The sequence below is a fragment of the Oncorhynchus mykiss genome, chromosome 25 (assembly GCF_013265735.2).
Source record: "Oncorhynchus mykiss isolate Arlee chromosome 25, USDA_OmykA_1.1, whole genome shotgun sequence".
Taxonomy (NCBI): Eukaryota; Metazoa; Chordata; class Actinopteri; order Salmoniformes; family Salmonidae; genus Oncorhynchus; species Oncorhynchus mykiss.
Genome location: NC_048589.1, coordinates 6,739,284 through 6,811,372, shown reverse-complemented (window position 1 = coordinate 6,811,372; position 72,089 = coordinate 6,739,284). Strand labels below are relative to the sequence as shown.

General features: G+C 41.8%; 2 protein-coding genes across 2 annotated transcripts; both read right to left on the bottom strand.

Annotated features, from left to right (window-relative positions):
• Positions 1 to 43,279: 43,279 nt before the first annotated feature.
• On the bottom strand, positions 43,280 to 61,149 carry LOC110504181 (cathepsin 7-like). The gene is made up of 5 exons (XM_036962255.1): positions 61,144 to 61,149; positions 59,562 to 59,759; positions 50,686 to 50,878; positions 43,728 to 43,836; positions 43,280 to 43,472 (listed from the first exon to the last, which is right to left on the bottom strand). Exons 1-5 carry the CDS (start codon positions 61,147 to 61,149, stop codon positions 43,373 to 43,375), a joined length of 606 nt encoding a protein of 201 aa, XP_036818150.1. The 3' UTR covers positions 43,280 to 43,372.
• A 4,057-nt stretch (positions 61,150 to 65,206) lies between these two features.
• On the bottom strand, positions 65,207 to 70,932 carry LOC110505279 (transcription cofactor vestigial-like protein 2). The gene is made up of 4 exons (XM_036962946.1): positions 70,625 to 70,932; positions 69,657 to 69,999; positions 67,425 to 67,865; positions 65,207 to 66,446 (listed from the first exon to the last, which is right to left on the bottom strand). Exons 1-4 carry the CDS (start codon positions 70,709 to 70,711, stop codon positions 66,403 to 66,405), a joined length of 915 nt encoding a protein of 304 aa, XP_036818841.1. The 5' UTR covers positions 70,712 to 70,932; the 3' UTR covers positions 65,207 to 66,402.
• Between the last annotated feature and the right edge of the window lie 1,157 nt (positions 70,933 to 72,089).

Sequence of the window (72,089 nt, the reverse complement as noted above, 5' to 3'; positions counted from 1 at the left end):
CACATTTCATAAATATGTCAACATTAAAAACACTCCAGTTACAATAACATATACATGCTACACACTATGGTTGCAAAATTCCAGTAAATATTCCCACAAGTGTCAAGATTTTCTAGAAATTCCAGTTGGAAGATTCCTGGAATCAGATGTGAATAAGCAGGAAATCTGTGAATCCTTCAACCGGCATTTCTGGAAAACCTGTGAATAGGGAAAGTCACCAGAACTTTACAACCCTACTGCACATACACACCTCAAACACACATATTTGACACCTCAAATCTCTCCATCCTTGTGAATGATAGCGAATTTCATCCAAGGTAACATTTGAGACAGAGCCTCTCTTCTCAGTGTTGACATCCACAGTATGAAGTGTATACAGCCAGTCAGGCAGTATGCCAGGCCCAGAGAACAGACAACAGGGTTTGAAGAGCTCCTGTTCAACACACAGGCTTTGCTCCATCCATCATAACACCCTGGGCTCCTAGCTACTGTAGCTCCCCTGGCTGGCCCTGTCACTACCAGTCAGCCAAGGTAACGCTCATATCCCTCCGCTTCACCAAACAGGGCCCTGTGGAGAGATATGACTCTGCAGACTTGTGTATTACTCCACTACAACTGTCCTGTGGAGAGTTTTGATTGGGCCTCAGGATGCCTTGGCTTGGGTTTGATTGATGTGGTGGATGTTTGGGTGTTGCTTGTGTTTACTATGTGGATAAATTAGGGCAAGCTGGATATTGTGCTTTCTTCTATGAGGGTTTTTTATAGGTGTTATCTTTTTATCTTGTATCTTGTCTGCAGAAACTGTGTGGCGTAGTGAGGTTAAGGGTGCATTGAAGAACGCTGTGCTGTTTTAGAAGACTTTAGAAGACACTTTGCGAGCTGATATCTGTCATTGACATACCACAGAGCAGACACACACACACACACACACACACAGAACGGATGGTTGTGTACACGCGGGGTCAAGTAAATGGATACACACACTGACCACAGCTGTTGACCTCTGCAGATAAACGATGGAAGAAAAACACAAGGGCAGATGAAAAACTTTATTCCTCTCCGTCCCTCCCTCCCATAGCAGCTCGTTCATCATAGCACCTCAGTGGTGATTGGGTGCGGCGCAAAATGTATCCTAGCCTAAAAATATTAAATATGTGTTACGTTTCTAGCGGGCAGGTGTCTCAGGCAGCAGTGAGGCTGTAATCTTGCTGGCCAGCAGAGTTAATTGGATTTATTTGTGTGGGCTTTAATGATGTTTGTGTGAAAATAAACACAGCAGCCATGTTTTTCTGTTGTATTTTTTTGTTGTTGCCACCCCTCTCCTCTGGCTCTGTCATGCCCAAATGCAGAGTTGTGCTGTCGGGAGTGTTGACATTGCGCTCATTCTTTTTCCAGCGAGAATTGTCCGATTTAAAGGCTGAATTAAATGGTAGGTCAGGAGTGAACACTCCTGTAGCATTGTGGAAAATGTGTTATATATGGTGTTTTATTAGAGACAAGCAGGCACACAGAGCTGTTAGAAGCTTCTCCGCTATAGTCAGGTCATTCCACGAAAAGAGTGCCTTTTGAGTCCCTTTGATATGTTAAGTAGAAATAGTGCACCAATAAGGAATTGTACAAGTCTGATATACAGTGCCTTCAGAAGGTATTCACACCTCTTCACTTTTTCCACATTTTGCTGTGTTACAGACTGAATTTAAAATGGATTCAATTGAGATTTTCTGTCGCTGGCCTAAACACAATACCCCATAATGTCAAAGTGGAATTATGTTTTTCGAAATGTTTGCAAATTAATAAAAAATGTAAAGCTTAAATGTCTTGAGTCAATAAGTATTAAATCCCTTAGTTTTGACAAGGCTAAATAAATTCATGCGTGAACATTTGCTTAACAAGTCACATAATATCAATACACCCAGTCACTACAAAGATACAGGTGTCCTTCCTAACTCAGTTCCCGGAGAGAAAGGAAACCACTCAAGGATTTCACCATGAGGCCAATGGTGACTTTAAAACAGCTACAGAGTTGAATGGCTGTGATAGGAGAAAACTGAGGATGAATCAACAACATTGTCGTTACTCCACTATACTAACGTAAATGACAGACTTCAGTCTGTCAGAAGGAAGCCTGTACAGAATACAAATATCCCAAAACATGCATCATGTTTGCAATAAGGTGCTAAAGTAAAATGTCCCCAAAAAGTTTCAATAAATTAACTTTATGTCCTGAATACAAAGCATTATGTTTGTGAAAAATCCAATACAACACATCACTGAATACCAAGTATGGTGATAGCTGCATCATGTTATGGGTATGCTTGTCATCGGCAAGGATTAGGACGTTTTTTGGGGGGGGATAAAATCCTAGAGGAAAACCTGGTTCAGTCTGCTTTCCAACAGACACTTGGAGACAAATTCACCTTTCAGCAGGACAATAACCGAAAACACAACGCCAAATATACATTGGAGTTGCTTACCAAGAATGTTCTTGAGTGGCCTAGTTAGAGTTTAGACTTAAATCGTCTTGAAATATATGGCAAGACTTAAAATGGCTGCCTAGCAATGATCAACAAACAACTTGACAGAGCTTGAAGAATTTTTAAATAATAATGTGCAAATATTGTACAATCCAGGTGTGCAAAGCTCTTAGAGACTTACTCAAAAATGTCTTTATGTCTTTAATGACAGAATGTTAAAATGATGTGAAATCAAACATTTATTTTTTTCTCCAAGATACACTTCTCAAAAGGCACCAAATTGGCACCAGTCGTCAGTCACCCTCCCTCTCTCCTTTCTGGTCTTACAGTCCTGGCAACTCAGGACTGTAAAAGCCCACTCTTAGGCTACCACACACATACACATATGTCCACGTTGGCACATGAACACACACACACACACACACACACACACACACAAAGCCCAAAATGAGCGTCAATGTAACCTACAGTAGGAGTGTTATTTTCCCTGTTTTAGCACAGAACTCAAAAAGTACAACAATGGAGCCAACTAATTTTTGCTTACCACCATGCTCCTTACCAGGTACATAATGCTTTTGTATGATCACGAGAGATGCCTCTTAACTGTGCTGCTCTTATGTCATCCCCCTAACCAACCCTACACGTACTCACCTTACAAAGAGCAAGACCAAAAGTATATCTTACGAACAGTAAGGGCCCCCTCCCAGGATTCCCAGATTTCCTGCTTTTTTGGGGGGAGGGGCTAACTTCCTGCTATTCTACACATTTTGTCATGAGGTTAAGAGAAAATGATGCAGTTTTAAAGCAAATTTCCTGTAATTCTAAACATGCTTATGAATGACTTTTACAGTGCCTTCGGAAAGTATTCAGACCCCTTGAATTTTTATAGCCTTTTTCTAAAATGGATTAAATAAAGACAATTCCTCAGCAATCTACACACAATGCCCTATTATGACAAAGTCAAAACAGGTTTATAGAATATTTTACAAATTAATTTAAAAATCAACAACAGATACCTTATTTACATAAGTATTCAGACCCTTTGCTATGAGACTCAAATTTTAGCTCAGGTGCATCCTGTTTCCATTGATCATCCTTGAGATGTTTCTACAACTTGATTAGAGTCCACCTGTAGTAAATTCAATTGATTGGACATGATTTTGAAAGGCAAACAACTGTATAAGGTCCCACAGTTGACAGTGTATGTCAGAGCAATTTATTTATTTTATTTATTTCACCTTTATTTAACCAGGTAGGCAAGTTGAGAACAAGTTCTCATTTACAATTGCGACCTGGCCAAGATAAAGCAAAGCAGTTCGACACATACAACGACACAGAGTTACACATGGAGTAAAACAAACATAGTCAATAACCAAGCCATGAGGTCAAAGGAATTGTCCGTAGAGCTCAGAGACAGAATTGTATCAAGGCACAGATCTGGGGAAGGGTACCAAACCATTTCTGCAGCATGGAAGGTTCTATGAACACATTAGCTTCCATCATTCTTAAATGGAAGAAGTTTGGAACCACCAATACTCCTAGAGCTTGCCGCCGAGCCAAACTGAGCAATCAGGGGAGAAGGGCCTTGGTCAGGGAGGTGACCAAGAACCCAATGGTGACTCTGAGAGAGCTCTAGAGTTCCTATGTGGAGATGGGAAAACGTTTCAGACGGACAACCATCTCTGCAGCACTCCACCAATCAGGCCTTTATGGTAGAGTGGCCAGACGGAAGCCACTCCTCAGTAAAAGGCACATGACAGCCAATTGGAGTTTGCCAAAAGGCACCTAAAGACTCTCATACCATGAGAAACAAGATTATCTGGTCTGATGAAACCAAGAATGAACTCTTTGGCCTGAATACCACGCGTCACGTCTGGAGGAAACCTGGCACCATCCCTCCGGTGAAGCATGTTGGTGTCAGCATCATGCTGTGGGGATGTTTTTCAGCAACAGGGACTAGGAGACTAGTCAGGATCGAGGCAAAGATGAACGGAGCAAAGTACAGCGAGATCCTTGATCAAAACCTGCTCCAGAGCGCTCAGGACCTCAGACTGGGACGAATGTTCACTTTCCAACAGGACAATGACCCTAAGCACACAGCCAAGACAACATAGGAGTGGCTTCGGGACAAGTCTCGAGTGGCCTAGCCAGAGCCCGGACTTGAACCCGATCTAACATCTCTGAAGAGGCCTGAAATAGCTGTGCAGCGATGCTCCCCATCAACCTGACAGAGCTTGAGAGGATCTGCAGAGAAGAATGGGAGAAACTCCCCAAATACAAGTGTCCCAAGCTTGTAGCGTCATACCATGGAAGACTCGAGGCTGTAATCGCTTCAAAGTACTGAGTAAAGGCTGTGAATACTTATTTAAATGTGATATTTCATAAAAATGTTAAATTAGTAAATATATATATATAAATATATATATATATATAAATAAAAAAGGGTTTTTGCTTTTTCATTATGGAGTATTATGGGGTATTGTGTGTAGATTGATGAGGGGGAAAACTATTTAATCAATTTTAGAATTAGGCTGCTGTTAGGTTCTTATTTTTCAGAGTAAATAACTCACGGACACTAGCGAAGCTTTGACCAAGTTTAATTCTTCCCAAAGGTTCTGTACAGCTGTAATCAGACAGCAAAACATTTCTCTCTCTTGGTTATATACATCCTACTTAAGACACTCCCTCTCTCCAATCCAACGTTTACGCCCAAGAGAATGAAGGTAACCAGATACTAACCCTGATTACTCCCTTGAGGGGAACTGACCTCAACCCTCACCTCCTGACCTCAACCCCTCTTTCACCTAATCCACAGATATCCGTCTGTCTGAAGCCATGACAATTCCCACTCTCTCTTCACCTGACTCTATGCCTCCAGGATAATTTCCTGCTGGGTTCCACATAAATGAAAGCTCTAAAAATCATCCTCATGCGTTCACCCAGTCTTCCCCTTTAGGCCCCAGGTTCCGAGAAGTGTTCCCAAGTCATGTCATTTTCACTTTGTTCCCCATCTTCTCCATTTCACCTGATCGGCACAAACACCTGATATGCAAGTGTGTATCCATAATCCACGTTCCATCCTATTGAGGGAACTCAGCACTGTATCTGCTCTCACATCAATGCCTTCAACATTTTGTTCACAGTACAATTACCCCTCTATCCTCTATCATATGATGCATTAACCCATAAAGCAGCTAAACCCCACACCAACTATGATGTTTATAGTAGTTCCCAGACCCAACCAATCTGTGTATGTCTTACAGTGGAATCTAGTCGCTCTCTCGGTCCGCTTCCTGTGTCATGGTGTCTTCACTCACCCATTATGCAGTTGGACCTCACTTCACGTGAAAACTATGCACCCCCCCCCCCCCCAAGGAGAGACATGATGATCTTAACCACTGCAGGTACTGTTCGAAGTAGTCTGTCTCTCAAATCAATGCTGTTCCAACACCCCCGCCTGGTGTCTCTTGATGTACACTCAATCTCCAGAATTCCGCCCGTGCCCTTGGTTATATCTCTGCTTCCACCTGAGGATATGCACAATGCAACACATGGGTTATTTCCTGACAACATAATTTGTGATATTTGAATAACCGTATCCCCTGTCATTCCATCGGTCCCTCAGTTACTAGTAACCAATCCATGTGACATAAGTCCTCATAAACTGATATCCCAACAATGCTACAAAAGTAACGATTGCTCCTTCCATCATGGCCCATGACTATAGTCTCACAATACCCCTCATTTGCGCAGTTCCATGATATCAATATAGCATTCTTCGCTACTAGTACTGCTCCTTCTGTTACTGTCCCTACAGCGACTGCTGTGAGAATAGCTATTGCTCAGAATTTGTCTCCTGCTCTCCTATTGTCTTCGTGTTTTACTGATAAGTCTAGGACTGAACTTTCAGATACCCCCTACCTGTTTCCCAGTTTATCCCTTGGTCTCTATTCACCAACATCTCCACTGAACTCCTGTATTCTGCTACAGTTGGTACCTGCGGATAATACATGCCTGTGCTCAAGTTAGGTACACATCTCTAATCCCAAGGCCGATCTACCCCTCACCCGTTTGTAAACACCTTTGCTACAGTGTAGACTTTGGGCCCCAACGGTTGATAAGCAGCCACCTTCTGACATTTACCATTTACCGTGGTTCGGTCCCAATCTACTGGGAGGTATGTCAAGTGTTTACTAGCTGTCAGAAATGGGGGAGAAATTTGTGGCATTGGAAGAGTATCCAAACGTACAAAAACTCTGAGTCACATGTCTCTCAATCACACCCTGCAGGAGATGTGATATTACTATCACAGCAAACTTCCCTTCTGGCGATGTGGCCTCCTGTATACAGGGACTGGTTGCTATTCTTTCAAGTGTTCTGTGACAAACTCATTACTGAAAGTTGAAAATAGTGTCTGAAATGACAGCACTATCTCTTCTACTTTCACCATGATTGTAATAGATCTCGTCCGTAGCGAGAAGGATCGGAGGACCAATGCGCAGCATAGTAAGTGTCCATAATATTTAATCAAACACAACAGAACACTGGAAAAAACGTGAATAAACGAAACAGTCCCGTGTGGTAACAAACACTGACACGGAAGACAAACACCCACAACTCAAAATTGAAACCAGGCTACCTAAGTATGATTCCCAATCAGGGACAACGATTGACAGCTGCCCTGATTGAGAAACATACTAGGCCGAACACAGAAATCCCAAATTATAGAAAAACGAACATAGACAACCCACCCAACTCACTCCCTGACCATACTAAAACAAAGACATAACCAAGGAACTAAGGTCAGAACGTGACAATGATCTGGGTATGTGTAATGTTCAACTAAACCCTAATATTGTGTACCTATTAGCTGTCCTCCCTCTCCTATAAGCGATCTCCTGTAACAATATTCAGTCTCTGGGAATGATACTCCTCAATCATTACATCTAACCCATAACACACTATACTCATAATGCACTTTCTACATTTACAAACATTCTAACACATTCTCAACTCAGTCAATATGTATCATTCCCTCCTCTGGAACAATGAAACACCCTCATGTTCCACGAAACCTAAAAACATATTGACTTGAAAAGAAAAGAGAAACAAAGTACATGTTTAATAACTCAGAACAACTCATTACTGCGGTGTAACATAAAAACTCTGAATACAGGGTAAAAAAAATATAAAAAAGCTTTCATGGTTGTCCTAAGCTGTCATCCAGTGATTCCCCCAAACAAATGACCTCCCCTCATGATGACACGTAGAGATACGTTTCTGGAAACTCTCTCGGCCACATAAATGTTAGCAGCGCCCCAGCCCCTCATCGTGCTTTAGCCATTCTCTCTCTCTCAGTATCCCAATCACACACAACGAAAACATTTGAGAACTTATCCAACTCGAATGTAGAATGACTGACTTACTTTGAGACTAAGGCTCAAATTCCAGTTGATCAACTCCGCACACCCCCCCCCCCCCCCCCCCTGTTAGAACATACATTTATAAACCACCTTTTTTTTGCCGGTCATAACTCTTCTCATTACAGCCCCCCTTTGTCCCTGTTTTCCTGTCATGAGTGGCCTGGTAAAGAAAGATCCGTATCTCAATGCATTTTCAGTTTAAATAGTTAACAGGGCGTCTACCACCACTATCATTCTAGCGTTTCTTCAGATATCGTTTACAGTTCATTTTCCCAACGGCACATGTAACTTTTGCCTGTCACATTTCATGGCCCTTGATCATGTCCCAATTTTAATATCCGTTTCTCCCACGTACACAAGTCGCTCACCTGAGCTTGTCCTCTCTCTCCACGCTCACTCCACACGCGTTCTCAGCACTCGGGCCCTGGTTTATGGCCAGGACTCAGATAGGAGCGGTAATAGTCACTGTCTCTCATTGCACGCCTTCGTCGCTCTTTCTTCAGCCGGTAAGGGAGTGTTTTGAGGTTGACACACACCGTCTATGGTCAAATTATTTCTACCATGCATTGAAACACCCTCTGACGTCACCTTCCACGATAACCGGGAAAAAAAACACAGATCACAACAACAGTTGCGTTCATTACATTTCTGTTTCAGGAAACTAGACAAACATTGACTATATGGCGAATTATGACATTAACCTTTTCTTTATACCATCTCTAAGACAAATGTCAAAAAGCATAACATAATGTTACTGCAAAACAAAACATTTTCTAAATTAGTCAGTACTCCCTTACTCTACTGGCGACCTCTCGGAAGAGTTACCAGATCATGAAAATAGCATTACATATATGACAGTCCATTTGAAGTTACTGTCACCCCTTATTAACATATATTTCTCTTTCTATATGCAGCCTGAACACAGTACCACTGTATAAGTACCCCAAAGACCAGGACCTCAGGGAACTGGTAATTTACCCCTTTCAAACACGTGATAAAAAAATAAAAAAACATGATAAATCAAAAATAAACCATTTAGAATTACAACTCTTTATGACTCCCTACAGAAATAATAATTATCTCCTAAAGTAATGGTACAATTTGGATAGAGAATGGTGTTTCTCATGAATTTTATGCTGAAACCCCCCTTCCGTTTAATTCCTAATGAAGTTGATCATTCTTCTTTAGGAATTTTTCATATTCAGGGCTTTCGTCACCATTAACACGTTTCCTCTCCTTTTCTTTCCCTGTCCTTCGGGAAGCCATTTAAATACCTCTTCAAAACATTTCATCCTCCCGCATACCCATTTTAACTGAATTGAAAAGACTCCTTCCAATAAATCCCACAACACGGCGATAGTATCTCTCCACCGAGTCTAATGATTCACGGGTCTCCTTTTCCCCATGGATCTCCATAACCATCATACCATATCAAAAAATGTAAAGTTCATTTTAGGTTTGGTACCCCAATGCTACTTCCCCGTAACTCTTCCACCCTTTCGTCCATTCTAGAATCCCATTCCAGAATAAGACGACATCAAACGGAAATGTATTTCAAAATAAAACCACATCAAATGTCTAATGATTTAGACAAACCCTAAGGCCTCCTGCATTTGCAATGAGTGTTCGGTCATATAATTCAAATGTGTTACCTTTCAAATCCATTCCCCCTGCATTTTGCCTAGAATCCTCAACCCAAAATACGTTTTGCTGTGGCAAATTTAGCCAATGTCTAATCGTAAGGAATCCGCAATATACACATGTGGCTCCATGACACTTTCTCTCACCAAGGCAGCCGCCTTAGCCATTTCGACTGCTTTATGATTACCTATGGCGATTTTATCTGTACAACTTGTATGGGCTTCACATTTCACCACTGCTAATTTACTGGTTAACTGACATTGTTCTAATAATGCATCTACATCCAGACCATTGGTGTTCCTGTCGCTGCTAACATGCCCCGTGGTGACCACAATGTACCCAAATCATGAATTACTCCAAATGCTTGCCATGTAACTAGAGCCATCTGTATACAATACTTTTCCTGATTCCAATGCTGTATCTTGCAAATCAGGCCTAGGTTTTGGAGTAATCTGATCTGGGTCACATGTGTGCTATTCACCCTCCCCATGCGACGCCATTAACAACGCAAGATTCAAAGCACCAATCTTATGAAATCGTAGATTTTCCCCATTTAACATTAACTCCCAGTTTGTCCATCTTGCACTAGTAACATGTTGTGCTTGTTCATACATGCTTTATGACCATGTTCCGCTAAATTGTCTACCAATGTGGTGCGGTCTCGCATACGACTTTCTTCGTCTTTTGACGCTAATAACAAATCCTCCACGTGCTGTACCAACACAGAACCTACAATTGACACCCTTTTAACGATTGTTTCAATGCAAAATGATACCACGTGGGACTGTTTGTAAATCCCATCGGTACTCTACTAAAAGTTAGGTCAAACGTGATCTAATACGTCTTCCATCACATAGAAACCGTATTCTCTATGAACCACTTATCGATCGAACAGAACGATACTCTTCTCGGTGAAAGTTCCATTCTTGCTAACCTCAAAACAAGTAGTTGTTGCTCTTTTGAAAAAGATGCCTTCCCTGCTAATGCTCTAGGTTTCAGTATCACCTTACACTCATTCTTCCAATGCCCGATCGTCCCACATCTAAAACAGGGAGCCATCTCCTTACGTTTGGATGTTTTTTCGCTACGGTTCTTAGTTTTATCCTGGTCATTGAAACCATAGTTAGTGATTTTCTCTATGGCCTTATTAACCCCTCGCATGTCTGCGAGGTGAGCGGAGTCATATTCCACTCGCAAAACATCGTCTTGAATTAAATCTACTACCCTCGCAGTTACCGTTTTGATCACAGGGTTCAACTCCGTCATCAAAGCAGAAGCGAAAATTTGAACAATTACACTCCCATTCCCAGGCCTTCTGTAGTAAAGTACTGGTGTTACACTTTATGGGTTTATCGTTATACATTTTCTGTTGATAGAATGCTGACATCAAAACGCTGGTATATTGAGCTTTGATTCTGGTTTTATGTCCTTGTGCCAAGTCATAATTGCCTCCCTGAATTCTTTATTTGATTTGAATTCACCGTCAGCAGGAAAAGGTTGTCCAATTTGATCTAATTTGCTAAATTTTACCCATATTCCAGACGAATTGGTAGAATGCTTGTGCGCCCCGAATAATAATGAATTGATCACGGCACCTAATACCTTCTATTACTACCAATACCATAGCGTCTGCAAATGTATTACTTGAGCATACGGACCTTATGTCCTATTCCAGTACTTCCTCAAATATCACTATTATTGATAACCCACATCATCTCTCATCGCGCCCTCTCCTCATTTGGAAATAAACCAACCTTTTTCACACTCACTCACACCCTGCGCTCTCACGGCCACTGCTACTTGGCCTTTTGCCCTTCTTACGGGTCTATATACCGTTACACGATTGTTTTACCTTCCACAGGATTACCCTGTTCAGGACGTCCCATCTCTCTATTTGATTTTACCCTCCACAGGCTTATGCTCAGGACTTTATCTATGAGATTCTACCCTCCACAGGAACTATCCTGCTCGGGACTCATGAGATTTACCCTCCACAGATCTATTCTGCTTGGGACTTACTCGCTATGAGACTAACCCTCCACAGGATCTATCCTGCTTGGGACTTACTCTTTACTTATATGGTACTGGCATATACCACAAAGCTACGACCGGTCGTTACACAATGGGCCTGCTGAATTAACTCAGTCTCTCGAGGTCCGTATCCTATAATTATTCAGCCTACGATTCTCATCTCCCCAAGATGTCAAAATGAGTTGTAACATTTGTTGGAACTTGCCTACCTTATTTGCTGTGCCGGCTCCTGTTCCACTGATCTGGACTCTTTGGTTTAAATCGTGGTGAATCCTGCTGACAACGCCAACTGTTAGGTTCTTAACTCACGGACGCTAGAGAAGCTTTAACCAAGCTTAATTCTTCCCAAAGGTTCTGTACAGCTGTAATCAGACAGCAAAACCTTTCTCTCTCTTGGTTATATACATCCTACTTAAGATACTTCCTCTCTCCAATCCTTAGTTTATGCCCAAGAGAAAGAAGGTAACCAGATACTAACCCTGATTACTCCCTTGAGGGGAACTGACCTCACCCCTCACCTCCTGACCTCAACCCCTCCTTCACCTAATCCACAGATTATCAACACATCGCTCTCCTCTCCTCCATCAAACACATTCCAAAGCTTTCTGGCTTTTTACAGAGAACCCTTAACTTCTGACACAAAACCCATTCTATTCCACTCTTCCTAATCAAGGATTCTTCTTCTCTATCATTTATTTAATATCTCAATGTTCAAAGTTTAGCCGATTCCAACACTGTAAATTAACAAAATGTGGAAAAAAATCAAGGGTTCTGAATAATTTCCGAAGGCACTGAGTATACCAAACATTAGCAACACCTTCCTTTGAGTTGCACCCTCCCCCTTTGCCCTCAGAACAGCCTCAATTCATTGGGCATAGACTCTACAAGGTGTTGAAAGCATTCCACATGGATGCTGACCCATGTTGACTCCAATACTTCACACAGTTGTGTCAAGTTGGCTGGAGGTCCTTTGGGTGGTGGACCATTCTTTATATACACGGAAACTGTTGAGCGTGAAAAACCTAGCAGCGTTGCAGTTCTTGACATACTCAAACCGGTGCGCCTGGCACCTACTACCATTCCCTGTTCAAAGGCACTTACATATTTTGTCTTGCCCATTCCCAAGCCATGTCTGAAGTGAATTTATCCTGTGACATAAGGGATCATAGCTTTCAGCTGGATTCACCTCGTCAGTCTATGTCATGGAAAGAGCAGGTGTCCTTAATGTTTTGTAGACTCAGTGTACGTACAGAACCTTTCATTGCAAAGTTTGATGTTTTAGTATACCCAGTGCACTCGGGCTCCCGAGTGGTGCAGCGGTCTAAGGAATTGTAAATAACAATTTGTTTTACAGCACAAAAGGACTTTATTACTGTAACGTCCTGACCTTAGTTCCTTTTTTATGTCTCTATTTTACGACGTAAGTTGGGGTGGGCATTCTGTTTGATTCTGTGTTTTATATTTCTAGGTGTTTGGCCTGGTATGGTTCCCAATCAGAGGCAGCTGTCAATCGTTGTCTCTGATTGAGAACCATACTTAGGCAGCCTGTTTTCCCACTATGGGTTGTGGGTAGTTTTTTTCCCGTTTCAGTGTGTGCACCATACGGGACTGTTTCAGTTTTCATTTATTCTCTTGTTCTTTTGTATTTAATGTTCAGTTAACCTCTCTGATCTCCCAAACCCGGATCCGGTATCGTGACTACAGCCTCAAGCTCATTACCATAACGCAACGTTAACTATTCATGAAAATCGCAAATGAAATGAAATAAATATGCCATCTCGCAAGCTTAGCCTTTTGTAAACAACACTGTCATCTCAGATTTTCAAAATATGCTTCTCAACCATAGGAAAACAATAATTTGTGTAAAAGTAGCTAGCTAGCAAAGCATTTAGCGTTAGCATTAGCGTTAGCATCCAGCACGCAACATTTCAACAAAAACATAAAAGCCTTCAAATAAAATCATTTACCTTTGAAGAACTTCTGATGTTTTCAATGAGGATACTCTCAGTTAGATAGCAGATGTTCAGTTTTTCCAAAAAGATTCTTTGTGTATTAGAAATAGCTCCGTTTTATACATCACATTTGGCTACCAAAAAAACCCCGAAAATTCAGTCCTCAAAACGCGAACTTTTTTCCAAATTAACTCCATAATATCGACTGAAAACATGGCAAACGTTGTTTAGAATCAATCATCAAGGTGTTTTTCACATATCTCTTCATTGATACATCGTTCTTGGACACATGGTTTCTCCCCTGAATCAAATGGTAAAGTACAAGCAGCTGGCAATTGCGCACCGAATTCCACGCAGGACACCAGGCGGACACTTGGAAAATGTAGTCTCTTATGGTCAATCTTCCAATGATATGCCTACAAATACGTCACAATGCTGCTAAGACCTTGGGCGAACGACAGAAAGTGTAGGCTCATTCCTTGCGCAATCACAGCCATATAAGGAGACAATGGAAAACAGAGCTTCAGAAATTCTGCTAATTCCTGGTTGATGCATCATCTTGGTTTCGCCTGTAGAATGAGTTCTGGGGCACTTACAGACAAAATCTTTGCAGATTCTGAAACTTCAGAGTGTTTTCTTTCCAAAACTTTATGCATAGTCGAGCATCTTTTCGTGACAAAATATCGCGCTTAAAACGGGAACGTTTTTTTATCCAAAAATAAAATAGCATCCCTAGAGATCTAACAGGTTAATTAAAGGAAATATGAACACGTACCACGCTGCGCTTTGGTCTACTCCTTCTTCCTCAGACGAACATAGTTACAATTACAGTCAGAAATACAATCTAACCACCAAACCTGTTTAAAAGAAGGCCACTTTATCGTCCATTTTCCACACACACAGAGACTCCTAAAATACCAGCCAAATACATTTAGAAATAAAGGAAGAAGTATATACCAAGGAATTCTGTTTAATAGATACAACTTATCTTGAATGTGCATCACAGTACCCCTATGCAATGTAGTTTTTTATGACAGTGCATTGAGCTCGCTCATTTAGCCCTCCAGAGAGCACTGACAATGGTATGCTACTTCCTCAACATCTAATAGCAATTACAGGCGTGCACAGAACTGAGGTTCCACAAGAACTGTCACCGATCAAATCATTTCAAATGCCCATCCCTAGTGTTCAGTGCACCAACCATACTGTAATTGTGTAGTTTCAGGAATTGAAGACACAAAGAGACTGACTGTTCAGGCTGTTTATGTATTCCTGAAAAGATTTGTGCAATATATTGTGTAGTTTCCAATTCTTATTGGTTGTGCATATGCCTTTGGAAATACATCTACTGTACAGTTCCACATTCTGATTGGTGTTGTGATTGCCCTTGGAAATACATTTTGGTTTGATTGGTAAATGTGTTCATGAAAAGGTTCACTCATTTGACTGTACTGTGTACAGTTTCCTATTCTGATCATTGTCATGTAAGCCTTTGGGGGAAAATTGACATTTTTTTGGTAAACCCCAGAGCTCAAGATCTAATAAACCATTTGCTTCATCAAATTCCATCGAGACCAACACTCAAGTGTACCAGAGCCCAAGAACAGACTCCAGTTAGTTGAAACTCATGGTACTTTTTCACTCATGGTACTTTTTCAACTCTTGGGGAAAAAGCTAATCACAAACTGTACAGTTTGTAGGCCTACCAGACTGCAAAAACATTTACCAAGCTGGGTGGTTTGGTTTCAATGGCGTTTGGGGTTTTATAACTAGCCACAATCCCTCAGTGTCACGGGATTCTTCCGTCGAAGGAGAGGAGGACCAAAATGTAGCGTGGTTACAATTCATGGTTCTTTAATAAGAAAACTCCCACATGCACAAACTACAAAACAACGTGAAAACCCGAAAACAGTCCCGTGTGGCACAGACACTGACACAGGAGACAACCACCCACAAAAACCCAACACAAAACAGGCTACCTAAATATGGTTCCAATCAGAGACAATGACTAACACCTGCCTCTGATTGAGAACCATATCAGGCCCAAACACAGAAACAGACAAACTAGACATCCAACATAGAATGCCAACTCAGATCACACCCTGACCAAACAAAACATAGAAACATACAAAGCAAACTATGGTCAGGGTGTGACTCTCAGTGGTTTTGGCCAAAAGATGGCACTGAAATGCCGGGGACATTTCAGGCAGCTTTCGTAAACAATCAAGACTAAGATGAATAATATCATAATATCATTGTTTTCTTATTCCTTTTCATCTCGCCGACTATGATTGGTTTGTGTTCCCTAATCTGCTGACGACACCGTCGATGAGATCATCAGGCTTAATTGTCATTTGAATTCAAATGATTCTGGAACGAGGCTCGCAACATATCCAAGGATGTTAGACAAACAATTACTGTTGATTTTAATAAGCTTGATGACAGTTTGAAGTATTTTCATACTATCAAAATATGAGCAACTCTATCAAACTACCGCTCAAAGTCTCAGACTGTGATTTGTCTGATTTGATGTTTATCACCAAACAGCATCTTAAAAAGGAAACACTCTTTACATAAATATGCTCACACTAACTTATGACTTGAAAACGCTGATGAATATTTGTGAGACATACAAAAAAAAGAGACAGTTTCAGCCATTTCCCTCACACACACACACACACACACACACACACACACACACACACACACACACACACACACACACACACATTTATTGGGCTATAAATTCTGGTAACCACACCCCACACCAAATCTAATGACAAAACTATAAAATCTGAAAATGTGGATGTTTACATCAACAAATTACCTTAAAATCATTGCATTGTCATCTCTCTTATCAAAATGAAGACAACAAATACATACATTTACTCAAAAACATTTGTATTATCCCATAAAATTATCTGTACTCCTAATTTTTGGTTCCCATTCTTATTTTTCTTTGCGACTCGACTGCAATTCCCCCGCGACCCGGACTTACAGTTGAAGTCAGAAGTTTACATACACCTTAGCCAAATACATTTAAACTTAGTTTTTTTTCACAATTCCTGATACTTAATCGTAGTAAAAAATCCCTGTCTTAGGTCAGTTAGGATAGCCACTTTATTTTAAGAATGTGAAATGTCAGAATAATAGTAGAGAATGGTTTATTTCAGCTTTTATTTCTTTCATCACATTCCAAGTGGGTCAGAAGTTTACATACACTCAATTAGTATTTGGTAGCATTGCCTTCAAATTGATTAACTTGGGTCAAACGTTTAAGGTAGCCTTCCACAAGCGTCCCCCAATAACTTGTGCGAATTTTGGCCCATTCCTCCTGACAGAGCTGGTATAACTGAATAAGGTTTGTAGGCCTCCTTGCTCGCAAAAGCTTTTTCAGTTCTGCCCACACATTTTCTAATGGATTGAGGTCAGGGCTTTGTGATGGCCACTCCAATACCTTGACTTTGTTGTCCTTAAGCCATTTTGCCACAACTTTGGGTCGTTGTCCATTTGGAAGACCCATTTGCGACCAAGCTCTAACTTGTCTTGAGATGTTGCTTCAATTTATCCACATAAATTTCCATCCTCATGATGCCATCTATTTTGTGAAGTGCACCAGTCCCTCCTGCAGCAAAGCACCCACACAACATGATGCTGCCACCCCCGTGCTTCACTGTTGGAATGGTGTTCTTCGGCTTGCAAGCGTCCCCATTCTTCCCCCAAACACAACGATGATCATAATGGCCAAACAGTTCTATTTTCGTTTCATCAGACCAGAGGACATTTCTCCAAAAAGTACAATCTTTGTCCCCATGTGCAGTTGCAAACTGTATTCTGGCTTTTTTATGGCGGTTTTGGAGCAGTGGCTACTTACTTGCTGAGCGGCCTTTCTGGTTATGTCGATATGGGACTCGTTTTGCTGTGGATATAGATACTTTTGTACCCGTTTCCTCCAGCATCTTCACAAGGTCCTTTGCTGTTGTTCTGGGATTGATTTGCACTTTTCGCACCAAAGTACGTTAATCTCTAGGAGACATCTCAGCGTCTCCTTCCTGAGCGGTATGACGGCTGAGTGGTCCCATGGTGTTTATACTTGCGTACTATTGTTTGTACAGATGAACGTGGTACCTTCAGGTGTTTGGAAATTGCTCCCAAGGATAAACCAGACTTGTGGAGGTCTACAATTTGTTTCTGAGGTTTTGGCTGATTTCTTTTGATTTTCCCATGATGTCAAGCAAAGAGGCACTGCGTTTTGAAGTGCTTGAAATACATCCACAGATACACCTCCAATTGACTCAAATTATGTCAATTAGCCTATCAGAAGCTTCTAAAGCCATTACCTAATTTTCTGAAATTTTCCAAGCAGTTTAAAGGCACAGTCAACTTAGTCTATGTAAACTTCTGACCCACTGGATTTGTGATACAGTGAATTATAAATTAAATAATCTGTCTGAAAACAATTGTTGGAAAAATGATTTGTGTCATGCACAAAGTAGATGTCCTAACCGACTTGCCAAAACTATAGTTTGTTAACAAGACATTTGTGGGGTGGTTGAAAAACTAGTTTTAATGACTCCAACCTAAGTGTATGTAAACTTCCGACTTCAACTGTATGTGGTACATTTTCACAACTCTTAAGGACAAAAATCTAAACACATCATCAAAATGACTCATATTTCTAAGTACAACAAACAAATGAATAAAGTCCCTTGTTCACTCTTTCAATTTGGATACATATTCAATCTAAGTATTTGCTTCTAACATGCAATATTCACTTTACTTTTTGCACAATTTTCTTGTAATTTGTCAAAATAAAAATAACTATAAAATAATCAACCTGCTCAAAACTGCTAAATACTGAAACAAAATTATGTAGTGCCTAGTTACTGTAACGTGTATAGTTTGATAACTGCTGAACACTACATTTCAATATTTTTACCTCAGAAATGTATAAATTTGACATAAATTTATTGGTACACCCAAATGATACATATATATATCAATGTGGCTATAAATACCACATCATCATTCTCCATCTGCTTAAATAGGACAACTTGGAAAGAGTCACTATGTGCTACCATTTGGAATTATAGTAGTAAAATGTACTGCTGAAATACCTGAGTTGTTTAAAACAATATATTCAATGTGTGTCAGTGCACATACTGTACCTCCTGCCCCTGTCTTACTGTGGTTCCGGCCATGCCGCTGGAACATTAGGGGCCGCATCCCCCCTCCCATCTGCCCCCGCCTTGAAGTCTCCAGGCTGCGGGCTCCGACAGGCAGCGTTGCCGTGGTGATGGATGACTGTGCGCTGAGTTTCAGTGTCAGAGTGTTGCTCGGTTGCTACCTGCCGTGTGTGTCCCTGTCTCAGCCTCACAGTCAGGTCAACTCTCCTCTTCTCTGCCTTTACTTAGAGAGCCCCACTTTACAGGGAGCAGAATACCTTGTTTAGTTTAGTTTATTATGGTCCCCATTAGCTGTTGCACATGCAGCAGCTGCTCTTCCTGGTTTGACATGCGTCAACGAATGGTGATTGTTTGCAGGTGCTATCTGTTGGAGTGGGGCGGGGTTTTGCCTTTAGAGCACTGCAACCTATACACGGATCAAATAAATTAACTAAACACTGGGCATTTAAAGCCAAAACCCCACCCCACTCCAACAGGTAGCACTTGCAAACAATCACCATTAGTTGACGCATGTCAAATGAGGAAGAAAGAGAGGAAGTACAGTATACAGAGGTAGACGGTGGAGTTCAGAACAACAAAGCTGGGTAGAGGAATGTAAAAGAGGGTTTCAATTAAGGGAGCGATGCTGGTGATGCTTTATTCAAATTGTCCCATGTAGATGGTTTGTAGATTGTTTGTAGATGTTCAATAGCTGTGAACAACATTTCAACTAACTATCCACTAACCCTAACCCTTACCCTAAACCTTACTCTAAACCTAACTCTAACTGAAACCTTAGCAAGTAGTTGCTTATCAACAGATAGTTTGTTGATAGTATGACCATCTGTAGATAATCTATATGGGACTGTCCAAATAGTGGGACTGCTACCTATGAGGAAGCCAGGGTCTCTGGGGCAAAAAGAGGGTTTGGAGTTGACGTGTGTCTGGCACAACATTCATCACAGAGCCTCATTAATTAGGGCGAGCCGCCCCGCTGTCGACAAAGTCCAGTGAAATTCTGGTGAGAACGCAATTCAAATAAATAATCATAAAAAATATGGATATTAAACATTTAGGTACATACAAGTGTCTTATGTCGGTTAAAAGCTTACATTCTTGTTAATCTAACTGCACTGTCCGATTTACAATAGGCTTTACAGCGAAAGCATGCCATGTGATTGTTTGAGGACGGTGGCCCACCAAACTATTTTTCCACCGGCACATGCTTCATAAAATCACAAATAGCGATTAAATATTCACTTACTTTTTGAAAATCTTCCTCTGATTTGCAATCCAAAGGGTTCCAGCTACAACATGTTGTGGCGTTTTGTTAGATAAAATCTTTCTTTATATCCCAAAAAGTCAGTTTAGTTGGCGCCATCGATTTGAGTCATCCATGCAGAGAAAGGAATCCAAAAAGCTACCGCTAAACTTTGTTAAAACAAGGCAAAATACATTTCTATTAAATTCTCAGGTACCCTAAAATGTATTTAAACTATAATATTTCATACGGAAAGAAGTATGTTCAATAGGAAAACGATATTAGCAGGTGCGCATCCTCTTTATCGCACGCACAGACTGATTTCCAACTCTGAGTCCCAATACTAAAACTCAGAATTCTCCCTTGTTTTGGAAGAAACAAGCCTGAAACCTTGAATAAAGAGTGTTGACATCTAGTGGAAGTCATAGGAATTGCAATCTGGGAGCTGCATTTGGATATGCCCCCATACTTTCCATTGTAAGAGCATGGGCTCTCTCAAAAAAATAACTATCTGGTTGGTTTTTCTTTGGATTTTCTCCTACCATATCTATTGTGTTATAGGCTCATATGTTAGTTTAACATTTCTACAAACTTCAAAGTGTTTTCTATCCAATGGTACCAATTATATGCATAGGCAGTTTACTTTGGGCACGTCAGTCAGACAGGAAGTGGAGAAAAATAAACCCTAGCCTGAAGAAGTTTTAAGTTCCATAGCGGTACATACTGGCACTCGCACACACACAGACATGCACGCACGCACGCACACAGACACAGACAGACAGACACACACACACATGGGCCCTCATGACAAAGAGACACTTTGTCAGCCATCTTCCTCAGCCAATCTTCCAACCTTCATCAACTCAATTAGCTATTCCCAAGGTGCTGAGGATCACAGACCTGAATGGAGATACATGTACACATGTAAACTTTTGTCTGTCTACATGATGCTACAGTTCAGTGACATGCCTCAATTCACTGAGGAGCAAGTCACATAGGGCAAATTAATGGGATGGTATAAATATACAGCATGCTAACCCCTACCACTCTCATTGGTTTACACTCCATGGTGTTAATGCTAAGATGTAACCAATGAGGCAAGCAAACAGTTTTGATTGTTGATTCTCTGGGGCCATACATAAACAATTTTCTAGGTATCCGCCCAATTTTGGTTTTGGGATCCTGGTACTCTCCTGACACAAGAGTTGTGAGTTAAGGTCATCTCTCCTTGACTGTAAAGCATTTTAGGTTTCAATGATGGGCTCCCGAGTAGAGCAGCGGTCTAAGGCATTGCATCTCAGTACAAGAGGTGTAACTACAGTCCCTGGTTTGAATCCAGGCTGCATCACATCTGGCTGTGTTCGGGAGTCCCATAGGGACAATTGGCCCAGCGTTGTCCGGGTTGTGGCCGGGGTAGGCCATCATTGTAAATAATAATTTGTTCTTAACTGACTTGCCTAGTTAAATAAAGATGACATGGTCTACTCCAATGGCTTAAGGCTATACCAAAGCCCAATGGCTCCCTCTGCCTTCCTTTGCAGGCACTCTCATTCTCTCTCTCTCTCTCTCTCTCTCCCCTGTTGCTCTGCTAGTATGGTCCCGGGGGATGACGTCATCAGCGGTAGGGGGACAGCCAGCACCATTCCTGGTCACCATCTGGCCCAGAGTGTGGGGAGGGCACAGCAATATGACCCACGGGCGCCCACGCGAAAGCAGGCAAATGCCACACATGCCTTCTGCTGCCAGGTTAGAAAACACCGCCACCCCTTCTGGACTATATATCCCAATGTCTGTGGCTTTGCACTCTGCATAGTCAGACTTGAGATTCATTTTTTGATGCTTTATTGACTTAAAGGATAGTATGGGATGTATCTACTTCCCCAGAGTCAGATGAACTCGTGGATACCATTGTTATGTCTCTGCATCCAGTATGAAGGAAGTTAGAGGTAGTTTCGCAGACCAATGATAACTAGCATTAGAGCAATTACTTGAAGTCTGTAGGGACAGCTAATATGCTATCTATTCACATGGTTAGCAATTGCGCTGACGCTATTTAGCAACTTCCTTTAAACTACACACAGAGACAAAAATGGAATCCACGAGTTCATAGGACTTGTGGAAAGTAGATAGAAGGGGTTAATTGCCAAAATTCTGAACTATCCCTGTAAATCCATATTAAGTCAACTTATCTCAAGTCTGAATAGTGAATGTGGTTAAATGTAGTAGAGTTAAAATGGTTATTCCATCAAACTTCAAATTATTAGAATAGTACACAACGCAGAACAGAACAACCAGGTTGAGGGTCAGTGGCCAAAGCCCGGGAACAGGAATATTCCAAGTTCAGACAGAAGGGGGGAGTCAGATCGCTATGATCGGCAGGAACTTTACTTTTGGTGTCTATTTTTAATTGTTGCGCTACTGGTGCTGCTTGTTGATGTTAGGTAGGCATCTATAGTAGCTGAATGATGTTAACATCTTCAGGTTTTGTTTCATTAAATGTATTTTATTTCATCTGGGTGCTTGTGTCACCTACTAACACCCTGGTATTACCCATAGCTCCCGTTCTCCTCGGTCCCAGAAAACACAGAGAGAAAGGTATGTGTTGCAGATTACTCCTTTGTAGAAGTCCATAACGTGAAATATCCCAAAGTTAATGCTGTATATATTGTTATAAGGGAGTGTGAGACTATTGAATCATGTAACCTTCAGAGTTTTATTGTTGTTATTAATATAGTTTACAGAGTGCTAAAAGTGCTGCTGTTGCTAGCTAGCATGCCGTTTTGTGATGCAGACGGTTAGCTGAGCTGCCGGCTGGTGCTGGCGTTGCATTATGGGAGATGTAGTTTGGTCCTCTACGGTCTGAATGGAATAGAGGTGATTTCACGTTGTAACTTTATGTTGTTTATGTTGCAGTGTTTTTGTACATGAGTTGTTGTATTTTGGTACTGTCAACACTGAAAGCACCTAGCAATGTATTGGAGATGTGAGACAGGATATGTGTTTTACCTTTCTTCATGCTCCCGTATAGATCAACTTGTCAGATGGTGCATTGGAGACTGATGTTTTCCTGTCCTGTCTTTTCACACTACTATTGCAGGTATGGTTCTATTGTCTAATAACTAAGATTATACATTATTTCTATTAGGGAGTGGTTATTATTTTATAGTATACATTATCGCTTTATGTATGATTGTGATTGTGTGAGTCCGAGAAAACACTGAGGGTGAAAGAACAACTTGTCAGATGGTGCGTTGAAGACTGATGTGTTCCAGTCCTATCTTTTCACAATACTATTGCAGATCAACATAAAAGCCTAAAAGACAGCCGTGGTGTCGATCTTCATTTCTTGGTTCTCCTGTGGTACATCAGAGACTGTTACGTTGATGCTGTTGACCCGGATCACTGGTTGCTGCGGAAAAAGGAGGAGGTCAAAAGGAGGGTGAAAAAAGAAGCGGATCAACAGATCAGCTGCAGCAGATCGCCGGGGGAACCCCTACACAGAACTGGATCGACATCACACTTTTAGAACATTTGAGGGCAAGGTGAACTTTGGACAATATGTTGGGTACACCTCAGTTGTATGAGATTACAGAACAGGAGAGAGAAGACATGTCAGGTTTTGGTGATAACAATGTACATGTTACTCCGGTTGGTGTTACTGTGAGAGAGATCCACAAGGTATTGCCACTGGGGTGGGGCGGGGGGCTCAGTTGGCCAGTATGGTGGAACATAGTGCTAGAGCCAGTCCTCTTAGATACCCAGCAGTCGATACTAGAGTGCCAAGTGTTAGCAGTAGCCAACCAGAGCATGTTAGCAGTAGCCAATCAGGCAACGATAACAGTGAAGAGTCCCAGAAAGCCTAGTAGGGGGTGAAAATGAAAACCTAACCCAATTGCAAGCCCTAGCAGAGTTAGTCAAACAACTGGGCAGTGAAATGGGAAATCAATTGCCGCTAGTCTAGCAGGGGCTGGTGCAAGCACTCCCCCTCCCCAACCAATAGTAGAAATACCTGATTGGTCAAAGGTCAACCTAATTCTGAAGTCAAGACGTCAGAGAACCACCCCACTTCCGGGGTGATCGCACAGACCGGTGCACAGCGACTGAATGGCAATAACTTATGCAAGCTTACTTGAAAAAGAAGGGATGCAGTATATCAGAACAGGGGCAAGAGATACAGGATAGACCTTTGGGGCGGGTTAAAGACATAGTCAGAATTGGGCTCCGTGGAAACCCTCTCGTTAACATAAGCAGAGACCCTGAAGCCATATACAATATCTTGAGGCAGCACTTTGGAGAAGCAATCTCGTCCACAATTGCATTAGGATACTTCTATGAAACCTTTCCAAGACAGTCGGAGAGCTGCTTGGATTATTGGGTTAGACTGAACAAAGCAATTGACCTTGCCAAGGAATGCTTGCAAAGACAGGGAAAAAAAGTGGGTGATCCAGGTCATGAGGTGACCATGATGTTTGTTAAGCACTGCCCTGATCCAGCACTGCATGCCGCTCTTAGGTGCATGCCTATTGAAAATTGGACCGTTGGGAGATTTGCAGGCAATGATTGACAGCCATCACAGAGACAAACAGTCAACCAGACACAGGGCGCAAAGTACTGCCAAGGTAGAAGTTGTGATCACCCCCGATGCTTGGTGTATGACTCAACCAGAAGCAGTCGGTCATGATAATTCAGCCACGCCCACTAACAGTGATCAGGCTCCATTGAACAAAGTGATTTCTCTCCTGGAAAAGCTCCTGTCAACCCAGGAACAGAATCAAAGGAGAACTTCGGCCAGAACGCCACAAACTAATACAGCTGCTGGTCCCTGTAGAATTTGTAAGGCCTCAGACCATTCAACTCAGTCGCACTGCTTTAAGGAGGGCTTATGCTTCAAGTGTCACAGGACAGGCCACAGAAGCTTTGAATGTCCATCAAGAAAACAAGTTGGAGAGGCAACTGCTGAGGCTCCCCCTGGGCCCGCTAAACCAACATGCTTACACCAAGAGGGGGGCAGTGTGGGCGAACATGTTACACCCCCGCAGAACATCACGGATATAAGGACTGGAAACACAATGAAAACCGAGGCGATTTATCAGAAAATAGAGAGTATTGACAGTCTTTTCTATGATCCAGTAAGAAATTGTAGAACTTCAAGCTCTGATAGATAGTGGGTCTATGACCTGCTCGTTGAGTGAGTCAGCTGAAGACACACTTCTGAGATGTAATGTAATGAGTCTAGAAAGCCAACTCAAGCAGTTCTTGTAGGCTGCGGGGGCAACCAGGCACAGCCTAAGTATGAATATGACTTGAACATAGATCTTTTAGATTGCGAGATGGCAGTGTCTGTTTTAGTTGTACCTGGACAGACAGACGATATGATAGTTGGATCGAGCGCCATAAAACACATAATGCAACGGGTTAAGAAAACAAAGTGGTATTGGGACAGCCTCTCCAAACCTGCCAGAGGAGATTCACATGGACTTTTACTCAGCATGCCAGCCAACGTGAACCGCTGGCACGGTGGCAAAATACCAGACAAAGTGGGAACTGTAATGCTCAAGCAGAGTGTGACTCTCATGCCTCAACATGAACATTTGGTCTGGGGAAAACTGAAAGAAAAGGTGCCGCTGTCAGTTGGTAGTACTGTAGTCACAGAGGCCACTACAGCACGATCTGCACCAAGAAGTGTACTAGTAGGACGCACTGTATGTCCTTTGAGGGGTGACAAGTGGGTCCCCATGAAAGTGATCAACATGTTGGACCACCCTATTGTTCTCCAAGTTGGCTGATGTTCACCCATGCCTAGCCCTAGAAGACTCAGAGCTCTATTCCAGCCATGCTGAGAACTCCAGTAAGGTCCAGTCTGCTCTTCAGAATGTCACCCAAGCTGGGAAAAATGTTCAGTTAGTGGAAAAAGGACAAAGGAGTATCTGCAAAAGTTGGAAGAGTTGGGCTTAACAGAAGATGACATAGAGTCCTGTGAAGTGTCTGTTATGTGGAAAGGAAAACTAGTGGACCTTATTGCTCAGTATGAAGGCATCTTCTCCAGGGACCGACTTGACTGTGGAGAAGCAAAGAACGTCATCCACCGTATCCGACTCAAAGATGAAAAGCCTTTCAGGCTGCCGTACAGGAGGGTCTCTCCATCCGACTACCAGAAACTGAGGCAGACGTTGGAGTTAATGGAGGAGTGTGGAATCATCCGAAAGTCCAGTAGTGAGTGGGCCTCCCCCTTGTCTTGGTTTGGAAGTGATTTCAGATTGTTGAACCAGAGGACAGAGAAAGATGCATACCCATTGCCCCATCAAGCCGATGCTCTCGCTAATTTTGGAGGGAACTGCTTCTTCAGTACTATGGATTTGACTTTGGGATTCTACAACATCCCCATACATGAAGCTGACCGCAATTACACAGCGTGCACAACACCCACAGGTTAATTTGAGTACAACAGAATGGCTCAGGGGTTATGTAACAGCCCAGCAACATTCGCCAGAATGATGACCTCGATCTTCGGCGACCAGAACTACTTGTCCCTCCTGTGCTACTTCGATGATCTCCTGGTTTTCGGGAAGAGTGAGCAGGAAGCCCTGGACCGTCTTGAAATGGTGTTCTCCCGCCTTAAGGAACACAACCTGAAGCTAGCTCCAAAAAAAAACCTCCTCAGAAAATCTGTCAAGGTTTTAGGCCATTTTCCATCAGGTCAGCTGCTGTGATGTCGTTGATTGCAGACACTTTTCCTGGGTCGGTTGCAATGCCCTCTGCCGTGACGATATGGCCTAAAAACTTGACAGATTTTCTGAGGAGGTAACATTTGTTTTGAGCTAGCTTCAGGTTATGCCTGTTTATTGCAATCCACCCCATGAGTGCACAAAAAATCAGTAGGCTAGTTATTGGTTTTGTAACACCATTGCTTAAAAACCTAAGCCCTCCAGTTTGGTTCTAGTCTTCAGAGGATTGTTATAATTGAGTTTCTCATAATTACTGAGGAGCTAATGCATCTTAAATGGCCTCTAAATCAAGGGTAAATATTATTTTGGACACCTTCCACCTATACTGATTGTGTGCTTTGGGCTTGAAGGAGCTCCCTTATTACTATGTATAAGAGATTGGTATCTGTGTGTGAGTGAGTGTGTGTGTGTGTTACCATGTTTGTTTTACCGTGTATGTGTTTATTAGTGTTTTTGTTTCAGTGCACGTCTACTGTTGATGTGTGTTGTTGGCAAGAGCGAAACCGACAGAGAAAACCAGACAGCTACTTGCAAGAGAATAAAGGATGAATAAAACAAGAGACAAAGAAGGAGGAGAAATGACATATCCCGTGAGATCGCTCTCCCTCCCTCTCTCCCTCCCTCCCTCCCTCCCAATTTGTCTCTCCCTCCTTCGCTTTCTACTGTACATTGAATCCCTCCCTGCCGCTCTCCCTTTCTCACTCTCCCTAGCTCCTTCTCTACTGTACTGAATCCCTCCTTCACTCCCATCCCAAGTCTGTCCAGGACTACTGCTCTAATCCGGGAGTATGCCGATGGGGTGCCCAGGGGAACAACCAGGCCTGCTGGTCTGTTTTTATTCTCCATAATACAGCCGGGCCTGCTGGCCTACTCTGCCTACTCAGAAGACATGAGCGTGCTGGGAAACATAGGCTTTTCACTAGGCATACAGGTTGACACTCCTCTCCTTCTCTCCCAACACATGAATGAATTGGAGGCTGATTTGCCCCGAGGAGAAACAGTGAAAAGACAGCAAGTTTGTGTTGCAAATGGCACCCTATTCCCTATGTAGTGCACTACATTTGACCAGGGCCCATAGGACTTGGTCAAAAGTAGTGTATTACATAGGGAATAGGGTGCCATTTGTGACAAAGTTCCCAGTATATCTCCAGTTCCCAGTATATTTCCAGGGGCGACTCCCTGTATGCTCTCCCACATGAAAGATACAAACTCTGTATGTATACGTGCACATGAACAACTACATATACCAAGTTGCAGGTGTACCATAGCCACAACCCATAGCCAGTTGCAATAAGTTAACAGAGAGCTTTACCTAGATCCACAGATGCCAAACAGTCTTCCTCCCCTTGGCCAGCCAAACAATCTTTTTTTTGTCGTTTTTATCTCTTGCTAATTCCCTACTCATTGAAAGAAGTCAGAGTAGGATTACCCCATGTAACAGGAAGTGAGTTGGACTAGAACAGCTGGGCCCATTTTAGCATGTCCTCTTCTCCTCACTCCTCCTCCCCCTATCCTCTCCTAATATGTGAAACGCAACTGCCCGTATCCGATGCCCAGGGTCTGGGAGTGACGAGAGCGATGAGAGTATCAAGAGCGACGAGAGCGATAACAGCCTGTGTTAACTGCGTACAATGTTGGGCGATGAAACAACGGAAGCCACTAATTTTCAATTGAAGAAAAGTGATGAGAAGCGAAGTGGGCAGGAGACCATTGGACAATGCGAGCATGGGCAAGGCATCGTGAAAAGGGTGTGAGCTGAACTTTATGCAAATACTCCAATACCTCAGCATGATTGACCAATCTAAGTTCACTATAGCTTCCAACCCCTACTTGGCTATTGATACCTACCTGTCGGCTTGATAGCAACAACATGGTGAGCCACTCTGGACGAAGCATGGCTAAGCAATGCAAGAGCCACGAAAGCAAAAAGAGCTATGAGAGCGATAAGAGTGACAAGAGCGACGGGAGCATGATGCTGTCTTCGTGGCCTTCTCTCTTTGCGCGCTGTCATGTCTTCTTATTCATTTGGATTTGAAGCCCCCTCTCTCTCTTGCCTGTTGTGAAATTGCTCTCTGGAGACAAGGGTCTCCAAGATTAAATCAGGTGTTGTTCTATTTTTCCTGTCAAGCTGCTTTAGATTGTAGAATTCGCCCGGCGGAGGGATTGCATTGACTCAAGCAGAGATCTCTGTTGATGTGCCAGGTTTGACAAATAGCCTTTGGTCAAGAGGCAACAGCAGTGTATTATACGAGTTTGTTTCAAACAGTAAAAAGTTTATTTCGTTACTTTCATTGTTTTGTTTGTCACCTATGCTCTCTATCGCCCACACCTCTGTTTGTTGAGAATAACAATTGTATGTTTGTGTGTTTGTGTTATTATTATTATTATTATTACTACTGCTACACGCTATTAGTGTATGCTGAGCCCAACTGACAGCCATGCAACACGGTCAAGCATCTTGTGTATGTGTGGGGTGAGTGAAGGGGTGTGAGTGTGTGGTGGGTTTTGTGTGTGTGTGTGTGTGCGCGCGCGCGGCCAAGACATGCACAGAAAACATTATACAAACACACACACATACACACCACTATTCTAGCCACAACAAGCTGTCAGAGCCCTTACGTCTCTCTGCAGTCTCTTTTAATTAGATCTTAATTGCCTGATTAACTCTGTCCATCGATGAGAGAGGGGAGACGGAGAGGGAGAGCAAAAACAGCTGAGGCATCGAGAGAGCGAGGAGGAGCGATGGAGGATGTATAGAGACATACGTACATAGAGAGACGATTCAACTTCAAAGAGGGGGTCAGTTCCAAAAGGAGTGAGAAGTCCCGGGCCATAAGAAAGCATAACGCGGTTAAAGATATGACCGCTGTTTCCATGATGGATACCCTGGAATTCCATCCATGTTAATTTCTGACCCCTAGCCTCAGGATGCCATTTGGTTGTACAGTACATGATGAAACACATCATTACTCAGTTGTTTTTGCTCTGGCCTCAATTGTAGTATTACACACACACACACACACACACTCACTAAACCCCCCCACACACTCACACCCCTCTACTCACCCCACACATACACAAGATGTTTGACCCTGTTGCTTAACTGTCAGTTGGGCTCAACGTACACCAATAGTGTGTAGTAGTAGTAATAATAATATATTTGGTTGGTGGGTGCTTATATTTGTCCTGTTAGTTATTTAGCAAATTCCAACTCCCCCTGACACACCCTCAGAGAGTGGGGACACAGCCAGGGTCAGCCATTATCAACAGCGACCCTGGAGCAATTAGGGTTAAGTGCCTTGCTCAAGGGTACATCAACTGATTTGTCAGCCTTGTCAGCTCTGGGATTCAAACTAGCAACCTTTGTTGTTACTGGCCCAATACTCTAACCGCTAGGCTACGTTCCACCCTATTCATGCAGTTCCCTGTATGAATGTGAATGTGAGCCAACAGATCCAGCTGTGCCATCCAGCCATGAGAGACCAAGTAATCCCCACTTTATTTTGATCTCTCTTTTGAACGTTTTCAATGAAAGATCTCTTCTTTTGAAGGCCTAATTGATAGATGCTACTAAGTGCAGGCCTAGAGCATAGGTCTCTGTTTTCTTAGTGTTTTGTCAGTACAGGTCAAATATATTTTCTTATTTAAAATGTATTAAGTTCTGTCCTTGAGATGTTCTTGTCTGTTAATATTGTATATTAGGTCATGTTTTATGTTTTGCGTGGACCCCAGGAAGAGTAGCTGCTGCAATAGCAACAGCTAATGTGGATCTGAATCAAATAACAAACAAATCTCATCATTTTTTTTCCATTGTATCTATGGGGTGCTATCATAGTGTCATAGTGTACATGCTGCATGCGCAGTGGGAGGATGGGAGTGAAGTATTCATGTGGGAACTCCGTCTTTGCTAGAAGAGAAGATACAGTAATGTACCTCCCTTTTACCTCTCCTCTCTCTCTCTCACACACACACACACACACACACACACACACACACACACACACACACACACACACACACACACACACACACAGACACACACACACAAACCTCTCTACCACCCAGCCCTAGATAGATACTTTCAACATCACCCACCCCACAACGTGGGTGGTACCACAGATACAACTGAAAAGGAGAGTGCTGTAAAACTAACGAACAGGTTGTTTTTATTGAATTGTGTGTGCACGTGTGTGTGCGCGTGTTTGAGAGAGAGAGCGAGAGACTACAGTTTATTTGTAAGATGATGTCATGCAGACAATAAAATGCATTTAAAAAATCAAACATACATTTGCAACAATAACATAGCGATCTATTAGAGTGTCAAACTGGGATTGCCAGGATTATTTGTGGAGCATTTATATCATTATTTCAGTACTCAAAGAAAGCCGACAGATTCCATCCAAGAAATGCAGCTGGGATGAGAAGAAGATTAAGGGAGGGTTTTCTTGGCTTCTTTTGTGGTTTTGATTTGTATTGGCCAATATTGGGTGCTTTCTTAGCTGGAATGCCTTTCCCCACCTATTTTCTTCCTCTCTTTCCTCCCTCCCTCGCTCCCTCTATCTGTGTATTTGTGTGTGTGTTTGTGTGTGTGTGTGTGTGTGTGCGAGCGAGCCAGTGGAGCGCACTATAGAGACCTCCTGTCTGTCACAATTGCACATGTTTCCCATTAATGTGACAAACACACTTGACATCCCATTTCCCCACACGCAACACCAAATGGATTATGGGAAGTTGATATCCCGCCGTCGCCGAGCAGCGCATACATGATACAGTCCCATCTGGGATCCCAGAGGAGCGGCAGCGGCTGCCACCGCCACAAACCAAGATGGCTGAAATGCTTGACTGGCACCTGATTCCATCCCGAGTGAAGGGCAGCGTCAAAGGGGGCAGGAATGCGTTGTGGCACTCTTTATTAGGCCGACCAGACGTTTCGGTGCGTGACATGTGCTGCTTGTTGACATGAGACAATGTCTTGGGAATGTGGTGGACATGTGGTGTCAGAAAGTTCTGAGCTCCACCTAGTATTGTACTGAGTGTGTGTGTGCGTGTGCACACTCGTGCGTGCGTTGTCACTGCTCTACTATTACTGATGTCAGTGATGGCTCTTTGTTGCTCGTGAAGGTGAGGTGGGCTGCTGTAGCTGTGGATGGTAGTTAGCTGTTGAAGGTAGTGGTGGGAATGTCTCAGAAGCATTCAGTTGCTGCCATCTACTGGTTGAAATGGCGACCTGCATATTTCTGCTCTAGTTGCTGCTCTTCTGAGTCAGTAATGTGTCAGTCGCATCCTGTGACCACCTCACTTATTGGTACTGGTGAGTAGCTTGTAGCATTGAATGGCAAAAGATGATGCAGTTTACATGTAAAGGGTATTTGATTTAGCTTCTTGAACATAGATGTACTTAAACGCCAAACTGTTTCTAATCTACTGAACACAGACAGTGGGTGGTTAGAAGGTATAATTTCTTAGGGATTTAAAATTGAGCTCTATCATGTCAATACAACATAAGGCCCTAAAGCCAATCTTCTGAGTGTAGGCCTATATGGCTGCATTTACACAGGCAGCCCAATTCTGATCGTTTGCCATTATTGGTCTTATGACAAATTAGAGCATTTGGCAATAATTGAGCAAAATATCATATTTGGCTGTGAACAACTGCACTTGATACACTGATACAATCAGATCATAAAGCCTTCCTAATGAGCAAGGACTGTGTATACGTAGCGCGATTCCATCACAGCGTGCCCTAAAAAAATACTTTTGATATCTCTGATTATTCCGGCAGTTCACAGAGAAACTTCATTGAGAGGAAGGATGTTTGACAGTCTTTTTACATTTACATTTTTTTTAAATAGTGAAGAATGATACAGATCAGGACATATTGGTGTCATTATACTCCTTATAGTGGGCTTTGAAATATTGAGTATGTCTAGATTCTGAATAAAAAAATCACATTAATTTATTCAACATAAAAATGATTCATATGAATATCTCCAAAGTACCCTTTTTGACTGGCTGATTCAAAATGGCTACTGTGGGATCCTTCCGTTTGTTGTTTTCCCATGTAGGAAATACCACATTCATTAATACAGCATCATTTCCGGCTTTCATGCTCAGTCTCTCTTCTTCTGTGCTGTCTAAATTGATGGATCAATAAGCGTGGTTACTTTGCTTCCAACAACACCTCCTGATGTTTTCACCCGTTCCATTCTGCACAATGTAGATTGGACCCCCTCTCTGGTTGGCTGTGCTTGGAATCAAAAAGGCAAATTACATCCCCTAATTAGTTTCTGTGGTAAGGGTTCTAACGTATTTAAATTGATTGCCGGTAATAGTATTTTGTGAGACCACATAGCCTTCGACTGTTAAAGGAGGATTTAACCAAATCGAATCATTTGCTTCTCTCCTCCTATCCTTCTCTCACACATTGTCCGTGTCCAAATACCCATACTTGCATCCTAAATAATGTGCTGTTTGAGTATGAGAAAAAAAAATGGTTTAATAGTATGTGACATTTCGAAAAATCAAGCATATTTGAAATGCCTAGATCTCTTCAAGTAAATAACAAAACAACTTGAAAGATGGCAAAAAGCGAATCTTCTGCGGTGGTGTTCAAATGTAAGTCGTTTTTGTTTTCCTTAAAATGATCATAACTTTTTTAGCGTAATGCTACATCATTGAAAATAGATCTGCAGCCTGCAGCCTGCCATGCCTTTAGCTAGCTACAGCACGCGCTATAGTAGGACTAGAAGTAATAACTGTTCGAACAGTTACGTTAGCTTCAGGGTTACTTGCTTGCTGTTGAGTGACAACTTCATATTTAACTGTGGCTTGCTACTTGTTGTCAATACCATGGCTTGTGTTCAAATTGTCACAGGCTGATGACAATACCAGGCATTTCATTTAGTTAGCGAACACGGCAGGAGAAATGCTACAAAAAAAAGGTTTTGAGTAAGTCATGTGGCCATAGTTAGCTCTCTAGCTAACGTTAGAAACGCAGTAGCCTACATTCCTATTTTCCACAGCGGTGCTGGTCCCAACACTTTTTCATGTCGGTTTATCTGTGTTGACCTGATTGTAATGTTAATGCAATATTAGTTTCTACCTGGACGGTTACAGCCTGAATGGGTCTAGCTAGTTTCATTGCACATACCATTACTTACAACATAACAGGTTAAGGTGCACTTGTTACTGTTTCACCTTGGCTCTCCAATTTGATAAAACATGTTTCAGTCTAGCTATATGCAGACAGTTCACACAACTCTACTTTGCTCATGTTTTGGTTAATGTTTTAATTCATCTTATATCAAATCAAATGTTATTGGTCAAATACACATGGTTAGCAGATGTTATTGCAATTGTAGCGTAATGCTTATGCTTCTAGACAGTGGAGCAGTATCTAACAGGTAATATCTAACAATTCCACAACAAAACCTAATATCTAACACATTCCACAACAAAAACTAATACACACAATCTGGTAAAGGGATGTGATAAGAATATTTAAGTATAAAATATATGGATGAGCAGTGACAGAGCGGCTAAGATGCAATAGATAGTAAAGAATAGATATTGAAGGATACAGTATACATTATATACATACAGTTGAAGTCGGAAGTTTACAAACACCTTAGCCAAATACACTTACTCAGTTTTTCACAATTCCTGACATTTAATCCTAGTAAAAATTCCCTGTCTTAGGTCAGTTAGGATCACCACTTTATTTTAAGAATGTGAAATGTCAGAAAAATAGTAGAGAGAATGATTTATTTCAGCTTTTGTTTCTTTCATCAGTGGCTCAGAAGTTTACATACACTCAATTAGTATTTGGTAACGTTGACTTTAAATTGTTTAACTTGGGTCAAATGTTTTGGGTAGCCTTCCACAAGCGTCCCACAATAAGTTGGGTGAATTTTGGCCCATCCCTCCTGACAGAGCTGGTGTAACTGAGTCAGGTTTGTAGGCCTCCTTGCTCGCACACGCTTATTCAGTTCTGCCAATAATTTTTTTTATGGCAGTTTTGGAGCCGCGGCTTCTTCCTTGCTGAGCGGCCTTTCAGGTTATGTCAATATAGGACTCGTTTTACTGTGTATATCGATACTTTTGTACCCATTTCCTCCAGCATCTTCACAAGGTCCTTTGCTGTTGTTCTGGGATTGATTTGTACTTTTCACACCAAAGTACATTCATCTCTAGGAGACAGAACGCGTCTCCTTCCTGAGCGGTATGACGGCTGCGTGGTCCCATGGTGTTTATACTTGCGTACTATTGTTTGTACAGATGGACGTGGTAACTTCAGGTGTTTGGAAATTGCTCCCAAGGATGACCCAGACTTATGGAGGTCTACAATTGTTTTTTTGAGGTCTTGGCTGATTTCTTTTGATTTTACCATGATGTCAAGCAAAGAGGCACTGAGTTTGAAGGTAGGCACTGAGTTTGAAGGTAGGCCTTGAAATGCATCCACAGGTACACTTCCAATTGATTCAAGTTGTCAATTAGCCTATCAGAAGCTTATAAAGCCATGACATCATTTTCTGGAATTTTCCAAGCTGTTTAAAGGCACAGTCAACTTAGTATATGTAAACTTCTGACCCACTGGAATTGTGATACAGTGAAATATATGTGAAATAATCTGTCTGTAAACAATTGTTGGAATAATTACTTGTGTCATGCACAAAGTATGTCCTAACCGACTTGCCAGAATTATAGTTTAACAAGAAACTTGGAGTGGTTGAAAAACGAGTTTTAATGACTCCAACCTAAGTGTATGTAAACTTCTGACTTCAACTGTATGAGATGAGTAATGCGAGATACGGTGAGTAAACATTCTTAAAGTGGCATTATTAATTTAACTTCTTATGGCTGCATGGGCAGTATTAGCTTGGATGAAAGGTGCCCAGAGTATTGGATAGAAAACAGTTTCTAAAACTGCTTGAATGATGTCTGAGTATAACAGAACTCATATGGCAGGCAAAAACCTGAGAAGAAATCCAAACAGGAAGTGGAAAATCGATTTTCAACCAAGCCCCTATTGAATACACAGTGGGATATGGATAAAGTTGCACTTCCTATGGCTTCCACTAGATGTCAATCAATCGTCTTTAGAAACTTGAATGAGGCTTCAACTGTGTTGTGGAGCCGGATTGGAGCTCTTTGAGTCAGTGGTCTGGCAGAGAGCCAGGTCCTGGTCACGCGCATTTCACATGAGAGCGACCTGCGTTCCATGGCTTCTCTACAGACATAGGAATTCTCCGGTTGGAACTTTATTGAAGATTTATGATAACAACATTCTAAAGATTGATTCTATACTTAGTTTGACAAGTTTCTTCGACCTGTAATATAACTTTTTGAAGTTTTCGTCCAACGTTCGGATGGACCTGCACGAGCGTTTGGATTTGTGTACTAAACGCTTAGCTACTTGGACATAAATAATGGACATTATCGAACAAATCTGACTGAGCGGTGGTAGGCAGAAGCAGGCGCGTAAACATTAATTCAAACAGCACTTTTATGCGTTTTACCAGCAGCTCTTCGTTGTGCGTCAAGCATTGCGCTGTTTATGACTTTAAGCTTATCAACTCCCGAGATGAGGCTGGTGTAACCGAAGTGAAATGGCTAGCTATTTAGCGCGCGCTAATAGCATTTCAAACTTCACTGGCTCTGAACCTTGGGGTGGTTGTTTCCCTTGCTCTGCATGGGTAACGCTGCTTCGATGGTGGCTGTTGTTGCGTTGCTGGTTCGAGCCCAGGGAGGATCGAGGAGAGGGACGGAAGCAACACTGTTACACTGGCAATACTAAAGTGCCTTTTAGAACATCCAATAGTCAAAGTTGAATGAAATACAAATGGTATAGAGGGAAATAGTCCTATAATAACTACAACCTAAAACTTCTTACCTGGGAATATGGAAGACTCATGTTAAAAGGAACCACCAGCTTTCATATGTTCTCATGTTCTGAGCAAGGAACTGAAACGTTAGCACATATTGCACTTTTACTTTCTTCTCCAACACTTTGTTTTTGCATTATTTAAACCAAATTGAAGATCTTTCATTATTTATTTGAGGCTACATTTATTTTATTGATGTATTATATTAAGTTAAAATAAGTGTTCATTCAGTATTGTTGTAATTGTCATTATTACAAATACTTTTTTTTTTTTTTTTAAATCGGCTAATTAATCGGTCCTCCAATAATCGGTATTGGTATCGGCGTTGAAAAATCATAGTCGGTCGACCTCTAATTCAGATATATACAAATAATGTTTATTTGTCAAGCTCTAAAATACAGGGGAGTGTACAATATTTAACTCAAAAAGAGAACTTCGTATGCAACAATAATGTTATATAGTAAAAGTAACATACAGAAAATACAGCATGAACAGAGTAGTACAGAGAACTGTAGATACAGATTGTTACACTAGATAATGTGATTTAACCAAAGATTTTTGGTATCATTTACTGGGAGTTACAGGATAGGTACTGTTTGGTGTAGCACAGCTGGGCGTCTACCTGCAAAGTGCTGCATGTCATGATGACAGACACCCGTGTCGATCAATGAGATAACGGAGCATTTTCTGAATTAAAACTGACTCCCGACAACTGGTCACAGACATTTTATGAGAGTCCTGTTCAAGGATGAAGACAGCATCGCTAAGGTTGGTCAAAAATGATCTGTGCTACTACACCAAACAGTAACTATCCTGTAACTCCCAGTAATGGATACCAAAAAAATATTTGGTTAAAACCTCTTGTAACTACCCATCCCAGATCCGGGAGAATTAACTACCCATCCCAGATCCGGGAGAATTGTCATCAACTGACACTAAGTAGCATAACGCAACGGACAAAAAATCTTACTAGAAAATATTCATATTCATGAAATCACAAGTGAAATATATTCAAACACAGCTTAGCCTTTTGTTAATCACCCTGTCATCTCAGATTTTGAAAATATCCTTTACAGCCAAAGAAAGACAAGCATTTGTGTAAGTTTATCGATAGACTAGCATAGCATTATGCCTAGCTAGCAGCAGGCAATCTGGTCACAAATCAGAAAAGCAATCAAATTAAATAGTTTACCTTTGATGAGCTTCGGATGTTTTCACTCACGAGACCCCCAGTTAGAGAGCAAATGTTCCTTTTTTTTGTAGACAAAAATAGCTCTGTTAGTTCTTCAAGTTTGGCTGAGAAAACGACCGGAAATTGTGGTCACGACAGCGCAGAAAAATATAAAAAATTAACTCCATAATATCGACAGAAACATGGCAAACGTTGTTTATAATCAATCCTCAAGGTGTTTTTCAAATATCTATTCGGTAATATATCAACCGGGACAGAGCTTTTTTCAGTAAGACCGGATGGAAAAATGGCTACCTCTGTTTTTTGCGCGAGAAATACACAAAGAGCCATCAGGTGGACACTGATGCAATGTTGTCGCTCAGGCTCATTTTTCAAAATAAATGCCTGAAACTATGTCTTGTGATGCTAGACACATTAAGGAAACCATAGAAAAAAATTCTCGTTGATATCCCATTCACTGCTCAATAGGGAAGCATAGGAAGGGACTCTTATTTAGAAACCGCTGCGTTCCTGATTGGATTTTTCTCATTCTTTTGCCTGCAATATCAGTTCTGTTATACTCACAGACAATATCTTTACCGTTTTGGAAACTTTAGAGTGTTTTCTATCCTAAGCTGTCAATTATATGCATATTCTATTTTCTGGTCATGAAAAATAGCCCGTTTACTTTGGGAACGTTATTAAAAAAAAATTAAAAATTAAATTACCCCTAGATTCAACAAGTTAAATCACTATCTGGTGTAACAATTTGTAGCCAAGAGAACTGGTGATCAGCAAATGATGGGATAGGTGCTCATGATGAAATTGCCATTCACAAAGAAACATACAGTAAGATACAGTATGTAAAGTTCAGGGAATACTTGCACAGCCTGTGGGAGGAGTGTTGTCATGATCAAACTGCCATTCAGCTCCCCTTGAGTCATCTTCTGCTTCAAATCCAGCATAATGTCCAATCCATCGAGAGATACAGTTCACGGGATACGGTTCTGATACAATAACACACAGACAAATTCATTCTGTTTACGTGCCATCTTGAGGAAGAATCCCAGGCACCAAATGGTATGGCCTGTAAGACAAAAAAAGATAATAAATGATAGTCTATTGTACAGTTTGAATGACAGTTGAACTGTACCAGCATCAACATCAACATTAGCATAGACTAATTGAACATGCATACATGTACACAGGCAAAGAGATTACATTTAGAACAATATCTAGCCTAATAGAAAGAAAACAATAACAAGTTAGCAGGCAACAGGCTAACTAGCTAGACAACTCCAGTCATGTGCTAACATTTGCTGGTAAACCTAGCTTTAGGTGTCTGGTTGTAACCAGGTGTTGTAACTGGTTCAGGGAACAGAAAGTAAAACTGGAAAATAATGAAATTATTTGAGCAACAAAACTAGAACCAAGAACGAAAGTGATCTATACGGTTCCAGAACAGAACCATTATTTTAAAAGCATAGGAACCAGATAATAACTTTATTTTATATTCCGGGCATTTTTATTCCAGTCCCACAAAAAAAAATGCAACAAAGAGCCAATGCAAAGCCCTCACAGTCACTCAGAAACGTTTTGCAGTGTCAGTCAGTCCAGTGTTATTTGACGGGTCAAATAGGGTTATTTAATCTGTATGTTTTTGATTCGCAACGACCCGAACAGACTTCCATAGTTGGTGTGTGTCTAAGTTATTAGATGAGCGTGTAGGCTATCTGCCCCTCTCCCTCCCTCCGAAGAATGCATAGTCTACTGTAGCTAATGGCATTACAGGCGTGATTCAGAAATTAAGGAGATATATTTTTAATTAGAGAATGGATAAACATTTTCAATGCTAGTTAAGGATACTATTAGTTATCACGTTTCACATTAGATGTATTAACTACAAAAGGTAAGATGTGTTTTCATTTTAATTCTAGTGACGCTCTGCACACACAAGCTTGTTAGCTAGCTAAGGTAGCTCTGGTCTAGTTCTCAAAAACTCTAGGTGGCATTATGTGTAATGTAATGGAAATGTGAGTCACGATCAAGGGTTAGCTCTCGTCCAACATTAGTTAAGGCAACTCTCTAAAGTTCAAAGACATTCAAAGAAGCCGCTCCTCCGTAGGTATAATTCCATGGGCCTAATTCAGATAATGCATGTCATAACAACAAGTTGCCCAGCACTCCTCACACGCAAAATGTCAGTTGCATGTCGCACCCTACACTACACGTGTCTGTCCAATGCATGCGCATAGCTTTCCCACTCAATTGCAAGCTGCTCTATCCATTGGTGAAGTAATGTAATGTTGATTACACAGGTTTAAAAAGGGGCAGAAAGGAAAGATATAAACCATTATTTTTTGGGGTTTGAACCGATTCTGAACATTAATTTGCTGGTCGGAACAGTGGAACAAAACGATTAAAAATAATTTGTGTTCCAGCCCTTGGTTGTAGCATTGTAGCTTGCTGTTTAGTAAACATACAGTGCATTCAGAAATGATTTAGTCCCCTTGGCTTTTTCCACATTCTGTTACATTACAGCCGTATGCTAAAATGGATTACATTTTTTTTCTCCCCTTATCAATCTACACACAATACCCCATAATGACAAAGCAAAAACATATTTTTTATAATTTTTTACAAATGTATTTAAAACAGTTACTTAAGTATTCAGACACTTTACTCAGTACTTTGTTGAAGCACCTTTGTCAGTGATTACAGCCTCAAGTTTTCTTGGGTATGACGGTACAAGCTCTACAGACCTGTATTTGGGGAGTTTCTCCAATTCTTCTCTGCAGATCCTCTCGAGCTCTGTCAGGTTGAATGGAAGCATCGATGCACAGCTATTTTCAGGTCTCTCCAGATAGAGAGTCCGGGCTCTGGCTGGGCCACTCAAGGACATTCAGAGACACCTGTGCTGTCTTGGCTGTGTGTTTAGGGTTGTTGTTCTGTTGGAAGGTGAACGTTTGCCCCAATCCTAAGTTCTGAGCACTTTGGAGCAGGTTTTCATCAAGTATCTCTCTGTTCTTTGCTCCATTCACCTTTCCCTCGATCCTGACTAGTCTCCCACTCCCTGCCACTGAAAAACATCCCCACAGCATAATGCTGCCACCATGTTTCGCTGTCACGTCCAGACTTGGCCAAAGAGTTCGACCTTGGATTCATCAGACCAGTGAATCTCAGGGTCTAAGAGTCCTTTAGGTGCCTTTGGCAAAGTCATGTGCCTTTTACTGAGGAGTGGCTTCCGCCTGACCACTCTACTGTCCTATAAAGGCCTGATTAGTGGAGTGCTGCAGAGATGGTTGTCCTTCTGGAAGGTTCTCCCATCTCCACAGAGAAACTCTAGAGCTCTGTCAGAGGGACCATCAGGTTCTTGGTCACCTCACTGAACAAGGCCCTTCTCCCCTGATTGCTCACCATGGCCGAGCGGTCAGCTCTAGGAAGAGTCTTGGTGGTTCCAAAATTCTTCCATTTAAGAATGATAGAGGTCACTGTGTTCTTGGGGACTATCAATGCTGCAGACATTTTTTGGTACCCTTCCCCAGATCTGTGCCTCGACACAATCCTGTCTCGGAGCTCTACAGACAATTCTTTCCACCTCATGGCTTGGTTTTTGCTCTGACATGCACTGTCAACTGTGGGACCTTATGTAGACAGCTGTGTGCCTTTCCAAATCATGTCCAATCAATTGAATTTACCACAGGTGGACTCCAATCAAGTTGTAGAAACATCCCAAGGATGATCAATAGAAACAGGATGCACCTGAGCTCAATTTCGAATCTCATAGCAAAGGGTCTGAATATTTATGTATTTTTTTATACATTTGCTAAAATTTCTTAAACCTGTTTTCACTTTGTCATTCTGAGGTATTGTGTGTAGATTGATGAAGAAAAAAAGGAATTTAATCAATTTTAGAATAAGGCTGTAACATAACAAAATGTGGAAAAAGTCAAAGGGTCTAAATACTTTCCGAATGTCCTGTGTCTACGACTAAAAAGAGAAGAGATTTTACTAATAATAATAATTTCCCCCTACTGTGATATAGTATGTTAACGTTAGTCAGCAAAACACAAAATGGGTTTTAGTAGTTAATCTAAAGTTAGCTAGCTAGGTGGCTTGCAGTAAGAATAACTTAGCTAGCCACCGTATTTGTCATCTGCCCTCTTGCTGCCGGCATCAGCTGTAGCTCAGCTTCTAGCTAAATCCAACTATTTGTTTTGAATCGTCTTCCGGGTGAAATATCTATGGTTGAATGTCACCATGGAGCTAAATGAACATAAAAAAAATGCTCCATTGTCAAATTCGTGTTGATGAGAGGAATCACTTGAAGTCATTGCAGTCTGGTCAGTTCTTTCAATTTTGCCCAAAGGATAGTGCTGTTAGTGTCTGCCTCCCTTTCAAAAAAGCCTGCCTTGGGTGAGAGATGGGGCCCAGAGCACAAGGCACCACCCCACACGAGTTGTAGTCTTTCAGAGACCAGAAAAAAATGTGTGTCGGCTTGTTAATTTAGCAATTCATCCGCCAATAGGAACATCACAGAAAGACGTCCAATGGCTTTATCGAACAAGATCAACGATATCTACATGTACAAAAATGTAAACAGATGTAGGATCTTAATTTGAACACTTTTGTCGATAAGAATTTTCCTGCATAGCAGGAAATGCAAACTTGTAGTGTATTCAAGGTTTAAAAATTCTTCTGAAGTTTGTAATTTCCACTTAAAAATGTCAGACTTGATTTGCCCTGATGTAAAATGTATCAGTCTCTACAAAAAAATGCCATTAATTATAATCCACATAATAATTCACATTTCCTGTTACTGCAAGATAATTTTCCTGCTGTAGCAAACTGGCTCAAATTAAGATCCTACATCTGGAGTGTGATCAGTATCACATAGAGCCCCCCCCCCCGCCACATTTGATCACCCTGTTGCAGGGGAGGTTTTAAAAAACTTCTGAAGTTTGTAAAAAGTGGAAACACTGAAATTTCAGACTAGATTTTTGTTTTGTATCAACCCCTACAAGGATTACCATCCAAATAACAATTAACATATCCTGTTGCTGCAGGATTATTTTCATGCTGTGGAAAAACTGTCTTAAATGAAGATGAATCACTGTGCATGACAATGATTAAGTTGCTTTGATATGTTTGTGGGAAAATGTGTGCTGAATTGCCAAACGGAATTAACTTTTGGCCTTGCAAAGCATATACGTTTTGTTTACTTCTGGATCTGCTTCAATCCAATAGGAATGTTTACTCAGTACACAAAGGCCCTTCTGTCTGGGAGGGAGTATACACAGTAAAGCTGTAGTTTAATATCAGCTGATCATGTTTATCATTTGAGTAATATGCAGTTGGGATAGACACTGCTAGTAGGGTCTATTTAATCTGTATCGCTGAAGCGTTACCGATTGCGCGATAGAAATTTAAAGGTCATTAAAGCAGTGGATGAAGTCTCCATTAACACAGGAAAATTGCTTTCAAATTTCAGTCAAGCTGAACTTCCGCAATACGGATTGAATAGAGCTCTTGGTTATTAAACTATAGATATAGTTGTGATCTAATGCTATGGTAACTTATGAGATAGTAAGCGAGTATAGATATACAGTAGTTGTAATAGACACTGATGCCCGCAAGACTCACCCTTAGACCAGGGGGTAGCTGGAAGCCGTGACGATGCCACACTGGTTGTGCTTATTCCTGGACATCATTATGTAGCCCTTATCTCCCCAGTCAAGGCCCCAGCTAGAACACACACATCAAGCAAACACTTAGCATTTAGCAATGACATAGCAACATTGATAGTGTGTTGGACTGCTTAAACCACCTTTTTTAAGCATCATAGTTTGTTCTTGGCACATTAGATCCCATTCTAACTAATAAGAGAGCCCGTCTCTGACAGTGCTGAGATTAGGAAATGCAACTGCAACACCATTGGCTTATGGTTGCTCTTGACCAATCAGATAGGCCTAGCTTGATTTCATACAGCATGTTGTTTACCTGTTCTTCACCAGCCAGTAGTCCTGGCCATCATCACTAGTGCCATAACCCACAGCCAGCACACCGTGATCCAGCTGATCGCTGCTGCAGTCTGGCTCATCATAGACACCTGGGAATGAACAACAATTCAGTTATTCTCAATATACTGTACACACAATCAGCCTGGTATCAGTTTATATGTGTCACATTTAATATTTTGCAAAGGTTATGTATCATGACTGTTGACGCCCAAGTCAATACATTGCTTTCAATGTACAAAACACACAGGGAGTATTACTGTACATCTAAGAAAGAAGATAAGTCACAGATCATTCAGTACACAGTTATGAACCATAACTTATGGAGTCTCAATGAAGCTTTCATAAGCCCTTTATAAGGCCTACCTACATAAATGCTTCAGAAATCATTCATGAGAAAATGTCATACTAATTAAAGGGTAGTGTAAAACCAATGCCACGTTTGTTAAAGAACCAGATGTCACGACCTGTTATTAGCTAAAGGGTTAAGGTTATAAATGGTTTATAAAGGGTTTATGAAGGGTTTATTACGCTTTATAAGTTATAGTGTGTTTAAAGTTTGACCAAGATGACAAGTGTAGGTCGAGGTTGGAGAAAGTCGTGTCTTAAAAATACTAATTTGATTAATCTAGAGAGAGCCGGTTCTTAAAAGGTCTTACCTTATTCATCTGGAAAGAGGCATGTCAAAAAAAAAGACAGCAGCAATAGCAGCAAAACTTCAGTAGAAAATCATTATTTAGACTGTATGTTAAAATATTAAGTATTCTTAAAATTGGCCAAAAATAGCATATTATTGCCAAAAGGTATAAGTAAGCACATATATTATATTCACACCTAAACGTGTAATTGTAAAATAATGCTCTCAACTGTCTGCTCATTGTCGTCTGATTATATTGCACCACTAAGCATTTGCACTAGATGTCACTGTTGTGCTTCTTCCTTGAGTCAGGAGGTGGTCAATTCAGAATGTTGGAATTGACTCCAATTCAATTCATGAATTGAATTAGAATTGAAATGGCCATACCCCACAAGATGTAGACTTAGAATTTGAGTGACAGGAAGTAGAAATTAATTCAGTGCAATTAAAATAAATTCCACTCAGTCATAGAACATGAATTTCATTGAATCTGACAGTTCATTCTTGCAGATACTACACCTATTACGGAATAGAATAATTTGAATTTAATTGAATTTCACTTCAATTCTATTTCCTTTCATTCAAATTGTAATTGCAATTTTGTATCCTGTTTACTACTTCAATTCAAATTAAATTCAAATTCAAGAATTGAATCGGAATTTATGAGGCATTCTCATTTAAATTGTGAATTGAGACTAACCCTGCAGCCTACTACTGCTCTGTGTGGGGCTGATGTGGGCTGGCGTGAAAGAAGGATGAATTTGATCCTATCTATACACTGATCTAAGGTCAGTTTGGCATTTCTCATTTCTAATGCTTAACCATTGGCTCTCCCTAAAGCCCATCTGATGCAAATCTGTACCTAAAGACAACTTCTATCAAGATCTGGGGTGTATTCATTAGGTAAAAACTGCCCACTTCGTGCAAATCTGTGTGAATGTGGTATATTTTCCTGTGAAATGACAGCCTACGTTTCAGGAATGGGTTCATTTGAATGTTTCCACCTACCAGCATGGCATTGCATATTAATCAGAAACAGATGCAAAGTTATTCCTATTTTTGACTGAGATGAGCCAAAGAGCCTTGTGTCCACTTGGCTGCCTGAGCCTTGGCCCAAATGAAAAAAGGAGGTGCAAATTTATGTTTTCGGACCTATACTTTTTCCCCCTAGAAAATGATCATTATCCATTGGATAATTTTGTAAATTCTCACTTATATTTGATGTAGTCTGTATTAAATATCTGTATATACAGTGCCTTGCGAAAGTATTCGGCCCCCTTGAACTTTGCGACCTTTTGCCACATTTCAGGCTTCAAACATAAAGATATAAAACTGTATTTTTTTTGTGAAGATTCAACAACAAGTGGGACACAATCATGAAGTGGAACGACATTTATTGGATATTTCAAACTTTTTTAACAAATCAAAAACTGAAAAATTGGGCATACAAAATTATTCAGCCCCCTTAAGTTAATACTTTGTAGCGCCACCTTTTGCTGCGATTACAGCTGTAAGTCGCTTGGGGTATGGTATCAGTTTTGCACATCGAGAGACTGACATTTTTTCCCATTCCTCCTTGCAAACCAGCTCGAGCTCAGTGAGGTTGGATGGAGAGCATTTGTGAACAGCAGTTTTCAGTTCTTTCCACAGATTCTCGATTGGATTCAGGTCTGGACTTTGACTTGGCCATTCTAACACCTGGATATGTTTATTTTTGAACCATTCCATTGTAGATTTTGCTTTATGTTTTGGATCATTGTCTTGTTGGAAGACAAATCTCCGTCCCAGTCTCAGGTCTTTTGCAGACTCCATCAGGTTTTCTTCCAGAATGGTCCTGTATTTGGCTCCATCCATCTTCCCATCAATTTTAACCATCTTCCCTGTCCCTGCTGAAGAAAAGCAGGCCCAAACCATGATGCTGCCACCACCATGTTTGACAGTGGGGATGGTGTGTTCAGTGTGATGAGCTGTGTTGCTTTTACGCCAAACATAACGTTTTGCATTGTTGCCAAAAAGTTACATTTTGGTTTCATCTGACCAGAGCACCTTCTTCCACATGTTTGGTGTGTCTCCCAGGTGGCTTGTGGCAAACTTTAAACAACACTTTTTATGGATATCTTTAAGAAATGGCTTTCTTCTTGCCACTCTTCTATAAAGGCCAGATTTGTGCAATATACGACTGATTGTTGTCCTATGGACAGAGTCTCCCACCTCAGCTGTAGATCTCTGCAGTTCATCCAGAGTGATCATGGGCCTCTTGGCTGCATCTCTGATCAGTCTTCTCCTTGTATGAGCTGAAAGTTTAGAGGGACGGCCAGGTCTTGGTAGATTTGCAGTGGTCTGATACTCCTTCCATTTCAATATTATCGCTTGCACAGTGCTCCTTGGGATGTTTAAAGCTTGGGAAATCTTTTTGTATCCAAATCCGGCTTTAAACTTCTTCACAACAGTATCTCGGACCTGCCTGGTGTGTTCCTTGTTCTTCATGATGCTCTCTGCGCTTTTAACGGACCTCTGAGACTATCACAGTGCAGGTGCATTTATACGGAGACTTGATTACACACAGGTGGATTGTATTTATCATCATTAGTCATTTAGGTCAACATTGGATCATTCAGAGATCCTCACTGAACTTCTGGAGAGAGTTTGCTGCACTGAAAGTAAAGGGGCTGAATAATTTTGCTCGCCCAATTTTTCAGTTTTTGATTTGTTAAAAAAGTTTGAAATATCCAATAAATGTCTTTCCACTTCATGATTGTGTCCCACTTGTTGTTGATTCTTCACAAAAAAATACAGTTTTATATCTTTGTTTGAAGCCTGAAATGTGGAAAAGGTCGCAAAGTTCAAGGGGGCCGAATACTTTCGCAAGGCACTGTATATACAGTGTGGTCCAGTGCATTTGGAAAGTATTCAGACCCCTTGACTTTTTCCAGCCTTATTCTAAAATGTATAAAATCGTACCCCACAATAGCCCACAATGACAAAGCAAAAACAGGTTTTTAGAAATGTTTGAAAATGTGTAAAAAATATTTAAAAAACTGTAATATATTACATTTACAAAGCAAAAAACAGTTGTTGTAAAGCAAAATAAAATCTACGTTGTTAAAAACCTGTTACGGCTAGACATTCCGCTAGCGGAACCCCTCGACAACATCGAGCTCCAAATTCAAATACTATAAATATTAAACTTTCATGAAATCACACATGCAATACACCAAATTAAAGCTACACTTGTTGTTAATCCAGCCAATGCGTCAGATTTCAAAAAGGCTTTACGGCGAAAGCAAATGCAATTATCTGAGGATAGCACCCCACCAAACAAACACATGGCATTCATATTTCAACCCGCCAGGCACGACACAAAACGCAGAAATAACGATATTATTCAGGCCTTACTTTTGAAGAACTTCTTTTGTTGGCAATCCAATATGTCCCATAAACATCACAAACTGTCATTTTGTTTGATAAATTCTGTTGATTTATCTCAAATGTATATTAATTTGGTGCGTTTGATCCAGAAAAACACCGGTTCCAACTTGCGCAACATGACTAAAAAATATCTAATAAGTCACCTGTAAACTTGTTCCAAACATTTCAAACAACTTTCCTAATACAGCTTTAGGTATTTTTTTACGTAAATAATCAAATTTAAGACGGGATAAACTGCGTTCAATAGCGGATAAAAACAAAGTGGAGCGAGGTTTCAGGTCGCGCGTCCCTAACAAACAGTACACGAGACTCGACACTTGTTCTGAACAGCACTACTTCTTCATTTCTCAAAGGAAAATCATCAACCAATTTCTAAAGACTGTTGACATCCAGTGGAAGCGATAGGAGCTGCAAGCGGCACAGAAATCTAGATCCACATAGAAACCCCATTTAAAAGAGAGTGACCTCAATTTTTTTCCTGAATGGATTTCTCTCAGGTTTTCGCCTGCCATATGAGTTCTGTTATACTCACAGACATTATTCAAACAGTTTTAGAAACTTTAGAGTGTTTGCTATCTCAATCTACCAATTATATGCATATCCCAGCTTCTGGGCCTGAGTAGCAGGCAGTTTACTTTGGGCACGCTTTTCATCCGGACGTGAAAATACTGCCCCCTATCCCGATTAAAGCACCTTTGGCAGCGATTACAGCCTCAAGTCTTTGTTGTTATGATGCTACACGCTTGGCACATCTGTATTTGGGGAGTTTCTCCCATTCTTCTCTGCAGTTCCTCTCAAGCTCTGTAAGGTTGGATGCACAGCTATTTTCAGACTACAAAGGGAAGCACAGCCGCGAGCTGCCCAGTGACACGAGCCTACCAGACGAGCCAAATCACTTCTGTGCTCGCGTCGAGGCAAGCAACACTGAGGCATGCATGAGCATCAGCTGCTCCGGACGACTGTGTGATCACGCTCTCCGTAGCCGACGTGAGTAAGACCTTTAAACAGGTCAACATACACAAGGCTGCGGGGCCAGATGGATTACCAGGACGAGTGATCTGGGCATGTGCTGACCAACTGGCAGGTGTCGTCACTGACATTTTCAACATGTCCCTGATTGAGTCTGTAATACCAACATGTTTCAAGCAGACCACCATAGTCCCTGTGCCCAAGAACACAAAGGCAACCTGCCTAAATGACTACAGACCCATAGCACTCACGTCTGTGGCCATGAAGTGCTTTGAAAGGTTGGTAATGGCTCACATCAACACCATTATCCCAGAAACCCAACAACAACTCCAATTTGCATACCAACCAAACAGATCCACAGATGATGCCATCTCTATTCCACTCCACACTGCCCTTTCCCACCTGGACAAAAGGAACACTTATGTGAGAATGCTATTCATTGACTACAGCTCAGCGTTCAACACCACAGTACCCTAAAAGCTCATCACTAAGCTAAGGACCCTGGGACTAAACACCTCCCCCTGCAACTGGATCCTGGACTTCCTAACGGGCCGCCCCCAGGTGGTGAGAGTAGGTAGCAACACATTTGCGACGCTGATCCTCAACACTGGAGCTCCCCAGGGGTGCATGCTCAGTCCCCTCCTGTACTCTCTGTTCACCCACGACTGCATGGACGGGCATGACTCCAACACCATCATTAAGTTTGCAGACGACACAACAGTGGTAGGCCTGATCACCGACAACGACGAGACAGCCTATAGGGAGGAGGTCAGAGACCTGGCCTGTTGGTGCCAGAATAACAACCTATCCCTCAACGTAACCAAGACTAAGGAGATGATTGTGGACTACAGGAAAAGGAGGACTGAGCATGCCCCCATTTTCATCGACGAGGCTGTGGTGCAGCAGGTTGAGAGCTTCAAGTTCCTTGGTGTCCACATCAACAACAAACTAGAATGGTCCAAACACAACAAGACGTGAAGAGGGCACGACCAAGCATATTCCCGCTCAGGAAACTAAAAAGATTTGGCATGGGTCCTGAGATCCCCAAAAGGTTCTACAGCTGCAACATCAAGAGCATCCTGACTGGTTGCATCACTGCCTGGTACGGGAAATACTCAGCCTCTGACCGCAAGGCACTACAAAGGGTAGTGCGTACGGCCCAGGACATCACTGGGGCTAAGCTGCCTGCCATCCAGGACCTCCAGGACCTCGGTGTCAGAGGAAGGCCCTAAAAATTGTCAAAGACCCCAGCCACCCCAGTCATAGACTGTTCTCCCTACTACCGCATGGCAAGCGGTACCTGAGTGCCAAGTCTAGGACAAAAAGGCTTCTCAACAGTTTTTACCTCCAAGCCATAAGACTCCTGAACAGGCTACCTGGACTATTTGCACTCTGAGCAGAATTGTTTTGGTACCCTTCCCCAGATCTATGCCTCGATCAATTGAATTTACGACAGGTGGACTGAAAGGGGTCTGAGTAGTTATGTAAATGAGGTACTTCTCATTTTTATATACATTAGCAATAATGTCTAAAAGACTGTTTTTGCATTCCAAATCAATTGTATTTACCACAAGTGGACTCCAATCTAGTTGTAGAAACATCTCAAGGATGATCAATGGAAACAGGATGTACCTGAGGTCAATTTCGAGTCTCATAGCAGAAGAGAAGGTCGATCACACAGTCGTAGACCCGTACACGGAGAGGTCCGAGGCTTCCTCCGAGCCCACAGGAAGATGTCCCTGGGCAGGCTGCGCCGACTTCAGGCAATGAGCATGGCAGAATGGGCTCCAGCCCATGATAGCACCAGCAGTCCAATCGATAAGCGGATTGTGTCACTGGAGCAATGAAAACCCCAATACCACGGGTACTGGAGAAGACTTGATGAACATGAACTGCATGGACTCACTGTGGTTCCCTGACACTGGCAGGTTGATACGAGTAGTATTGTGGGTGACTCTGCCTATTGAGCACCCATCCAGCGCTCTGACGTCCATGGGAATGGAGAGGGGCTGAATGGGGATACCCAGCTCTGACACCAGGGTAGTGTCCATGAAACTCTCATCGGCCCCAGAGTCAACGAGTCCCCGGAGAGATTTTGACTGTTCACCCCACAGCAGGATGGCATGGAGAGGGGTACGAGAAAGGGGAGAAGGAAAATTCTCCATATGGCCCACCAGAGTACTTGTACCTACTGATGAGCCTGGTATTTTAATGGACAGGTAGACACGTAATGACCGGTAGTCCCTCAATACAGACAACTCTTGGTGTTGTTGGGTTTTGAGAATGTGAAATGGTAAGTCCCGGAAGGTAAACCCGAACTGGTTGGTACCTGTAGGGTAAGTAGTAGAGGGTAAATCCCGATTGGGTTAGTTCATGTGACTGCTATAAATCCCGAGCAGAATAGATCTGTGGAGGGTAAAAATATCATAAAGTCCCGAGCAGAAAGCCTGTGGAGTGCTAAATTTCATATAGAGGGGGGGAAGTCCTGAACAGGTGTAAGGGCTGTTGTTGGTGGAAGAAGAGGAGGAGCAATGCGCAGCGTGGTAAGTGTCCATTATTTTTTTATGAAACAACTGAACCCCGAACAAAACAACAATGTGAATAAACGAAAAACCGAAACAGTCCTGTAAGGTGATGAAAAAACACTAAACAGAAAATAATCACCCACAACTAAAATGGGGAGAACAGGCTACCTAAGTATGATTCTCAATCAGAGACAACAATCAACAGCTGCCTCTGAGAACCATACCAGGCCAAACACAGAAATACATAATAGAAAAAAAGAACATAGACTACCCATCCCAACTCACACCCTGACCAAACTAACACAAAGACAAAATAAAGGAACTAAGGTCAAAACGTGACAACAGGGTAGTCCTGTGGAGGGTAAAACCCTAGTCTAACGGTTTATTGGCCAGACCTGTAAGAAGGGTGGAAGCACAGTTGCAGTGGCTGTGAGACCGCAGGGTGTGAGTGTGTGTGTGTGTGAAAGAGAGGTTAGTTTTATGCCCTGTTGGGGTGGTGAACCATGAGAGATTATGTGGAAATATGGGTTATCAATAATAGTGATATTTGAGGAAATACTGGAATAAGACATTAAGTCATCCGTATTCTCCAGTAATACATTTGCAGACGCTATAATAACAGTTCTAATACAAGGTATTAAGTGCCATGACCAATTAATTGTAATCCGGGGAAGAGGGTAGTGCTACCTTGGAAAATAGTTACTAGAAGGTGTGTATTATAGACAGGAGTGCATTGATAGAATTTGCACTTCTGCTTTGATGGCAGGTTTGAACCCTGTGATCAAAACAGTAACTGCGGGGGTAGTGGATGAAATAGGGCAGGATGTTTGGAGTGGAATATAACTCCGCTCACTTCGCAGATGTGCGAGGGGTAATAGGAGCATAGGGGAAATGACTAACAATAGTTTCAATGGCCAAGGTAAACCAAAGAAACGTAGCGGAAAAACGTCAAAGCGTAGGGAGACAGAGTCTTGTTTTCGGTGTGGGGCTTTTGGTAATTGGAAAAGGGAGTGTAAAGTGGGTATGGAGCCTGCTGTAATCAGAGAAAATGCTGACAGGCAAGCGTTTGCATTGTTTTCAAAAGAGCAACAACAAATCCTTTTGAGAGAAGCAGGAGAGGAAATGTCACATATCGGTGTGTAGCCTCGGTTCAATCGTTAAGTGGTTCATATAGATTACAATTTCTACGTGAAGGAAGACGTATGAGATCACGTCTTACCTAACTTTTTAGTAGAGACCAGGGATCAAATATCGCAGATTCCTTACGATGAGAAATTGGCTAAATCTGCCACAGGAAAACGTATTTTGGGTTGAAGAATCTAGGCGAAATGCCAGGGGAATGGATTCTAAAAGGTAACACATTTAATTATATGGCCAAACACTCCTTGCAAACTCAGAAAGCCGTGGGGGGGGGGTTTATGATCTCATGAGACATTTTATGTGGTTTTATTTGGAAATAGATACATATTTCATGTCGTCTTTTTCTGAAATAGATTTCTAGAATGGACAAAAGGTTGGAGGGGTCACGAGGAATTGGTATAGGGGTTACCAAACCTAAAGTTAATTAGTTTATGTGGTGCGGTGGTTACGTTAGGCTCGGTGACAGGATAATGTCGCCGTGTCTAAGACATGCTAAATAAAGGATGGGGTGGATTAAAATAAACATTTCATGATTGAGGTAAGGAGAGCAGTTAGTGATATTTGGCAGTTTTAAGTATAAAAGTATCTGGATTAGGCCATAAATGGTGTCCCAGATAAGTGAGGCCCATTCATGTGTGTTCTGGACCTACAGTTCACCAGAACACACACACTGGTTATGAATATGCGTTAGTGGTGTTGATATTGTGGGGTTTATTTTGGATGGGGTCATTTCAATTCAGTTTTAAATTGGGTATGCACTAGAATGGAAATGTGTGGAAGGTTGTGAAATGGGTTCTGAAGGACAGGGAAAGAAAAGGGAGAGGAAATATTTTAATGGTGCCGAATGCTCTGAATCCTGACTTTCTGTTGAGGCCTGATCAATCTCACTAGAAAAGATCTGAACAGGTGGGATTTAATTATATAATGAATGAGAAACACCAGACTCTATTCAAAGTGTACCATTACTTAGAGATACTATTACTTTCCTTAGGGAGTTATAAAGAGTTGTAATTCTAAGTTGATTAGTTATTCGAATTGGTTTATTTTTTATTTAACATGTTGTTTTTGAATCCTGGGTTCCCCGGGTCATGGTCTTTGGGTAAATATACAAAGGTACTTTGTTCAGTCTGCATATAGAAGGGAAAATATATGTTAACTTCACTAGGGTAGGGGGCAGCATTCGGAATTTTGGATGAAAAGCGTGCCCAAAGTAAACTGCCTACTACTCAGGCCCAGATGCTAGGATATGCATACAATTGGATAGAAAACACTCTAAAGTTTCCAAAACTTTTAAAATAATGTCTGAGTATAACAGAACTGATATGGCAGGCGAAAACCTGAGAAAAATCCATCCAGGAAGTACTATTATTTTGAAAGGCTGTTTTTCCAGTGAAAGCCTATACACTTTAGGCATTGTTTCAGGCTTTTTCAATGAGAGGACAGCGCGTGATCAGGAGGTTCTTCTTTTCTATTGACGAAGCTTTTGTCCGGTTGAAATATTATTGATTATTTATTCAACCTTAGGATTGATTTTAAACATCATTTGACATGTTTCTATTAACTTTTATGGTACTTTTTTATTTTTCGTCTGTCTGTTGTGACCGCGCTTTGTTCCAATGGATTGCTGAACAAAACGCACCAACAAAACTGAGGTTTTTGGACATAAAGAGGGACATTATCGAACAAAATGAACATTTATTGTGTAACATGGAGTCTTCGGAATGCAACCATATGAAGATCAAAGGTAAGTGATGCATTTTATCGCTATTTCAATCAATCCTCAAGGTGTTTTTCACATATCTCTTCGATGATATATCGTTCGTGGAAGCATGGTTTCTCCTCTCAATCAAATGGAAAAATACTTGCAGCTGGCTTTGCGCACCAATTTCGACGCAGAACACCAGGCGGACACTTGGAAAATGTAGTCTCTTATGGTCAATCTTCCAATGATATGCCTACAAATGCGTCACAATGCTGCCGACATCTTGGGGAAACGGTAGAAGGTCTAAGCTTATTCCTGTCGCATTCACAGCCATATAAGGAGACATTAGAAAACAGAGCTTCAGAAATTCTGCTAATTTCCTGTTTGACGTTTCATCTTGGTTTCGCCTGTAGAATGAGTTCTGGGGCACTTACAGACAATATCTTTGCAGATTCTGAAACTTCAGAGTGTTTTCTTTGAAAAACTGTCAAGAATATGCATAGTCGAGCATCTTTTCGTGACAAAATATCGCGCTTAAAACGGGAACGTTTTTTATCCAAAAATGAAATAGCGCCCCTAGAGATCCAACAGGTTAACAAGAAGTTTATCTATGAGCTGGTGTATAACATTTGTATCTTTTATGTATGTTTATTATGAGAATTTCTGTTTTGAGTTTCACGCTCTGCAATTTCACCGGATGTTGTTTGAGACAGTGAATTATTGAACAAAACGCGCTAACAAAACGGAGGTTTGTGGATATAAACATGGACTTTATCGAACAAAACAAACATTTATTGAGTAAATGGGAGTCTTGTTAGTGCAAACATATGAAGATCATCAAAGGTAAGTGATTCATTTTATCACTATTTCTGACTTGTGTAACTTCTCTACTTGGCTTGTTACTGTTTGTAATGATTTGTCTTCTGGGCGCTGTTCTCAGATAATCGCATGGTATGCTTTCGCCGTAAAGCCTTTTTGAAATCTGACAACGTGGTTGGATTATCAAGAAGTTTCCTTAAACCCATGTATAACACTTGTATGTTTCATACATTTTTATAAGACTATTTCTGTTTTTGAATTTGGATGTTGGCCAGGTGGGAGGCTAGTGAGGTTTAAAAAGGGATGACAGTTACTACAAATAGATTGTGATATACAATTGAAGACGGAAGTTTACATACACTCTGGATTTGAGTAATTCAAACTTGTTGTTGAACCACTCCACAAATTTCCTGTTAACAAACTATAGTTTTGGCAAGTCAGTTAGGACATCCACATTGTGCATGACACAAGTCATTTTTCCAACAATTGTTTACAGACAGATTATTTCACAGTATCACAATTCCAGTGGGTCAGAAGTTTACATACACTAACTTGGCTGAAAAAAAATTGTAGACCTCCACAAGTCTGGTTCATCCTTGGGAGCAATTTCCAAATGCCTGAAGGTACCATGTTCATCTGTACAAACAATAGTATGCAAGTATAAACACCATGTGTCCACGCAGCCGTCATAGCGCTCAGGAAAGGGACACGTTCTGTCTCCTAGAGATGAATGTACTTTGGTGCAACTCAGTGCAACTCATTCCCAGAACAACAGCAAAGGACCTTGTGAAGATGCTGGAGGAAACAGGTACCAAAGTATCTATATCCACAGTAAAACGAGTCCTATATCGATAAAACCTGAAAGGCCGCTCAGCAAGGAAGAAGCCACTGCTCCAAAACTGCCATAAAAAAACTGCATATGGGGAAAAAGATCATACTTTTTGGAGAAATGTCCTCTGGTCTGATGAATCAAAAATAGAACTGTTTGGCCATAATGACCATCGTTTTGTTTGGAGGAAAAAGGGGAGGCTTGCAAGCCGAAGAACACCATCCCAACCGTAAAGCACGGAGGTGGCAGCATCATGTTCTGGGGGTGCTTTGCTGCAGGAGGGACTGGTGCACTTCACAAAATAGAGGGCATCATGAGGCAGGAAATTTATGTGGATATATTGAAGCAACATCTCAAGACATCAGTCAGGAAGTTAAAGCTTGGTCGCAAATGGGTCTTCCAAATGGACAATGACCCCCAGCATACTTCCAAAGTTGTGGAAAAAAGGACAACAAAGTCAAGGTATTGGAGTGGCCATCACAAAGCTCTGACCTCAATCCTATAGAAAATGTGTGTGCAGAACTGAGAAAGCGTGTGCGAGCAAGGAGGCCTACAAACCTGACTCAGTTACACCAGCTCTGTCAGGAGGAATGGGCCAAAATTCACCCAACTTATTGTGGGAAGCTTGTGGAAGGCTACCTGAAACGTTTGACCCAAGTTAAACAACTGAAAGGCAATGCTACCAAATACTAATTGACTGTATGTAAACTTCCGACTTCAACTGTATGTATTGCTGATATTCATTTTTTGTTTTTGTTTCGATACATATTTTACCAGATTGGGATACTGGAGTGTGGGATTTCTGCGAGGGGTTAGGGTGCTAACTTCATGATCTGGTAACTCTTCCGAGAGGTCTCTAGTAGAATAAGGGAGTATGGACAAATTTTGAAAATGGTTTTGGCAGTAACAGTATATTGCTATGCTTTTTGACATTTGTCGTAGAGATAACGTTATCAAGAAAATAAAGTAATAATTTGTCATATTGTCAATGCTTGTCTGGATTTCCTGAAACATAAATTAATTGAACTAAACTGTTGTTCTGATCTGTGCTTTTTTTGAAGTTGTCATGGAAAGTGACGTCAGAGCGTGTCTTAATGCATGGTAGGAATAATTTGACCACAAACAGGATGTGTGAACCTCAAAACCCTCCCTAACCGGCAGAAGAAAGAGAGACAAAGGCGTGCAATGCGACAGTGACTTTTAACACTTCTATCTGAGTCTGAGCCATAAACCGGGGTGCAGGCAGCAGGAGTGCTGAGAACTGCTCAGGTGAGAGACTATTGTACGTGGGAGAAACGGATGTATCTATTTGGATATTGGAATCCGGACATTAGCTAGGGCCATTGGGAAGATGAACTGTAAACAATATCTGAAAAAGACACGCTAGAATGATAAGTGCCGGGAAAAGGACAGGGTGGTCTACACATTGTGAACAATTTAGACTAAGGATGCATTGAGATACTGGTCTTTCATTACCAGGCCATTCGTGACAGGAAAACAGGGACAAAGTGGGGCTGTAATGAGAATTACCGACAATAAAAAGGTTTTGTTTATAAATGTATGTGCTAAGAGGGATGATGTGTGCTGAATATAGAAGCTGGAATTGAGGTCTGTCATTCTAAATTTGGGTTGGATAATTGATAAAAATGTTGTATGATTTGGATACAGCAAGAGAGAGTTACTACAGAACGGCGAGGGGTGGGGGCTGGATGATAGCTTTGGTGAACCATAAAAAAAATGTTATTTTGTTTTACCATCAGAATTATAATGTTCGTTGCATCACCGGTGATGTGAAATTATTAAACATGTACTTTTTTCTCTTTTCTTTTCAAATCAATATGTTTTTAGGTTTCGTGGAACATAAGAGTGATCATTTTTTCCAGAGGAGGGACTGATGTATATTGACTAATTGATTTGAGAATGTTTTAGTATGTGCAAATGTATATGTAGCAGGAGGCGAGGGCTGTTAAGTGGGGTGGAACGTGACTGCAGTGGAGATCTGTGGGTGCTCATAAATTAAGTTTGTGGTGACAGAGGAGTATCATTCCCAGAAACTAGGAATATTGTTACAGGAGATAGCTATCCTCCCTCTCCCATGAGCTAACTGTGCACAATACAGGGATTAGTATGAGTTCAATTGAACATTACACATTCCCGGATCATGGTTAGAGTAGAAGAGATAGTGGTGGAATTTCAGACACTATGGTAAACCTTCAAGAACCCTGTGACTCAGAGTATTGTTAGGTTGGGTATTCTTCCAACTCATTAATCTCTCTCAATTTCTAACAGCAGGCGAACACTTGACAGATTACATACAGTAGTTATTCTCACGGCAGTCGCTGTAGGGACCGTAATTGAAAGATGCTATAGTCATGGGCCATGTTAGTAGTAGCAGGGGTTACTTTAGTAGCATTGTTGGGATATCAGTTAATGAGGACTCGTGCCACATGATTGGTAACTGGGAGACCGATGGGAGTACAGGGGAGGCTGTTATTCAAATGTCACAAATGAATGATCTTGCCATAACAGGAGAGTCTAGGTTGTCAGGAAATGACCCATTTGTTGCAGTGTGTATATCCTCAAGTGAAAGCAGAGATAACCAAGGGCACGGGCTGAATTCTGGGGATTGAGTGTACATCAAGATGCACCAGGCAGGGGTGTTGGGACAGCGTTGGTTTGGTTCACACACAGTACTCCTTACAGCACCTGCAGCGATAAAGATCGTCATGTCTCTCCTCGGTGGGTGCAAAGTTCTCACGTGAAGTGAGGTCCAGCTGCATAATGGGTGAGCTTGAAGACACCATGACAGAGGAAGTGGAGAGAAAGAGAGACTAGATTCCACTGTAAGACATGCCGATGGGTTGGGTCTGGGAGCTATTTTATACATCATAGTTGGATTGGGGTTAGCTGGTTTATTGGTTAATGAATCATATGAAAGAGGATGTTGGGGTAATTGTACTCTAAACAACAGGTTGAAGGCATTGATGTGAAAGCATATACAGTGATGAGCACAGTGCTGAGTTACCTCAAGAGGATGTAGGGTTGTGGCAATGGAGGAGATGGGGAACAAAGTGAAAATGGGAACACCTCGGAACCTGGGGCCGAAAGGGGAAGACTGGGCAAAAGCATGAGGAGGCTTATTAGGGCTTTCATTGTAGCTGGGACCCTTTGGATTGCAAACAGAGGAAGATCTTCAAAGGTAAGTGATTTATTTTAGCGCTATTTCTGACTTTCGTGACGCCTCTGCTTGGTTGGAAAATGTTTGTAATGCTTATGTACGCGGGATGCTGTCCTCAGATAATCACATGGTGTGCTTTCGCCATCAAGCCTTTTTGAAATCTGACAAAGCGGCTGGATTAACAAGAAGTTAAGCTTTTAAACGATGTAAGACACTTGTATTTTCATGAATGTTTAATATTACGAATTTTGTATTTTGAATTTCGCGCTCTGCAATTTCACAGGATGTTAGCCCAAAGAGGTAGTACGTTAAAGTATTTTGACTTCAAATATATGTACCTTGGCATAGTTTTAGGGCCACAGCCCACAATTTTTGGAAAACAGCCGAATACAAACATTTTAACATTTACAGACTGGAGATATAAGATTCACCACCCAAACACACACTCATTGTTGTTTCGCTCTCACCACATGATACAAAGGTAAAAGAGTAGAACAGGCTGAACAATTACTCTACATCTAAGTAGAGCAGAGTCTATACAGTAGTTAACTCACTCTCTTAACCCCTTCCAACCCTCTCCCTCCCTTACCGTGCTGAAAGCCCAGCAGGAGCCACAATCCTTCTGATCCTTGATGGAGGTGACATAGCCCTCGTCCCTCCAGTCCATGGTGGTGGGCAGATCATTGTCCCCAAGCATGGGTAAGAAGGTAGAGCCGCCACGGGGCTTGGAGGCATTGAAGGAGCCCAGGCAGCACTGGGAGATGATGCGTCTGTCCTCCTCATTTTCCTGTGATAGCACAACAATAGACATGCACTGAGTGTAGAAAAAGTTAGGTAATACCTACTCTTTCCATGAAATAGACTGTCCAGGCGAATCCAGGTGAATGCTATGATCCCTTATTGATGTCACTTGTTTAATCCACTTCAGTGTAAATGAAGGGGAGGAGACAGATTGAAGAATGATTTTTGATCCTTAAGAAAATTGAGACATGGATTGTGTATGTGTGCCATTCAGGGGGTGAATGGGCAAGACAGAAAATGTAAGTGCCTTTGAACGGGGTATGGTAGTAGGTGCCAGGCACACCGGTTTGTGTCTTGAACTACAACACTAGTGGGTTTTCCCACAGTCAACAGTTTATCCTGTGTATCAAGAATGGTCCACCACCCAAAAGACATCCAGCCACCTTGACACAACTGTGGACAGCTTGTGAGTCAATATGGGCCAGCAGGGAGTGAAGAGGCGACTCTCCCAGTGAAGAGGTAACTCTGGGATGCTGGCCTTCTAGGCAGAGTTGCAAAGAAAAAGCCATATTGCAGGCTGGCCAATAAAAATAAAAGATTAAGATGGGCAAAAGAACACAGACACTGGACAGAGGAACTCTGCCAAGAAGGCTAGCATCTGGTGTTTTGCAGGTACTATTTAATGAGGCTACCAGTTGAGGACTCGTGAGGCGTCTTTCTCAAACTAGACACTTGTCCTCTTGCTCAGTTGTGCACTGGGGCCTCCCACTCCTCTTTCAATTCTGGTTAGAGCCAGTGTGCGCTGTTCTGTGAATGGAGTAGTACACAGCCTTGTACGAGATCTTCAGTTTCTTGGCACTTTCTCGCTTGGAATAACCTTCATTTCTCAAATCAAGAATAGACTGATGAGTTTCAGAAGAAAGTTCTTTGTTTCTGGCCATTTTGAGCCTGTAATTGAACCTACAAGTACCGATGCTCCAGATACTCAACTAATCTAAAGAAGGCCAGTTGTATTGCTTCTTTAATCAGGACAACAGTTTTCAGCTGTGCTAACATAATTGCAAAAGGGTTTTCTAATGATCAATTAGCCTTTTTAAAATGATAAACTTGGATTAGCTAACAACAACGTGCCATTGGAACACAGGAGTGATGGTTGCTGATAATGAGCCTCTGTACGCCTATGTAGATATTCCAGAAAAACAGATTCCAGCTATAATAGTCATTTACAAAATTAACAATGTCTACACTGTATTTCTGATCAATTTGATGTTAATCAAAAAAAAAAATCTTTCAAAAACAAGTAAATGTCTAAGTGGCCCCAAACTTTTGAACGGTAGTGTATGTTGTGGGCATTCTAAACTGAAATTCCTCTCCATTTATTTAATATAATATATGCCATTTAGCAAAAGCTTTTATTCAAAGCGACTTACACTCATGGGTGCATAAATGTTTTACGAATTGGTGGTCCAGGGATCGAACCAACTTTCCTGGTGTTGCAAGCAACAATTTTTCTTGTCTCGCTTAGGGCAGCATATACGCCTGGACCGGGCCTTTCTCTACCAACTGAGCTGCAGAGAACCAGTTCCTGTATTGACATAAAAGTACATGACCTATTGTTATGCACAAGTACACTGAACAAAAAACAAACACAACATGTGAAGTGTTGATCCTTTAAATAAAAGATTCCGTAAGTGTTACATACGCACACCAAGCTTGTTTCTTTAAAATGTTGTGCACATATGTGTTTACATCCCTCTTAGTGAGCATTTCTCCTTTGCCAAGATAATCCATCCACCTCACAGGCATGGTATATCAATAAGCTAATTAAACAGCATGATAATAACACAGGTGCACCTTGTGCTGGGGACTATAAAAGGCCACACTAAATTGTGGAGTTTTGTCACACAATGCCGACACAACACAATGCCACAGATGTCTCAAGTATGCAATTGGCATGCTGACTGCAGGAATGTCCACCAGAGCTGTTGCCAGAGAATTGAATGCTAATTTCTTTATCATAAGGCCAGTCTATCATAAGGCCATCACACATAATGCCAAATTCTCTGAAATGACTTATGTCCAACTGACCTCACAGCCCCATCCCATCCTACCATGTGGGAGATTAGTCTGCTGAGTGCCCCATGCTGGCGGTGGGGTTATGGTATGGGCAGGTATAAGCTACGGACAACAAACACAATTGCATTTTATCTATGGCAATTTGAATGCACAGAAATACCGTGATGAGATCCTGAGGCCCATTGTCATGCCATTTGGAGGCAGGTAGCCTTGTGGTTAGAGCGTTGGACTTGTAACTGAAAGGTTGCAAGATCGAACTCCCGAGCTGACAAGTAACAAATCTGTTGTTCTGCCCCTGAACAAGGCAGTTAACCCACTGTTCCTAGGTTGTAAATAAAGGTAAAACTATATATATATAAAAAATTCATCCTCTGCCATCACATGTTTCAGCATGATAATGCATGGCCCCATGTTGCAAGGATCTGTGCACAATTCCTGGAAGCTGAAAATGTCCCAGTTCTTCCATGGCCTGAATGCTCAACATACATGTCACCCATTGAGCATGTTTGGGTTGCTCTGGATCGATGTGTATGACAGCATGTTCCAGTTCCCGCTAATATCCAGAAACTTCACACAGCCATTGAAGAGGAGTGGGACAACATGCCACAATTAACAGCCTTATCAACTTTATGCGAAGGAAATTGTTGCGCTGCATGAGGCAAATAAATTGTCACACCAGATACTGACTGGTTTTCTGATCCACTCCCCTACTTGTTTTTTTTAGGTATCTGTGACCAACAGATGCATATCTGTATTCCCAGTCATGTGAAAGCCATAGATTAAGGCCTAATGAATGTATTTCAATTGACTGATTTTCTTATGTGAACTGTAACTCAGTAAAATCTTTGAAATTGTTGCAATTATATATTTTTTGTTCAGTATACTTTACTCGCACTGGCAGATGGCATTTTGTTTATCTGGAGTGGTAATGAGAACTCTCCACCAGAAGGCAGCACTGTCCACACTTACTGCAAGGTAGTGGTTTGCATTGACACCTCTGCCTCAACACATGCAAAACAATTGTTTTTGGAAAATCTATAAGGGAAGAGAAGTTCACTACCAGGCTAATGTAATATGATTCCCATGCAATGACCAATTAAAATGGGAACATACACTGAGTATACCAAACATTAGGAACACCCTCAATTCTTCGAGGCATGCTGGCCCATGTTCACGCCAATACTTCCCACAATTGTATCAAGTTGACTGGATGTCTTATGGTTGGTGGACCATTCTTGATACACATGTGAAACTGTTTAGCGTGAAAAATCGAATAAAATCAAAGTTTATTTGTCACGTGCGCCGAATACAACAGGTGTTGGGGTGAGATCTTGCGTGGAGCCCCAGATTGAGGGAGATTAGTGGTCTTGTATGTCTTTCATTTCCTAATAATTTCTCCCACAGTTGATTTCTTCAAACCAAGCTGCTTACCTATTGCAGATTCAGTTTTCCCAGCCTGGTGCAGGTCTACAATTTTGTTTCTGGTGTCCTTTGACAGCTCTTTGGTCTTTGCCATAGTGGAGTTTGGAGTGTGACTGTTTGAGGTTGTGGACAGGTGTCTTTTATACTGATAACAAGTTCAAACAGGTGCCATTAATACAGGTAACGAGTGGAGGACAAGGGAGGCTCTTAAAGAAGAAGTTACAGGTCTGTGAGAGCCAGAAATCTTGCTTGTTTGTAGGTGACCAAAAACTTATTTTCCACCATAATTTGCAAATAAATTCATTAAAAATCCTACAATGTGATTTTCTGGATTCTTTTTTTCATTTTGTCTGTCATAGTTGAAGTGTACCTATGATGAAAATTACAGACCTCTCTCATCTTTTTAAGTGGGAGAACTTGCACAATTGGTGGCTGACTAAATACTTTTTTGCCCCACTGTACATGTAGGTATGGTTAAAACCCAGCAGCGTTGCAGTTCTTGACACAAACCGGTGTGTCTGGTATTTCAATGTTTTGTTTAGCCCATTCTCCCTCTGAATGGCACACATACCCAATCCATGCCTCAATTGTCTCAAGACTTAAAAATCGTTCTTTAACCCTCTAGAATCTAAGCCCTGTCTAAGCTGGAGGAGGGAGAAGGGTTCTAAAGCAAACATTTTGGAATTGTTTTAAGATGGTCATTCCAAAGATGATTTAACTGTTTGATTTAGTATTTTAAGAACCCTGTCAAAAATATATATTAAAAAACTTAATGGATTATATATTGAATTTGGCAATACTGGTATTAACCAATAGAAACGTATTGAATAACAGATTCCCTACATGGAACAATTAAAACATTATCTGAAGGAAGTTGGTTCTGAAGTGTCTGTCCTATATCTGGGAGATATAAGACAGATCAAGAAACGATTTGTATTTCTTTATTTACATGTATTTATCCCCTTATTTTAGGCACTAAACTATCTCCATAAATACCTCCATTCAGTCTGTCATGGAAGGGGCAGGTGTACATCTCTTTGGGAGACACTAAGGATAGTCTAACTGGTGTAGCTGAACAATATGCTGTTACATGTTCTTTAGGTCATTACAGTTGTAGTGGCAGATTTGATATATAAACATTTCTATGCTTACATCATAGAATTACATCTTAGAACTCTAATTAATTCATTGTAAGTACTTGAATATGATCTTTGTGGCTTAAATGGGATATAGTATAACCTATGCTTATACCGCTTACAAAACGGTATACCTTATAACATACCTTTTGTAATTGTGTACATGCATGGCTTTAAGTTGTCTGGCAGAGGGTGCTTTTAGCAACAAAATACAGTTCCTCGACAAGTCATTCCAACTTGATTACTTTCCGTGTTTTTCCAAGCCTCGGGGCCATGCTTGTGTCCCAAATGGCACCCTATTCACTACTTTTGACTGGGGCCCATAGGGCTCTGGACAAAGGTAGTGCACTGCATAGGTAATAGGATGCAATTTGGGACTCCACCAGTGACATACTTGGCTGCTCCCGAGTGGCTCAAACATAATGTCCATCTAAATGAACATGTACGATGCTTGGCATACTGACACAATTTGATTATCATCTGGATCAATAGTGCAGCAACACTTGTGCATAACTGGGAGTGTTGGAGTCATCTCGGATTACACATAATTGGAATTCAAAGCTCGTTTCCACTTCATAGGTGTCAAAGTGTCAAATGGAAGTAGAACAGAATGTCTTCGGAGGTGTTTGGATTATTTGAAAAATAACTTCAATGTTTAGATTTTGGAATTTAATTCTGTTTTAAATTTACGCCCCACAAAACTATGTCGTTTACATTGATAACTCAATCACGGTCATTTCAAGTGTAACATATCTTCAGGCTCATCATTGCAACCAGTTTGCCACTGGGTTATGCTGACGGGTCCATATACTTTTTAAAAATCACTCAAATAATTCTGTACAGATATTGAAAGACAGTCTTGAATTTACCATAAAAATATTTATTGACAATAATGTTATTTCTTGACACAAGCAAGAGAATGCACGCCCTGAATAGCACTTCTACGGTCCACATTTTTAAAACGGCTACAAGTCACATGTATGACGAAAGGAACATCAATGGAACACATTCAACTGATTAAAAGCAAATGTGGTGTCTGATCAATACTTGATCAACAGCTTATAAAATGCTTATTATTGACTATGCTGATCGTTGACATACATTGTAGTGTTTCCTTTCCTCAAACTAAAAGGTTAGTTCATAGCTCAACAAATACTGTCAAATAACGCCTTTTATAGCCTCTCGCAATCATTCTTCAAGAACTTCTCAACCAGCTTTTAACAAACCACAACCGGAGTATTTCCAGAGCACTGGCCAAATGAAGATTTCATTTCAGAAATGCATATTAAAACACAAAATAAATAGAAAAAAAAGAAAGAAAATAAACATTATGATTACAGTCACAATCCAAAACCATTCACAGCCAGTCCAATCATCGCATGTCCATTTGACGAAAATGCAGATAACTGCCCAGATAATATAGATGACGAGTGCCGTGTCAACACAGAGAAGAGAACCTGCAGTAGGGAGGGGTGTAGTGAAAGATTGGGCGACCGGTTTAAGCATTTCAATGTTAGTCTACACCTGTTGTTTACGAAGCATGTGATAAATACCATTTCATCTCATCCGTCTTTGTTTGCACTTCCCCTGTGTCCAAAGGAAGTTTCTTATGAGCCTGTCCCTCTCTCTCTCTCTATCCAAACCAGGACACTGTTGTTAGCACATTGCTAGTGGCCTCCAATGGTCTCTATGCTGCTGCACCACACAGATGAGCCCTGAGCAGGGATAGGAGAGGAGAGGGATAGGCAGGTCATCACAGAACACAGAACAGTGGTCTCCAAGGCTGTACATCTTCTCTCTCTGCTCTGCTCTCCATAAGCCCAGCCTCTGAGTCTTTATCTCCACGGTACACACATGCCGACCTGGAGCCTCTCGGCTGCGCTGGCACCGTGGGCCTGGGGGGAGGCGAGGGCAAATGAGGGGGGACGAGGGCGGTGGTGGGTGAGTGATAAAGGGGGGTGAGGGAACGGCGAGGAGGGGGCGCTTCAATGGTACAGGTCCAGACGTCCTAATTGGATCCGGTAATGGCTGGTCGATGGCAAAGGAGGAGGGTTGTTAAAACCAGTACAGGTCCTTCCCTTTCTTGTGATGCTGGAGGCCTGGGGATGTAGAAAAAAAAAGAAAGAAGATACAATGGAGGAAAACAATGAGAACGAGGCACAATGGTTGTCATGGCTGCTCCTGCTCTTTAATCCAAACAGCTTCCATTTTTTTTTTAAAAGGCTATTGATGATGTGTTTTCTCTGACACTCATTTTCTGTTTATGCCATACAACAGCAGCAGAGAAACATACAGTAGGACAGCTCACAAATGTGACCTAAAAGTGACAAATGTAGCTGAAAGAAATAAACTGCTGAGGTGGCTTGGAGGACCAGGTTTAATGTAGAGGTGTAGTGTACCGAGTCTGAAGACTAAGGTGTGGGTGGGTGTTAATCGCCAAATTGGACTCTGGTTAGAGAGTGAGGTGGACAAAACTACAACAGTTTATTATTGGCACTAAACCGTCCCAGCACAGAGGGCAAAACACACTGATAGAGAACTGGTAAAAGTATGTTTTTTTTTTTGTTGGTCAATAACGCATACTGGTGGATTCTCGGGTGGCTGCCACACCAAATAAATGTTTGGTGTGCTCGGCAGCCATCGTTATACGGTCAGGTGACAGGTCGTCTGGTGGGAAACTGACATTTAATAGTGTTACATGATTGATCAGCTTACATTGTAGAATTCGGAAACAATCGCACAATGACAACTGAAATGACTAAGCCGTGTTGACAGATGATATTGAAAAGTCCATTTCATTGGGGTTGCGGGTTCACATTCATCTGTATTATAATACTTTCTGTGGGCTCAAAAAGCAGCTTTCCAATGTTAATGTCAGTGGTCAAAAGCCTGTCGAGCGTTTGAGGTTCATGGTGTTAACCGATATTGCAAATTTATGGGACTGTGGACACGCAGGTGGCTGTGGCTGTGGCTGCAGCAGAGAGGACTGCTATTGAAAAGCTGCAGGTGGCTGTTGTTGTGGTTGTGCTTGTTGTGGTTGCGGTAGGCTCCGCTGAAGTAGAGAAGCGACTCCATACCTGCGTCCATGTTGAGGGCCATCTCTCCGGGGGGCAGCAGGCCCGGCCAGGGCGCGGTGGGGTCCAGCTTGGTGACGTCATAGGGGTGGTGCACGGGGAGGGAGCCCAGGTGGTGGGGCCGCACGGTGGGCATAAGCAAGGGGCTGTAGGGGTGGTGGGGCTCCAGGCCACCAGGAGTGTAGAGTTCGTGGAGGGGCCTGGAGGGCCCGTAGGCCTGGCTCGGGGTGTAGCCCCACCCCTCTGATGGGTGGAGGTGCGAGTGGGGGTGACTGTGAGGATGGGCGTGAGGGTGCGGAATGCCCGGGCGGAGTCCGGAAGCGTAGGGGTCCATGGAATAGGTGGGCATTCCGGGTTCGCAGTGGGAGCGACTTTGGGGGGAGGAGTAGTTGCTGTCCCAGAAGGAGGGGGGGAAGCTTCGGCGACTACTGGGTGAAGGGGTATCTGAGAGAGAGAGAGAGAGGGAGGGGGGGGGGGGTTAGGCATATGTCACAGACAGTTGTGTTACTGTATGGCATGATTTACAGACACATATGGAATAGCCCATGAGAGATGGATGCAAATCATGAAAACAACATTAGGTCATATGGTTTTTACACATATGTACATACAGCACACAGTCCTACCAACAGTAGTCTCCTGCAGGCCACAGAAAGAAATACCAGAGAATCTTAGAGAGAGAGAGGGAGAGAGAGAGAAACAAATAGACAGACCGAGTCTGACACCAAGACTGCTAACAAAATGGCGACATGGACTGAGTTGACCTTGTATTTTTATACTGACTCTACACACTCACACACACTGACGCTCCAACACACACCCACTCACTTAATTTGCTCACACACACACATAACATGCACACATATTTATACTGACTCTACACACACACACACACATTCACATACAATCATCATATACTGTATATCCTGATGCCCAGTCATCTTACCCCTATACATATCAACCTATATCACTCCAGTATCCCTGTAAATTGGTATTGGAACAGACCCTGTATATACAGTAGCTTACTTCTCATGTTCTTATTTGTATTTGTTGTGCGTTTTTCTTCTACCTTGGTATTTTTAGTACCACATTGATATTGATGACTGTGTTGTCGGGTTTAGAGCTGGCAAGAAAGGCATTTCACTGTACTTGTTTGTGCACGGGACATTAAAACTTGAAGCAGAGAGAGATACAGACACTCACTGACACAGAGAGGAAGAGAACCTTGGCCCTGTGTCCTGCCCCCCCCCCCCAGCCCCCTTACTTACCCCCTCCTCTGGACCTGTACACGAACCCCCCCCCCCCCAACACACCCCCCACCTGTTGTTTCTTCTGCACCACTCCGTTCGCCCGAAGCAGAATGTCAGTGGGACAGTTTTAGGCTTTTAGACGTTACTTTTTATATTTAGAATTACTCTGAAAAAAGACACCGTCGTGCGGCAGTGCACGCAGCAGCCCCAATCAAACCAGTTGTGTGATAAATCAGCAGCGGCCATTGTGGGGCCGCCCGGAGCCATTTGAAGGCGATATGCCGGCCCGCGGGGTTCAACGCTTACGGCCGCGTATAAACATAGTATCTGTTGTCAGGCAGGAAGACGTCCAACGAGAGAGGGAGAGGGAGGATCTAAGTCCTACATGGAAATCGGGAGGACAGGCAGAGCACAACTCGAGTTTGGGTGACTACTTTGGCGAATGTAATAGTGGTACCGTTGATCGAGAGAAAGTTGAAACCATTTGTAAAAAAAAAAAAAGCTGTAGAATACAATTCATGTGAAGACATTGGTTGACGCTGTCTGCACCTGTTGGTGATTGTCGAGAAAACGTCCACTGATTGTTAATAACCCATTCATCTGAGTAATGTCAGTCTCTTTTGTGTAAAACAATCTCTTTACTTGGTTCTCTCTATAATATCAGTTTCATTTATGACATACTGCCTACCATTGGGTCATTTCTTGGCCCAAATCCTGAACTTTGTTGATCTTACCTGTATCTGCATTAATATTCTTCTGAAAAATCATCAAACTACACTTAACTGCCCAAAAACACACTTAACTGAGAGAATGAAGCATGTCACACTTGTCTAATAATATCCCTGACCCTTGACCCTCAAGCCTTCCTAACCTCTGACCCCATTAGGGCAGAGGACAACAAGCACCACTAAACAAGCACCCTTCTGTCCATTTCTTTGCCCTTTTGGTTTGCCATTTTATATCTACACACACACACACACGCTACCTGTGCCCAGGTCCGATGCCCTCCTCTTGCCCTCTCCCTCCATGTAGGAGCTGAGTGCCCTGGAGAAGTGTTCGTCTACCACACTGCTGATGTCCCCTTGGTAGTACGTGAAGAGGACACAACGAGACGTCAGGTACTCAGCCTCGGGCACTTCCTGTTTCTCCTTATGGCACTCCTCTGGTCGAGTGGCACGGGGATATGAGGATGAGGAAGAGGCGGAGGAGGAAGAGCCAGGGCCCGTGCTGGTGCCCGCCGATACCCCCTCCGGACACCTTGTCATCTCCGCGCTCTCCATCATGAAGTCTCTGCGGCGAGGAGAGGGGCTCCTCAGACCAATGGGTGCCTGAAGGGGGGGAGGAAGGGGGGCAGGGTGGGGTCAATGGACAGTTGTTAGAAGGGAGAGATCTGGAAGACCAAGTCTATTGTGACATAAGACGTGTGTGTGTGTGTGTGTGTGTGTGTGTGTGTGTGTGTGTGTGTGTGTGTGTGTGTGTGTGTGTGTGTGTGTGTGTGTGTGTGTGTGTGTGTGTGCACGTGTGTGTGCACGTGTGTGTGTGTGTGCATTGACAAATAGTCTTGTGGTCATGACACTGTTTTCTCCACAACTATTCAAACGAAATCAGTATGTGCCAATTGGTAAGCCCTCTGTCATACAAATGCCGACAACATTCATCCACTGCTTATGGGTCTGATAAACTACCAACATTAGACAACAAAAAAATTTGAGATCCATAGCATTGATCATGGAAAATTTAGAAACAGAGAAGTGCAGGTTTTGGAAACATTTTTTGGAGACATTTGGTTTCTTACAGACCTCGTTGATAATCTGCCCATAGATCCAACATTTTGTGTAGGTAAAACAATCAAATAGGTTACTTTTTTACGCAAATAAACTTATTCTCGGAAAACAAAGTTTCTCTCGCGCGTTTAATTAGTTAATTCGAAAATATTTGACAGCGCCTCCTTACCTGGAAGCTGTTGATGAACGCGGGGGCGGCTGGAGCGTACGGTGCGTAATGTCCATAGGCTGGGTACATAACATCCAAACAACTCATGGTAATGACACGGTGTCCTCTCAGGCCAGGGAAGGGAAGTGTCGCACTGTCATATGGAAACCAACGTTGTAAGAGAGCGACAACATTCCGCTACCAGCAGCAGCAAGGCAACTAGAGAAGGCGCTCGGTCAGTGGCAATGCGCAGCAGGCAGCACGAGGCTCGACATCACTCCAGAGAGCGCTCTCTGCTACGCTGCGCAACAGCAGCTGCGCTCTCAGATTGTGGTGAGAGAGGTTTATAAAAAAAAAAACACACACAAGAGTGTCCTGTAGCTTGTCCAATAGCTTCCCGCTAAAATAAATGCTCTGATTTGTAATATTACATAAGCCTAAGCTGTTTAGTAAAGAGCACGAAAATATATTACGATTTCTTTCTATTAAGATAAGAATTGTAGGCTATTAAGAAATGTAGCCAATGATAATTTGTGAGTAATCGGTTCATGATTGTAAAATAAATCTATTATTATCGAATGACCTATTGTCCATGCACGTTTTCCAATGTCCATAATGTAAGATGATGTATGTATGATCCTTAACTTCTTTGACCCCAAAATAAACTTTTCCAAGGGTTACACAGAGGGTCATAGGCCAATAGGCCCACCGCAGAAGTAGATTCAGTTATGGTCGTAGAGGCAATAGAGTAATTTAACAAGCAAGTGACTTCATTAAAGAGAAGGTGCTCGGTCAGTGGATATAGGAAATGTGTATTATATTCCCATTTTAAAGTGTCAAGTCGGTCATCCTTTAAAACATGGGGTAGCCAAGTAAAGTCTGCGGACATTGGAGCTATTTGGTGGAATTCTCAGAATGACACTTAGGTGTCAACTGTAGGGTGCACACACTGGCCATACCAACACCAGGAGAAAAGAAATACACAATTCCATGACAAATTATCACCCATCAGTTACACAAACAAGGAGCTTTCCTCGCGTAGTATGTCATCTGATGTCATAGTACGATTTAAAATAACAAAAGAAAAATATGAATCAATTTACCCTACATGAATTATTTTACTTTGATAGGTTAGATGTCCTATCAGAAATGTGACCCATTAAAACCCATAACAGTCCAAGCCCTCTCTAAGCCCGAGGATATGTTTTTTAAGCTGTATGGAATTGTTATAAGAAGGTCATACCAAGGATCATTCATCTATTTGATTTAGAATTTTAAGACCCCTTGAAGTATCTAAGAAATATATACAAAAGTTAGTTGATGAATTTACTTATTTATAATACTTATTTTCCACCATAATTTGCAAATAAATTCATTAAAAATCCTACAATGTGATTTTGTGTTTTTTTTCTCTCATTTTGTCTGTCATAGTTGAAGTGTACCTATGATGAAAATTACAGGCCTCTCTCATCTTTTTAAGTGGGCG

Coding starts and splice junctions, on each gene's coding strand:
- LOC110504181 (XM_036962255.1), bottom strand. Junction 50,879..59,561: donor CCTGCTGGGCTTTCAGCACG/GTAAGGGAGGGA, acceptor TGGGGTGAACAG/TCAAAATCTCTCCGGGGACT. Junction 43,837..50,685: donor GCCAGTGTCAGGGAACCACA/GTGAGTCCATGC, acceptor GTTCATTCCCAG/GTGTCTATGATGAGCCAGAC.
- LOC110505279 (XM_036962946.1), bottom strand. CDS start 70,711: ATGAGTTGTTTGGATGTTATGTACCCAGCCTATGGACATTACGCACCG. Junction 70,000..70,624: donor CGTTCATCAACAGCTTCCAG/GTAAGGAGGCGC, acceptor CCCCCCCTTCAG/GCACCCATTGGTCTGAGGAG. Junction 67,866..69,656: donor GGCATCGGACCTGGGCACAG/GTAGCGTGTGTG, acceptor TCTCTCTCTCAG/ATACCCCTTCACCCAGTAGT.